This window comes from Nomascus leucogenys, chromosome 6, assembly GCF_006542625.1.
Source record: "Nomascus leucogenys isolate Asia chromosome 6, Asia_NLE_v1, whole genome shotgun sequence".
Classification (NCBI taxonomy): Eukaryota; Metazoa; Chordata; class Mammalia; order Primates; family Hylobatidae; genus Nomascus; species Nomascus leucogenys.
The window spans coordinates 48,220,265-48,292,353 of NC_044386.1; the positions used below are offsets into that span (position 1 = coordinate 48,220,265).

At 38.9% G+C, this 72,089-nt stretch overlaps 1 long non-coding RNA gene across 1 annotated transcript; it reads right to left on the reverse strand.

Moving 5' to 3' along the window:
- Window positions 1–14,627: 14,627 nt before the first annotated feature.
- Window positions 14,628–27,490, reverse strand: LOC115835415. Its single transcript, XR_004030378.1, has 3 exons — window positions 27,397–27,490; window positions 26,004–26,050; window positions 14,628–15,086 (listed from the first exon to the last, which is right to left on the reverse strand). It is a non-coding gene; the product is annotated as an uncharacterized LOC115835415 (long non-coding RNA).
- Window positions 27,491–72,089: the final 44,599 nt, after the last annotated feature.

Consider the following 72,089-nt stretch of genomic DNA (forward strand, 5'->3'; position numbering starts at 1 on the left):
AGATGAGTTCTCTACCTGGCTAGCGCCATGTTGTCTGTTCCTTATCGTACACGTGGTTGACAAAGAAAAGGGAAGATGGAGCCGCCATGTTGAAAATGCTTGGCCCCAAGTACCCTTTTTCTATTGGCACAGCTGCACGCATTCACCCATGCCAGCTTCCAGCTTGCTTATCTATGTCCGTAATTTTATTTTACAGGCTGCTCTTTGTTAGAAAAGAAATTATTTGGGGGCTGCTTTTCATTAAAGGGAAAACCTTACCAAGGACTTCCTTAGCCTCACTATCTGCGTAAGTAATTTCTTTTCAACTCCTATATCGTTGTGTCTCAGGGAATAGAGAAGCCTGGGAATAGGGCGAAAGGGGAACACTCACAATATTTATTGGTTAAGCTCACTCATCGTCTTACATGAACATGATTTGTGGTGCTGCAAAACAATTTCAATAGTAATATCAAAGATCAGTGATCACAGATCACTGTAACAGAAAATAATAATAATGAAAAAGTCTGAAATATTGCAAAAACTACCAAAATGTGACATAGAGATATGAAGTGAGTACATGCTGTTGTGAAAATTGTGTCAATAGACTTTCTTGACATAGGGTTGCCACAAACCTTCAAAATGTAAAAAATGCAATATCTGCAAAGTGCAAGAAAGCAAAACACAATAAAACAAGATGTGCCTGCATTAAAAAGATATGTCAGAATATTTAAATAATGTTGTGATAATGTTTTGTTGGTTGTACTCAAAACACAATCAGTTTCTTGGGAGAAAGTATGGTATGGTGGTAACACAACAGATTATATAAAAACATATCATCTGGGTTTGAGTTTTGACTCTACTACTTAATAGTTCCGTGACCTTGGACAAGTCATTTGATCTCCTAGTTTCTCCATCTGAAAATTGGGATATTTATGATACCTACTTCATAGGATTAATGTCATAAATATTAAATGCATTAAAAGAATGAAATAGTACAGTGCCTGTTACATAGTAAGTGCTTCATGTGCTACTATAATCACTTCAGTTTTTCAGAAATATTTGCTTTTGCCTAATACCAGAGCTTCCCGACACGGCCTCAAATGCCTGCCTGAACTTCCTCTTAGGAAGCTCTCCTGCTGGGAAACTACATGGGTACCTGCCCTCCATTGTGAGTAGGCCACACTTCTCTGTCCTAGTTTTTGTGTTTCCAGTCTTCTCAATCACTGCCCTACCCCTAAGCTTAACACAGTCTTCACCACACCAAGAAAACAGAATCAGACTGGTTGTGACTAACACAACCAAGATCTCCATGAGGCCAAATCTTTTATTAAGTTTGTCCATTCACTACTCAAATACATTTCCTTGGAGTAAAAAGTGCATAACAAAAACATGGAAAAACATATCTTCAGACTTCCTCATCTTCCTAAGTGCATTGCTCCGCACACCTGGGAGAGCTACAGCTGGGTTCTTTGCTTCTCCAGGCTGGTAAGATTTCACATTCTTGTAGCTTTCTATTTTCAGTTAAGTCATGCCTCCCCACCTAGTTTCCATTGTATGTCTATTATGAGACACAACTTGTGAACCCCCTCAGCAGTGCTTCTCAGAATGTTAAACACACAGTAGATGGTCAATAAATACTTGTTCATTGTATTGCTAAGCATATTTTCCATAAGAAATATAGCAATTCAGTGCTGTGGTGCATATGCATTAAGGCTTAAATAGTGTTGCCTGGCCCTGTTACCACTGTGCACTATTTTCTCCCTATAATTCTGCTAAAGTCCCGAATGACTTCCACGTTGACTAATCCAATTATCATTTGACCTATCACTGCTATTTAACACAGTTGATTACCCTCTTCTTGGTTTCTAGAATACTACACTCTTGGTTTACCTTTGGCACACCGGTGGCTCCTTCTCAGTTCTCCCCCAATTTTCAATGTTGAAGTGACCTTGGTCTTTTCTATCCTCTATCCACCCTTACTTTCTTGAGGATAACATTAAATCCCATATTTTTTGATGCTCTCTATTGCCAACAACTTTCAGACTGCCTCTGAATTTCTGACTTAATGATCAACTGCCTACTTGACCTAACAGATATTTTTAAATTAAAATGTCTTAAGATAAACTCCTGAAAGTCTCTCCTAAGCATCATCCCTGACTTTTTTTTCTCACACCCAGGGCCAGTTCATTGGGAAATTCTGTTGGCTTCAACCAGCATCTGGCTACTTCTAGCATCTCATGCTGGGGCCACCATTATCTCTCCTGAATTACTGTAACAACCCCCCTAACTGCTTCTATCCTTGTCCCCAACAGTCTCTTCCCAACATAGCAGCCAGAAAGAGATTATGTCACTTATCTGCTCAAAATCCTTTAAGGGCTCCTCATTTCACTCAGAGTAAAAATTGTCCATAAAATGGCATACAAGACCCTGAATGATCTGGGCCCAGTTACCTCTGGCTTCATTTCCCACCACTTCCCCTTTCATTTACTCTGCTACAACGACCCTGTGTTCCTTAGTGTTTCTCGAACACACCAAGCATGCTTCCACCTCAGGGCCTCTGCACTGGCTATTCCCTCTGCCTGGCATGCTCCTTACTCTTTCTCTTCCCTCAAGTCTTCATTCACCTATCATGTTCTCAGTAAAGCCCACACTGACCACCTCAGCATTCCTGTCATCTACCATCTTCTAATGTACTCTATAATATTTTATTTGTTATGTTTAATATTTATTGCTTGTCTCTTTGCAATCTAAGCTCCATACAAGCAGAGTTATTTGTTGGTTTTGTTCCCTGTTGGGTCCTTCATGCCCAGAACATTGCTTGGCATGTAGAAAGTTCTCAATATTTGCTGAGCAAATTAAATTAATGTGGGAAATGCATTCTCATGCTTTGACTTATGAACAGATTTTAGAATGTAGCCCATAACTATTGTAGACAGTAGCTAGCCAATTTACTCATTTTTCTGCAAAAGCAAGCATTTCTCTTATGATATAGAGACCCTAAATATGTCCCTAGGGAACATTTTACAAGATTGGTACGTGATTAACATCATCAGGTACACAGAATAAGGGGTGGAAATCATAGCGCTTTTAAAAAAAACTTTTGCTCAAGTACACATCACATACAAAATTGCTTTCTGTGGTTCTTATTCCATCTCATTAATACTTTGGATCTTTCTCTTTAATTACCTAGAAAAGCAGCGCAGCACAGTAGTTAAGAAAAACAATAATGGAACCACCCAGTCTGGATTTGAATCTCAACTACACTACTTACTACAAACCTCTCTGAACCTTTTTTTGATGACATTCAAGTATAAAGTCTATTACAGAAAACTTTTGGCAGTGGTCTTCCAACCCAGTTTGCTCATTACTTGGAACAGTCTGCTTCTTTGCTAAACAGCACCATGTATTAGAAAGTTCTGTATACAGTAATGAGCTAAAAATCTAGCTTCCTGTCACTTTCAAGCAGTGGTTCTAAAACTGGTCCTTTCAGCATTGGAGAACATAAACATCTTCTTCTATATAAGCTCCTAAACAAAAATTCAAAAATTTTTTAAATTTCTATTTTTGACTGCTGATTTTGAGCATAATAATTGTTATGCCTTCCTTGCCTCACAAATGCCATGGAATTCAGAAGAAATATATTGTATATTAGTGTGTCCCAGATATTGTACTCATGTTGCTCAAAGTGGGTCCTTTCCAACCTTACCTGTGCCCCTCACTGTATGCACTGAAGCATGAACCAATTCAGTCCTCTTATTTAGTGGGCCGTCAATACATTCTCTCTATTTCACCTTCACTCTCTGCTTACAAGTAAACTATTTAGACAGCCAGCTCATCTTTCGTTCACATACTCCCTTTCCATGTTGTGTCTTTCTTAATCACATGGTAATGTTGCCTATAATAATTAGGGCTTTTCCAATCTTAAAATCTCATTATTCTAATAAACACACAAATAAACTTTATCCTAGGCCTGCATAACTGCTCATTCAGAAATTACTTTTTATGTCTCCATTTATACTTTCAAAATAAATTATGTATTTCCCCACTTCTGAGGCTTTTGCTCTTTTATCCTTCGCATCTGATTTACTACAAAAATGTCTTTGGCAGCATTCACAAATATTTGTCGTTGAGGTACAATCAACAGAATTCCAGGGAGGCCCCCAACAGACTTCACCACCCGTTAGTTCACTGGTTCTGGGTGTCAGAGGTAGTTCAGCTACTTGGTGGGAAAATTGCAAGGAAAATCGGAAGACTGCCTGGCTTCAAATCCCAGCTTCAGCATGTAAGAAGACCTCAGGCAAACCATTTAACTTCTCTGACTTCAATTTCTTCAGTTAAAATGGGGGTAACAATAGCACCTACCTCAAAGATCTATTGGAAACACTAAATGAATTATTACATATATAACACTTAGAACAGTGCTGTGCACATACTATGGGCTCAGTAAATGTTAGCTAACATTATATAGCAGCCACTGCCCTGCCTGTTTCGGGGAGACAGAAGGGAAATTTAAGACCTGATCTTTATTCACATGAAGTGTGACTACTATTGAGGAAAAGAGAAAAAAGAAAAATGCGAATTATGTACAAGGGATATGTCCATAAGAGCAAACTACTTTTGGAATCATTTTCATTTATAGTCTGTCTTCTAAATATTTCTACTAGGTACCTAGAAGACACCATAAACTTGGCCAGTCTTAAACTGTCTCTTCCTAGTGAATGATGTCAATCTCATGTATTTATTCAACAAGCATTTATTGACTGCTTATTATGGGCCAATCACTTTCAAGGTATATAGGAAACTCGAAGTTATCTTCAATCTTCTCCTCATCTTCTATACACCATACTTATCCTAATCATTGATTTGAATACCTCCCCTTCTTTCCATCCCCATTGCCATAGCATCATTTCTTACCAGGCCTAACCCATCTACTGCCTGCCACTATCTTCTCCGCACTCCAACCTCTGCTCTTCATTGCTATCTGAATACTTCCCTCCAAAATTAATCTACATTTTAAGAATTTCTAATTACTCCTAACAGATACATTCATTAGCTTGGCTTATCAGTTACTGAACTCTCTGACTCCAAACCTTTGCTTCAGTGTCATCTCTTGCCAGTCACCTTAATGCAAACCATGCACAACTACACTAAACCTCCCCCTGTTCCCTAAGCAGACCAGACCTTGGAGTGATTCCATGCCTTCGTTCATATCATCCCTGTTTCCATACATGACAAATACCTACTCATCCTGTAGGACTCCATCCAAATAACTTCTTGGCAATGAAGGCTTTTCCAGCCATCCTGCGTAGCTAGTAGCATTCTCCCTATCTTCTCACCATACTTTGGTCTCACTTGTTTACATAATTAATGAAATATTGTTAATTTCATACTTAGTTTTAGGTTTATCACAAAGTAGATGCAAAATTAAAGTTAACGATTATGATTATAATAGGTGAATGCAAAAGTAGTTCTGGTTTTTGCATTGTTGGAATTTGCCATTTGATATTGGAATACAGTCTTAAATGTGGTTATGTTATACATCATTTTAATGAGCATTTCTTGCTCTTTTTGCTAATGACTTATTACTTACTGTTTATTTTGTGTTTATTTTAGACTATGGAAATGATGCTAGACAAAAAGCAAATTCAAGCAATTTTCTTATTCAGGTTCAAAATGGGACATAAAGCAGTGGAGACAATTCACAACATCAACAACGTATTTGGCCCAGGAACTACTAATGAATATATAGTGCAGTGGTGGTTCAAGAAGTGTTTATTTGTTTGTTTGTTTTGAGATGGAGTCTCACTCTGTTGGCTAGAGCTGGAGTGCAGAGGCGCGATCTTGGCTCACTGCAACCTCCACCTCTGGGGTTCAAGTGATTCTCATGTCTCAGCCTCCCAAGTAGCTGGGACTACAGGCACGCACCACCACACCTGGCTAATTTTTGTATTTGTAGTAGAGACAGGGTTTTGCCATATTGGCCAGGCTGGTATCAAGCTCCTGACCTCAAGTGATCTGCCCGCCTTGGCCTCCCAAATGCTTGGATTACAGGTGTGAGCCACCGTGCCCAGCCAGTTCAAGAAGTTTTGCAAAGGAGACGAGAGTCTTGAAGATGAGGAGTGTAGTGGCTGGCCATCGGAAGTTGACAACGACCAATTAAGAGGAGTCATCGAAGCTGATCCTCTTACAACTACACAAGAAGTTGCCAAAGAACTCAACATAAATCATTCTATAGTTGTTAGGCATTTGAAGCAAATTGGAAAGGTGAAAAAGAAGGATAAGTGGGTGCCTCATGAGCTGACCGAAAATAAAAATATAAAATCATCATTTTGAAGTGTCGTCTTCTCTTAGTCTATAGAACCATGAACCATTTCTTCATCAGATTGTAATGTGTGATGAAAAGTGAACTTTCTGCAACAATCAGCAATGACCAGCTCAGTGGTTAGACCGAGAAGAAGCTCGAAAGCACTTCCCAAAACCAAACTTGTACCAAAAAAAGGTCATGGTCACTGTTTGCTGGTCTGCTGATAGCCTGATCCATGACAGCTTTCTGAATCCCAGCAAAACCATTACATCTGAGAAGTATGCTCAGCAAATCGATGAGATGCACCTGAAACTGCAACACCTAAAGTCAGCATTGGTCAACAGAAAGGACCCAATTCTTCTACAGGACAATGCCCAACCACAGATTGCACAACCAACACTTCAGAAGTTGAACTAATTGGGCTACAAATTTTGCTTCATCCACCATATTCACCTGACCTCCTGCCAACCAACTACCACTTCTTCACACATATCAACAAGTTTTTGCAGGGAAAACGCTTCCACAACCAGCAGGATATGGAAGCTTCCACAACCAGCAGGATGCAGAAAATGCTTTCCAAGTGTTCATCAAATCCTGAAGTATGAATTTTTATGCTGCAGAAATAAATAAACTTATTTCTTCTTGGCAAAAATGTGTTGATTGTAATGTTCCTATTTTGATTAATAAAGATGTGTTTGAACCTAGTTATGATGATTTAAAATTCACAGTTCAAAACTGCAATTACTTTAGCACTTTTTTCCTGTTGTGTAGAAATTAAGTGGAGAGTCCCACCTCAGATCTACCATAGGACCTGAACATAGAGCTGGTATAATAAATATTTGTTGAATGAATTAATGAGTGAAACAACCTTAGGCATTACACTATAAAAAGTATAAAATGGGAATATTAAATTTTTTAATGCATTGTACAGGGATAGGGAGGGAATATTTATATCAAAGACTTTGGGGAATATAGTTACTGAAGTTAAACATCAAAGTTAGGCCTGAACTTCCAGAAGTAAACTGAAGGGTAAAGGATAAACAGTCTCATTGTCTGATAAAAGAAAGTATACAACTTAAGAGAGACAAACATTTTCCCAACAAGCTTTTCCTGAAGGAGTTTTCTGTGTGAATTACATAAGTAACATTGAATAAATAATACAGCTACTTTTTTTGCAGTGTAAAGAAAACAAATACATGTTTTTTCTTTTGGATATCTTAAACCAATTCTCAATAAAATGAAATCCAAGAGCAGTGCCCATTCTGGGCAGAAGCAGTGTAAGAAGGGAGCCTCCCATGGGGTTGGAAGGATGGAAGAGAAAGGGATGCCACAAAGGAAGGACGATCAATATCCTGAGTGAGAGCTGGCAGTGGATGCTGAAAGCATGGCTTCGGGGACTCAAGGGCTGCCCCATCAAGGTCCTCCCCAAGCTAGAATCATGCTAACAGCTGGATAATGCAAAGTAGGGACCAAGGGGCAATTTCAACAAAGGGTCTTGAAACAATAATGGGAAGCATATGTAATTCAAAACAGATTCTTTGCAGTGACATTATTTGATGTTGCAAAAATGGGCATAGAAATTGGTTGAGTGTATTTTTGCAAGTGTTCAGTGATAACAGTATCCAGTTCTGTCAAGAGAGTGTCTGGGAAAATGCGTAGATATTATCCAGCCAGGAATCACTAGGTGAGGGTTACCTGGCCTGTTTCAGTTCTGAACACCCTCTGCCTTGCCTCCCACTCCAGCAATACAATTGCTTTTCTCTTCTCTATGCTTTATAGGTACACTTCCCTCTTTTTAAAATGACCCTCCTAGTCAACTCTTCACCACCATCTCCAGGTATCATCTTTTGCCTCCCTCACCCCAAGCTCCAAGTGCGCCTCTAGCAGCCTCCTATCGCCTCCGATCACAGTAGCCATGTGCACATTCCACATTGTTTCCAACTCTTCTGTGAGCTCTTCCAGGGAAAGTACCAAGATTTATTTGACTTTGTTTCCCCAACACAGTGCTTGATGCACAATAGTCAACCATTAAATGTCAAAAGCAGGAATAAGGGGAGTTTGGAAATTTGTTTTTAAAGAGTATTTGAGCATAGAAATGCCACTGAAGATAACAGGATCATAGAAGGAGTGGTTACTGGGGAAAATAACATGTTGGTATTTGACTCACAAAATAGGTGTATAAGTCCATTCTCACATTGCTATAAAGATACTACCCAAGACTGGGTAGTTTATCAAGAAAATAGGTATAATTGACTCACAGTTCCACATGGCTGGGGAGACCGCAGGAAACTTACAATCATGGTGGAAGGGGAAGCAGGCACATCTTACATGGTGGCAGGCAAGAGTGAGAGAGACAGTGTGTGAGCACAGGAAAAACTACCACTTATAAAACCATCAGATCTCATGAGAATTTACTCACTACAGCATGAGGGAAACTGCCCCCATAATTCAATCACTTCCCACAAGGTCTCTCCCTCAACACCTGGGGATTGCAATTCAAGATGAGATTTGGGTGGGGACACAAAGCCAAACCATATCAGTAGGTATGATTGAAATAGTTAGTTGGCAATGTTTGGGAGGGAAATGTGGCATCCACAATACAGATTTGAAAATTGTCTACTACAAAGTAGTAGCCAAAACAGAGAGAAAATGAACTTTCCTTTAAATTGTACCCTAATGACTAAGATCTTTTCATCTTTTTTCCTCATGTGGAGACCATTACCACAGAACTGGGGTTTGGTTCAAGATGCTCAGCTTCATTTGAGTAGAGTTCAAAACCCTCCATATATTATATCATGCACCAACTCAGTCCCTTCTATTCCAGGGAAACTCACCAACCACCACCTGAGCATATCTTGCTGATTGTCCCCTCAGTGGTATTGCTCAAATCATTTCCCTGGAATAGAATCCTTGAGGATCTTTCCCTTCAGTGCCCATCTGCCTCATCCTCGTCAATCTCTGTCAAAGTCCAAGCTCAAAAGTGCAAAAGTCTCCTTTAAACTTAAGACCCTTGTGACCTTCGTTGCATGAATGTCTGTCTTGTCTACCAAATCAGAAGGCAGAACCCTTGAAGACAGAAGCGCTATTCTTTGCTCCTTTTTTATCCCCCATTGACTGTAAGCGTTATAGTTCTGCAGACTCAGCCAATTAATGTTTAGGATATTAATGGACAGGAGACAGCTTTTTATTAAACTCCTAAGGGAGCTTCCAAATCATTGTTTCTTTGCCAAATGTCAACAGTATTTTTTCTACAGCCAGCACTATCTCCTTCTCCCTATCCTGCAAGCTTCAGCATGGTGATTGTACCTTCTCCCTTATGATTCTAACTATGGTCTCAGAATGCAATGCATCTTTCTTCATGGCTTCGGCATCCAGATAGATGACCTGGATTACAGCTACTTGATCACCCCAAACTGAACAATCTTCAATTCTGTGTCACTTAAGCTGCCAATGGGCAAGTCCAAATATCATCACTTAGCCCTAGTAACTAACCTGTACATTGTGAAAACCTGAAATGCTACACAGTCTCCCTCACTAACAGTGAATCTGCTTATCTTGGATCAGTCAGGTGAACTAAGCCTCCACCCCTGATTGCAGCTCTTAGAGAGTCTTTCTCTTCTGTATACAATGAGAGCAATAGTATGGAGTTTACAATGGTGTTGAGAAGATGAAAAGAAATAACCTATGAAAGATTCTGCACACAGTATGTGCTCACAAAAGCAAGTCTCTCTCTCTCTTTCTCTCTCTCTCTGCCCACCCTCTTCTCTCTAAGAATGAAGAGCTCATGCCTCCTGAAGTAGCCATTCTAATTCTGAGCCTCTGACTATTCTAGAAACTCCATTTTCTTTCTGAACCAAAATCTGTCTCCCAGGGTCCCACTCAGGAGTCTCTGCACAGCTCCCTGTAGCTGTAAGAATAAGGGTGACCTTTCTTCCTCCAGGTCAGGCTGCCAGCAGTCTTTGGACAATTCACACAGCCCCTTGAGTCTTTTTCTTCTCCCAGAGGATCACCCTCCCCACCTTGCCTCCGCCTGCCCCTTTGAGCCCATGATGTCGTGGCAATGTTAGTCTCCTTCTACCTAGCATATTCCAGTAACTTCTGCCAGAACACCAGTCCCATTCAAAAGTCCCAGGAAAACATGAACAACTAAGATCAACAATTCTCCCTGATCCAAAATGGCTGAAAAATAAGTCCTTTCCACTGCTTTACTGACAAATCAAACCCTACGAGGGAGAGGAAGGACTGCAAGAAATGGTAATGCCAAGTGAATGAGGATTTTTTTAAAGAGTCTTGAATCCTAAGGGCTTGTCTTGTTCTTTTAACTAGAAAGTTTGAGTCTTGATCCATTAATCCAGAGCTAATAAATGTCTGGTGGCAATTTGCCAGTTTGAACTCACAAGTGCGAGCTTATTCATTATGAGGAAGTAGCGATCTCTGTGGGGAAATGCTTGCAAACAGGATTAGCGAAGCAAGGGGAGGGCAAAGCCTTTGGTGAAAAATGTGCCCATTGCTAATCAATGGCCAACAGCTTCTTGCTGCAACGAGTTGCAAAAAGCAATCGTAGCTCAGTGATTTTTTTTGTATGTTCATTTGCCAAAGCAAGAAGTGAACTTTGTGGACTGGCTGAGTCAGGATTTCCAAAACTTTTCCATGGGAGTGTTCCTGACACCAATAGCCAGTACGCTTGAGTCTCTGGAGGCTCAGAAACAAAATTTAAAAGCCCAAAATGTAGTCAAAGCCTCCTGTTTATTCTTTAATATTCATGTAAATTTAGCATCTTATTCCACAATATTACATTTGCTTTCATATAAAAAGCGTAGGTTTCCCCCTATTTCCATGCAATTCCTTGAGCCCCAGCCCACAGACCATTCCCCTCCAGAGCTTCATGTGCTCCACTTTGAGAGAAAGGGACTGGCTTCACTCTTAAGTGGGGTCTCAATGATCACATCAGTGGTGGTTTCTTACTCAGATCTACAGGCTTATTGATTCCAGAAGGAATTACACGGGCAGGTACTGCACTGTAAAGTCTTAGTATCAAAGACAGACAGTTTGGATCTTGGATTACATTTCATGTATCCTGGGACCTGAGGCTGTTTAATTTCTCCAAGGCTCAGTTTCCTCATCTGCATGGAGCTATCTACTTCATAGGCTGTGATGAGGACTAGGTCAGGTCAGGTGTGTAAAGTGATCAGCACAATAGGTGCAACATAAATATTTCTTATCATCATACTGGTGGTACTGCCAGACACCTAGAAGGTTCCTGCCTTTGTGTGGTAAAGAGAATCCTGGAAATGAAGTCTGAAGTCCTGTGTCTTCATTCTTGATTCTGCCATTAGTTAGCAATATAATCTGAAATGAATGCTTTTAGGCTAAAATCTACCTTCTTCTTCTTCTAAAATACACAGTTTTCCAATGGTTAACTATTTAAGGGCTTTAGTGCATAGGAGAAACAAGGAAACAATATGAATAAACCTACAATCTGAGCTTTTTCTCCCACTACAGCAACATAGAACAATAATAATAAATGACAATACTGAGCCTACCACATGCCAGGCATTAGCTACATGCTTTACCTGCAATCCTCTGTCTAACTCTCATAAACTATATAGTAAGAGAATAAGAAACTTGCCCAGATTGATAAAGCTGAGAGTTGAACCAAGTCTGAGTAACTCAGGACCTGAGCACTTAACCATTATGCCCTGCTAACCCACCCTCCAAATGAGCCAAAGACCTGCTTATCTATTAATTCAGAAGGAAAGGAAACTATTTGGGAATTCTCTCTAGAGGCCCTTTAAGATTCCTGGCTGTTCCTAGCTACAGTTGACCAAGCACAGGCTGAGGCTGTGATTGCAGAGTTAGTAACTAGTGATGTCAGAGAAGGGGTAGCACTGAAGTTCTAGGCCCACCCTTCCTTCTGAGGGGCCAACAGGTCTAAGATGCTATGGAGTTAGAGTTACAATGACTAGGATTTGAATTCCAGCTTAACTGACAGTCAGCTCTATGATCCTCTGCAAGTTACTTAATCTCTCTGAGAGGACACATAAAGTTTTATCATAAATAAAATAAAATTATAATCTCTACATTGCAAAGATTGCTGGGAAGAGTAACAGATTGTATAAAGTGTCTAACAGAGAATGTGGCTAATAATTAGAGCTATTATAATTCATTATCATTTTTATAAGGGCAAAAATCTTTCAAAAAGAAAACCAAAATACATTTTCAGAAGTCACATTATATAAAATGTAAAATCTCAAATACCCTGTTATGTCTCTCTAGAACATTAAGCAAATATGAGCAGTTGTCAAATAATTCACAAATAATTCACAAGTGGTCTCTCTCTAAAAGATTTTACCTCTTTCTAAACAAAAGCTTCCTTGAAGTGGCTAAATTCTGACAGGGAGCAGAAATCTATGTGATAAATCTCCCGGGAGCATTAAAATGATTCTTGAATAATTTTCAAGCCTAATTCTATTTGCACTTTCCACTGTTCTAAAACCAAATCAAAATTCATTGGCAAACAAAGAGCATCCTGCCAGGATCTCATGATTTCTCATGTGAAATTTCATCATGCATAGCAAGCAGCAAAGGAAGGTGGGTTTAAGAGACACGTGTTCAAATTCCTGATGATTTGTCTGTTCCTGCCGAGAAAGATGGACCAAGGAGAGTCAATCATCGGGCCTCACGGATTTGAGCCGATAAGCTCCTAATTGACCAGCATGTATTTAATCGGGAAGAATCGCTATAGAATTCCTGAAGACAAAAGGAAGGGGGTATGAACCCCACATGGAGTACAGGACAATGTGCTGGTTCCTGCTCCCTCAGGGGGCAGTATTCATGGCTGAGTCCTGAAAATCAGGAAGAAGGACTAATTCAAGGACAACCCCATGGGGTTCCTAGTCTGTGTTCTCCTCCTCCCATGCAGCCTGACAGTGTTGCACCATAGTTTCCCGGCAGAGCCAGAAGAGTGGGGAAGAAACTGGGAGGGAGGTGGAGGGGGCACTCAGGTGGCTATACTGATCCTGACAGCAGCTACCGTGCCTAGTGGTCCTATCTGATTGAAGCTTTGGGTATCCCATGCTGGAGAAGGCCTCTACTGTTATTAGTCAATTAGCCAATTTAACCAAAACAAGGACTAGACTGGCACGTCTCAAGGACCTGTATCCACATACCAATACGCACTGCTCCCAGAAAGCGGATGTAGAAGGTGCTATAGGTATATAGAAATTAAGAGCTCAGACTCCAGAACCAGGCTGCTTCTCTGCTGGGCCACCTAAGACAAGTTACTTAACCACTCTGCCTTCGTTTCTCCATCATGAGAGGTGGAAAAATCATAGTATCCATCTCATGGGGTTGTGATGACAATTAAGTGAGTGACTACATGTAAGGTAGACCAATGCCTCACACACAGTAAGAGCTCAATACACATTATTATTCTAAACCACGCACCTGTTTGTCATATAGTTACACAGCTTGCTTAGAGCTCACTAATTGCTTTCAGGTTCTCATTCAAATTTCATGACAACCCAGAGAGGCGTGGCAGGAACCATTATCCCCACTTTACAGATGGAAAACCTACGGCTCAAAGAACTTACATGATTTATCCAAGGCCAAGGTTATGAACCTCATAATTATAAGAGGGGGGCACCTGAAACCAGGGGTTTGGGTTTCAAGTTTACATATAACACAGCTCACGTAGAATTTTGGCTAAAATGTTTAATTAAATTGAAACAAATACTTCCATTTTAACCCTGCATCCACCTATGTTTCCAGCTGGAGATCGTTCACCTGACATGTGGGCTCACAGGGCAGCACTGGGTTTTTAGCACTCAGCTGATCAGGGCACCTTGTCAGGTAGCAGGCCATTCCCAGGAGCCAGATCCTGTTCCTTTTCCATTTGCTGTCTTGAGTTTGAGGCACTCCACAGTCATGTGGAATAGGATCAAAGCCAGCAGGCAAAAGACAGCTTTGGGGAAACTAGAGTTAGCATCCTGAAAACATACGACCATTCTGGCCAGAATCGCCACACAGAGACTCACACAAAACTTTCCTGAATTTCCACGTGTCATGACAAGCAGCTCTGTAATAAGCTCTCTCTGGTGAATAAAAGTTTATCTGCACCACAAATTATATTTCACATGCCCAAAAAGCAGACTAATCACAAATTTTAAAGCAGCCAATGATAGGATTATCTCAGAGCTGAAGAACCACTTATGCACTCTCAGCCAGTTGGGGAATGTTGCCCCCACAGTTTGGATTGCTCAGATTTGCAAAGAGAACAGGTGAAAAGAGAACCGGTGACAGCTGGCCGGTGATTATTCACAGAAACTCCTGACTCAGACAAGAGTAAGTCACATGAAAGGGAAGGATAGAAAAGGAGATGCCAAAAAAGCATTTGGCCCTTGAATTCTCTGATGAGGAGCAGATGGATGTAATCAATTACTTAAATAATTCACAAGTGAGAAAGGCTGCTTTCACCTGAATTATCTAGATAATTTTTAAAGATATAGTTTGGGTGAGGATTTCCTTTTCATCCACACAAACTGCTGATATTTCCCCAGCTCATCAAATAATTTACTTCCACGTGAGCAGGCCAGGCTTACAGAGCTACGATTGCCATAGATGTGACTGCTCCGGTGATGTCTTTTCTCTGACATTTGTACTTCAGGGAAGAATTGGTTTCAAGCCAAGTCTTTTTTCCTCCTTTGTGTGCTGGTAAGCTTTTCCTTTGGAAATAAACTGGGCTGGCTGTCCCTTTGATCCCATTGTGCGATTCTATCTCATTCATCAAGCTGTGGCACCTGACCTGTTACAAGGGTATAGAAAATAGTACAATTTGAGCATTTCAAAGTGCAGGTTTTCTATTTTAAAAAGGGATATCTGACAGCCACCTTTAGATCCACTTGCTTATCAGGGTTGCGTTTTAACAAATTTTCGTGAAAGCATACCATTTGTTCTCCAAAATTGGAAAAAAATGAACAATGGTGAGTTCATATCCCGTTGAATATGGCTTGAAACATCCAAATCTCCAGCAAAGACTGATAGGAAGAAAGTATCATCATATCAGTGGCATCAGAAAATGGCCCAGGCCTGAGATTCTACGGCCTACAATAAACATGACCACTGCAGCTGGGATGAGAGCTCAGGGTTGTTTTCCAGCAGCGGGGGAACATAGCTTCTTCCCTGACCCATCCGTTGTGTGGGTGGATTAGAAGCAACACAAACAGAAACCTCTTGATTCCATCTTCATCAAGGAGCTTTTACTGATTACAGGAAATGGCTGTTAACTGGGTGAATGCATAACATATCTGGAGACAGAGGGCCTAAGACGATTCAGAAGCCCTCCCCCCAGACTCTCTCCATGGCATGAGTGCCTTCTCTCCACATGACACTCTAATCACCTACCCTTATTATTTAATTAGAAAGAGACAGCCTCGTAATTTGGGGCAACATAAATTATCAAACATCAAATATGGTAATATATTGTAATAAATATGTTTAAATGATAACACCAAAGCACAATCACCAAAGCCAGATGTTTCTCCCCTCTTGCTTTGGAAGGAGATAAAATTCCACTCTTAGCTAAATATTTGTCCATTTCTAATCAAACATAATTTTAACCGTATTGATGCTGCTCATTTAAGAACACTCTAATACTTTTCCTTCATCATTTTTGTTTTATGTTTTTGAACCCACCCTAGTAGAGTCTAACCCTGAGAACAGTCATTTTAGATGACATTGCTGTTGCTGTTCAAACTTGCACAAAGCACTTGGTGAGCAGTCCAGGCCTTTGCTATCCTGAAAATCCACGCTGCAACTCACTGTTGACTGTCACACTTTTGCTTCCATTTGCTTGTGCTTCTCATTATAAGTCAACATGTTTTCATTCGGTTTGTAGAGTGCCTCTTTTTAGCCTCCAGCTGCTGGATGACACCATCTGTGATTCCCAAGGAAATTAAATTAAATTAAGCTAAAATTCAATCAACAGAAGATTGTTGCCTCTATGACTTTACTAGGAACCTTGAGAGCATAAGCATCTAAATTCCTTTCTCTTAATACAGAAGCAGACCAGCTCTGCTATACCAACACTGGCCCATGGTTTAAAACTCCCTTAGAGCCAGGGGCCAGTCACTTACCCTTTCTGTCCCACCTCAGATGGCCTGCAGCCAACGAGAGACAAATTTCTTTGCTTCTGTAGCCTTTGCTTGGCTTAGGGAAATCTTTGTTTCTTACCAAAAAGAAGAAGAAAATCTTTAGACTTATGCAAAAAGAAAAGATGATTAACTGGCACAATATTATATATACTACACCCAAATAAATTCTAGATGGATTAAAGGCTTTTATTTTACAAATAAAAATAAGCCATAAAATTGATCTTTTTATAAAATAAAGTAGTACATTGATTTTAGGAATGTATAAGCATTAAAAACACCAAGAAAAGTATTGATGAGTTGAACATAATAAATTTGAAAAAGTCAAATCAAAATAATATCATCAACAAGATGCAAATGCAAATAACAAACTACAGGGAAATGTTTGTAACATGTATGACAGGCAATATACCTTAAACGGACATGTACACACAAACACTCATATACAAGTGTATATAATATATAAACTTTTATATGAAAATAAGTAAAAACATCTCATTTATGGTCATAGGGCATAAGAGCAATAAACAAATTAAAGAAATACAAAAGACCAAAAATCCTTTCACATTCACCTATTTAAAACAAAAAACAACACAGGTACACACATACACCTTCCAAAAATAATGTTAAACTATTTTTTAATGTAGCAAACTAACAAAGATTCAAAAACATGATTGTTAATCTGATGATAATGAAGTAAAGTACGAACTCACATACATTGCTGGCAGACTGTAACATGCTACCATCTTCCCAGAAGTTACTTTGGCCACATGTAGGGAACTTTAATGTATTTGAGGAGAAATTTATCCCAAATAAATAACCACAGATATTCATAGCAATTTTTGAGAAAGAATGCTCATTGCAGCTTCATTTATAACATCAAAATATTATAAATAATGTAAATGTCAATCTAGCTACAAAAATCATATGACAACCATAAAATGAAATATCATGTACTTTCTAAAATATGTAATTATATGAGGAAATGTTTACCACACAATGCCATTAAAACAGGGTGAAAAATTACGTATGTATATACATATTTATATGTATATGTGTATGTATTTATACAGATTTTGTTTAATAGTATATAAAATATTTCAACATTATACATCGTTTATAATAATATATGTATAAATATATATGCAATCACAGAAAGAGATTAAGAAAAGAAAAAAATGACAAAATGTGAACAGTAATTATTACTGAGTGTTGGGAAGATTTGTGATTTCAATAGTCCTTATGTTTCTGTGTTTTTCAAAAATGTCTAAAGTAAGACAGAATTCCTTATAATTTAATAAGTAATAAATGTTATTTAAAAATAATAACTTGCTTTTACTGTCCTCCCAAATGGCAGAGGTCTTAATCTCTCTTGCTGTGTAGTGAGGTATATTTCATTACCGTTTCCCATAACCACGTTATAATTATCTTCTTAACCAGTTCATAACAGGAAGTGCAAAGACTCGCAGTAAGGCAAAATACCAGTAAAAATTTCCCAAGGGAAAGAACTAAGTGGCGGAGCCAGGAAATGTGGTTTGCATTATCATATGTGGCTTCAAGTTTTGCCTCCCCATCCTCAGTTCTCCTCCGGGCCTGCCCCCAACCCCTGCCAGCACTTCAACTAAGCAAATGTGCTCAAATTTGGAAAGGAGGCATTGTCATCCCACAACCTGCTCATACTTAATAACTTGAACTTTCACTGCCCCAAACCCAAGGCGCTCATGGATGTACCCCAAACATAACATTCGGACAGGCATGTGTTCAGAAAGGCCAAGAAGAGTTAATTATTTTAAATTCTAGTACCGTGCCCCCAAAACCAAAAAAAAAAAAAAAAAAAAACCAGAGGTATCATATAAGGGACCTTTTGTTCAGCATTTAAGATATGCAGATATGCTGTCACTCTGCTAAGTGCTTCACACATATTATCTTGTTTATATTCTTAAACCAACCCTGCAAAGTAAGCATAAATATCCCCACTTTAAAGATAAGACAGTTGAGGCCAAAGGAAGATAAGTAATCTGATTTCCTCGGATAAGTTTTCCGTAGTCAAAAATCTAAATTTAACTCAATGCCAGTGCCTACACTCTAAAACCACTGCACCATATTTTCTCCAAATAAGATGGGAAATCACGCTTTTAAAACCAACCTGGATCCTGGATCCAAGCCCTGCAGTTGGATTTTGATATTTAGAAAGGAGATTCATTTATTTTTCATCTTTTCCCCCCTCTCTTTTTCAGTAGATTGTTACTTGTTAGGATTTACAGCTTCATTCTCCAAACCTCCCATCAACTCTTAACCAAAACTTAGTATCAGAAACCTACATATTAGATGCCTAAAAGAAACAGAAAACCATATAATTTAGGTGGATGAATTGTTGTTATTCATATTTCACAGATGTATTCACTAAGTCTCAAAACATTTCAGGGAACCTCCTTAAATTACATAGCTAACAAGTAACAGAGAAGAGCCTGGAACCCAGGCATCCTGCCCTTGTTCTTGAGAGCCATCAGTATATGCAACATTTAAAGTTTTCACTCCAAACAAGAAAGTTCTTGTTCCATAGCTGGTGATCCTTAAACCATTTATATATAACTTGCCTTCTATATGAATAAAACTAGCTATTTTAGAAAGCTAATATTCTTTCTGCATTTTTTTCCATGACTTTCCCTCCATGATAATAGCTCTGTACCAGGCACTGCTGTGAGTTATTTATGCAACTTGATTTGTTTAATCCTCTTAAAAACTCTAGGAGGCAAAGTACTATTATTATACGTATTTCACAGATGAGGAAACTGAAGCCCAGGGATTAAATAACCTGCAAAGGTGGCAGAATTGGGATTTGAACCCAAGCAGCCTGAGGCCAGAGTCCATGTGCCATCCCCTACACTGTTCTGTCTCTCCATACAAAAGAAGTGCATGGAAACTGCACCCTGCAACCACCAGAGCTATTATTTTAGTACTATTTACACCACCACTGCTTAAAGATGTGGAAAATTTGGAGCGAGTCCAGGGATACATAATGAAAATTATTAATGTTTGAAAAATGAAACATAGGAGGAAAGGTTACAAGAAGTGAAAATTTTTATCCTTAAAAAGAGAAGTCTGAAGGGGAAGTTAATAACTCTTCAAAAGAATAAAGGATTGTTATGGAGGGGAGGGTAATCAGAGTTTATTCCCACTCCACAGAGGACAAAGTAAGAGAAAACCAGCTTAAATTGCAGCAGGAAGACATTAAACCAGCTATAAAGAAGAACTTCCATTAGGTAGCATTCTATCAATTGTGAATTTCAATTTAACCAGCCCTCCTTATTTTTCCAGTTCAAGCATTATTCCTAATGAGGTCAAGAATTCCCTTTTGAATCATGAATGATTAAATTACACTCAGGACAATATTAGTTTCAAATGTGTTTTATTTCTCAATTATTTGATAATCAGACACTCATACAAGGCTAATATGAAAATTATCAAATGAGAATATATGATTCCTCAGACTATGTGATTCCCAGACCTATCTGCTTAGGAAGAGTTTACATGACCAACAACTCCAGGTAGATGCGGCATCACTTTCTTGAGCTCTCTGTGAATAGAAGCAGACACGAATTTGTCTGTGCACTTTTGATAGAGTCCATCCCAGAAGCAAGGAGGTGAACTGTGTTGACCTCTTGTGGTTCTTTCCTGCCTGATGATTCTATAACCCCCTACATTGGGTCATTCATCCCAATAAAATTTCATTGCTAAAATCCATGGTTTCTTCACAACTGGGAAGAATAAAGTACAGCAATGGTACAGGTAACAATTGTTGATGGATAAGACAAATCAGGCCCCAAGCTAACTTGCAAAGATCTTAACTGCGTCTTTAGTTCAGAGTTCCTCACTGTGGCCCTTTGACCACTTTGTACTAGAATTATCTCTAGTATTGTACTGGTTAGAAATCAATCAGACTCTTTAAAGAGGGGCCCAAAAAAACTGCATTTTAAGCACTCTTCCAACCCATTTTTTCAAATGTACACTAAGCTTTAAGAACCAATGAGATTTGTGTCCAAGGATTTTATTCCACTACTAAGGAAAGGAATATCTAGAGAAATCAATATTTGTCCATCTGGTTACTAGAAAAAACCAGGAACAGAATCAGATGTCCAGAATTCCCATGCCAATAAATCCCTTATCATCTACTTGGAAGCATTACAAATGGATTTTTAGAAAATGTCCTGTGGAATATATACTTGACATCAAAGCAGTAATCAAAGTAATTTGTTTCTGTGCATAATTACTATGAAGAAAAATATCAATGACCTATGTGTTAGTCAGCTTACTTGGCACCACAAATAACTGAATCTCACCTACAAGAGACTCAAACTATAAAGAAATAGATTAGTTCATTCTAGGGGGAGTCTAGAGGTGAGGCAGGCTTCTGGGTCAGTTGATCCAATGGCTCAACCCTGCCATTTGAAACCCTATTTTATCATCTCTCCACTTCGCCATCCAGATCATTAGGCTAATCTGTCACTTCTCTCTCTGAAGGCCAGAATGTCATTCCAAGAAGGCCCCAGAAAGATTTTTTTTTCTTTCATTGGATCAAATAAGTGGAAGTTTATCCATTCCTCAACCAATTACTGGCAATAAGACTAAAAATATTACAAGACTATAGTACAATAAGACTAAAAAATAGTGGGGTGTAATAACCAGCTGGTGTGGAACAGAGGTGGGGAGTCAACCACAATGTGCTTTACAGCCCGACAGGGAAATGGCTAGAGAAGCTCCCATAACCTCCCCAGCCAGAGTCAATCCCCAGAGAAAAGCCACTCAGGGGCCTGGCCTCCACCAGGCACTTTCCCCACCCTTAGTGGACACAGGGCTATTTTCCATTTTCAGGGTATGTTAGCCAATGTTATCTTGGGGCAAGGCCTTCCTGACTCATACACTTAACCCACATTCATGACCATTAACCCAGTGCTTTCAGGAGTGAGAGGCATGTCTCCTTCTCTGTGTATAAGAGAGTGCCACACACACTCAAAATACACTTATATGTGCAAAGACAAATATCAGTTCTTTGTTTTCGTGTTTGAACTAATCTCCCTCCCAAGCCCATAACATTTGGGCATTAGAGTTAAGAGTGGTTCATTTTGGTCCAATCTAGTAAACTCAGAAGGGCCATTGTAAACAATTGCTATAGGTGATTCAGTCATCTTATTTGGTTTAAAGACTCAATATTTCAGATTTCCTCCTACTTCAAAATGGTGTTTGGGTATAGAGGAAGCCTTAATCATAGAGAAGAGACAGGAGGTTTGGGTCCACACAGCATCATCCCATTGCCAATCATGAGTGTTCCTCACTGCAAGGGGCCCCTTCAGAACATGCTGACTTCTCCACTCTGCCTCTGACCCACTCATTCTCCCTACATTTCCCTAGATCCAGGAGCAGTGGGCTTTCTCTCCACTCTTCCAGTTGGGATAGAACATCCCCATGTCCTACCCTCCTCCATTCATAGGTTGCATTTAAATTACATACTCCTGCCCCAACCATAATGGTGATGTAGTGTATGGATGAAGGCATCTGATAAAAGAGCATTAAAAGGAGCTATTTCAAAAGTATTATACCTAGTACACATGATAATGTGCAAAATACTCAGAGTATCCTTCAAAGCCACTGGATAAACTTATTCCACTAACTCATGAGGATATAGGGAGGAAAGAGTAGGACCAAACGTAGCTAACTATAAAAACATAAACAAAACCCATCATCCCTGTGAAATTTCAAAGCTGAAAAGATTTGTCTGTACCCTTAGAGACTAAGGTTTAAGTGCAAAAGGATAAAGTATCCATGAAATAAAAACAGAGACAAGTTTCCAGTAATCCTGACTGTGTCTAGACAGCCAACATCTAAAAGCCATATTGGCCAGAATCGCTTTTGCCATCAATCTGCATGGTGATGGGGCACGGAAGTATCAGTGACACCACTGCCATTAACACATAAGCTACAGAAAAGACACGAGTCAGTCCAGAGCCCCAGCAAAAGAGATCTTTCTAACTATAGAGAAGACTTCAGTGTCATCATAGTTTATCTACTTAGCTAATACTTTTTTCAGAAAAAATTACAAATTAAAACCAAACATAAGGCGTTTGATGAAATGTCATTCAGTGGTGTTGAATATTAATTCATATTTGAGTCAATTGTTGACCTTCAAAAAAAGAATATTGTTCTCTTTTTTTCCCTAGTATAATTACATACTTATATTTGAACCTAAACCCACATCCTATGCTTCTCCTACAAAGCATAGGCATGTACCATGCTGCAAGGAAAACCATGTATTTTAAAAAGTCATTGTATTTGTTAAGGAAAGAACCCATGACCTTCTCATAACTCAGATTGAAAAAAATTTAAAATTCAGTTTGTCTTTTAAACATTGTAAATATTTTTATATCAGGCCAGCCTCCATGCTAGAAGTAAATGCTAATTAGCCAGTCAATGCCAATAAAAAATGCATTAAAATTGGGGGAAAAGATAAGGTTAGAGCAGGTAGAAAGAGAAATGACTAGCTAGACTATGTTGACACTGCCAGTGCATGCCAATAGAAAAATATGTGTAATGTTTTCCTTATTAGCAATAAAGAAGATCCAAGATTTCCTCTATTTTTTCTGTTTCTGATTAAAACAGATGACTTCATAACTCAGAGACTGTTTTGGAAGTCCAACTTGAAGAAAGACATCCTCAGTTAAGGAGGCTATCTTAGTAACAAGAGGTTCATACAGAGAAATTCAGCCTGCCAAGAGGAGGTGACATCTAAGCCAGAATTTGAAGAATAAATGAGAATTCACATAGGCAGAAAAGACAGAAGGCAATGGTGAGGAAAGCATTCCAAGAAGAGTGAATGGCATGTGCAAGGCAGAGACGTGGGCCACTTCTTGGCCTATTCAAACCATCTCATCACACCACTGGTGTAAAGAAGAGGATGTGGGAGCCTTAAAAATAGGAGTGGGCTCCCAAGTGTCAGGTACTGCAGAGAAGCCGACATAAGACAAACACAGACTATTCCCACAGTGATCTTAGTGAGAATGGTGTCAGTGGCTGAGGCCAGGTTGCAGTGGGGTTTAGTAAACAGGATGTTAAAAGAATGAGCTATGATAGGGAAAAGAGAGATTGTCTAAATACTTGAAAGCATTGTAGAATACAAGGAAGGTTTTGTTCTGGTTTTGCTAGAATGGAGGAACTTGATCACATGTTAGGCTAAGGGAAGGAAGAGAGGAAGCTGAAAACACAGTAGAAAAAGTAGATCGTTGATACAGCAAGGCTCCAGGTGACACAGGAAGAACAGAGCAGGGAGGGTAATGCTTCCTATGGGTCCAGAGAATGATACAGATGTAAATAAGTTTGTAGATAAGGAGACAAGAAATTAAGAAGTTCCTGATTAATAATCTCTAATTTCTCATAAGTAGAAACTAAGGATATTTATTTATAAGTAAACACCGTTATGTTCTGTACATGCTTTAAGGTAGCTAAATGGGATGGTCCATCCACCAAGAGAAATTAGGATGGGCATCAAAGAGAAGACAAAGCTGTTAAAGGAAATAGAAGCACTCACCAGAAAGGAAGGAAGATAAGTGGTAAGGGATCTTGAGGCCCAAAGGATATTAGAAGTTATGAACTTGTACTGACACAAATATGCAGTTTGTGACTTTCTCCAACAGTATTCAACAGACTGACTGTGCCACTAGAAGTGTGTAGGAGATGCATGCCAAAAACATAAGCAGTGGGGAGATATGATGGTATTGGTGAGAGAGAAGTTATGATGAACAGTAGCAATTTTAGGCTGGTGCAGAAAGAAGTCAGAAAACTGAGTAATCGAGAAGCATGAGAGGCAGGCACTGTTGGGGTGACAGAGAAGGCAGTACACATGGGAGGCGCCATCCTAGAAAAGGGCTGTGGGGCTTGAGATTTCAGGTATGGAACAGTCCCATGATGGCAACATGTTGCTGTAGATGAGAATTGTTGATGTGGATTAGAGATGAAGGCCATTGGCACTGAGATCAAGGAATTGGAAATAGGGTGCTAAATATATTGTCTACATGATATAATAATTCACTCAGGTGATGATAGAAGTTGGAGAGGAGAAAAGTCCCCATGTCATTCACATGGGACAGATCAGAGAAGAAGGAGTTAAGGGAAACAGGGCATGGAGAGGAATATAAAAAGCTTGATGTGATCTTCAAAGCAGGGAGAATGTTTTGGAAATGAAGAGAAATGGTATCAAAGAAGCTGTAGAAAGTGAGAAAAGACACAGAGTGGGAGAAGTATAGACTCATTTAGAGGGATACAGATAAGCAACGTCTTCAGATGAGACATAGATCATGTCTTCTGACCTATGAAAGACAGGTGATGGTTAGGGCCAGAATGGGGAAGGAGTGCTGCAAGAAGAGGCTGAGGTGCCAGAAACACCGTGTAAAAAATAGATAGGAGGATCTCCATCTGGAAAATGGGTGGACACCCAGGAGAAATATAAAGGCAAAAAACTGAATGAAGATTGACAGAATCAGCACATCTATGGTGTTCAAGACCTCGGACTCAATTGAATTAACTGGACTCAATTTTCCATTTCCTTGGTAATGCTGTTAGGGTCTTGAAAAGGCCAAGGACCAGAGGAGTATGAGGCCTGGTCCTGCAGCTGCTCCCTACTTTAGCCTTGTGTGGAAACTGCCCCAGGGCTCCTGGTAATATCTAGCCCAGTGGCCTGAGCATCTCAACTGCCACGTCCAATTTTATTAAGGTTAGCTGTTGCTAGTAGGAATCATGCAAGTTCTTTTTCTTATTTAACTCTGGCATGTTGGTAAATTTTCTGCTGAGTTGTAGTATCTTCCCCAGCTTTAGTGTAGACTCTTTAAAACTGTGATTGCTATTACTGACCAATTTCGTTAGGTTACAACCTGGCTAGTAGTTCTTCTGTTTTGTTACCCAGGAAGGAAATAAATTTTAGATGCCGATTTTCCCTCTTCCACTGTCTGCTCATGGTCAAGTGACCCAGATAAATTGGGCCACTAATATTCACAGCTCAAGTGTGATGGCATCTAGGTTTTTGGTTTACAATTAAACAGAGTTATTAGAACTGTTACTAAAAATATTTATCATCTTAATTTCCTTGCCTGTACTGATGTAAGTTTTAACTATTCTTTCGACTTGTGAACTAAATGTTTTCTATGGGTTTCCCTTCATTGCTTTATGGTTAACCATCTCAATTACAATAAGACCAGATATTTATAGACTTCCTTGTTCTCTTCACTAATTTGATCTTTAATTCTTTAAACCTATCTCTCACAACTGTCACAGTAACCCAGAGAATATGTAAACTCACACACTCTGTAAAATGCCTAGATGAAAACTTCCACCATAATTTTATTTATTCACATCTATTTTTCCTAGCACATAGTCCACCATTTATACATTTTGAAAAAATAAATCAAAAGAAAGCTTTGTCTTTCACATTTCCCACATATACAGCTTTAATGGGTTCTTCTGTTATTTGAAACTATAATCATTGCTGCCAAAAGAGGCAAGTCTATATACATAAACCTTGTACTTACTATAGTAGATAAAGAGTTAAATCAAAGGGCCAGCTAGCGATCTAGTCCTGGGTAGGAAGAGAGGAGAGAAGCAGGACATCATGAGGTCTTTCTACACTCCTAAGCTCTGCTCACTTTATGTTCACTTACAGTGCTAACACCTAGAAAGCCCCAGGGAAACCAGGAGGAATTGGTCACCCTACCACAAGGGACCCTCTCCACTGTTCTCAATCTCTGCCTCCTCTTGATTTTGTCTGGACAAGAAGCTACTAGGTGTGTTTACCCTCACCCTAATTTCCCAGGTTCCCAAATCTGAAATTTTAAGGAAAGAAATATATCTTAAACATATATAACACATCTCAGTTTCTTAGGAATTACTACTATGTTCTTCACAAGATAGAATCAGCTTCATTTAAAGAATGATTTCTCAACCCTGACACTCGATATTTAGAATTGGATCATTTTTGTTGTGGGGAGGTGTCTTGTACATTGTAGAATGTTTAGCACCATCACTGGCCTCAACCCAGTATCCTCTACAGGGGGAATCCTGTAGCATCCCCCCTCCCCCATTGTGATAACCACAAATGTCTCCAAATATTGCCAAATGTCCTCTGGGAGGCAAAATCACCCCAGCTGAAAAATCGCTGATTTAAAAGACTATCCTCCCCACCGTACCTTCACCCCAAGAAGGACTGCTACGAAAGAAGGAAGGAAGGAAGGAAGGAAGGAAGGAAGGAAGGAAGGAAGGAAGGAAGGAAGAAAGAAAGAAAGAAAGAAAGAAAGAAAGAAAGAAGAGGAAGGAAGGAAGGAAGGAAAAAAGAAAGAAAGAAAGAAAGAAAAAGAAAGAAAGAAAGAAAGAAAGAGAAAGAAAGAAGGGAGGGAGGGACGGAAGGAAGGAAGGAAGGAGGGAAAGAAGGAAGAAGGGAAGGGAAGAAAGAAAGATCAAGGAAATGGGGAGGACAAAAAGAAAGTGTGTAAGAAAGGAAGGGAAAAAGAGAGGGAAAAAAAGAAAATATGGTAAAGATACTTATTATATTGTAAAAAAAATGAAAAAACAAAAGGGAAGACGGTTAGAAAGAAAATTAGATCTTGATTCCAAGAATAAAATACATTAATCCACTTTCCTCTAGACCTAATCCTAATTTCAAAGATGAGAAATTTATGGCAAAATCTTTAATCCTGCTTCCTCTTAAAATAGATTTAAGTTGATTAATTTATGTAAATAGAGATTTTGACAGAGAAAATATGAATCAGACTCTGACAGGTGCATAGATCAGAAGTCAGCCAATCCCACTGAAAAATATTTATTCTGAGCAGCTGACAGGCACACTGCTGGGAGAAGACTGGAGGCACAGAGGGCTTTGCTCATCTAAATCAACTGTTTACTATAAAGAAAAGAAATTTATTTTCTCACAGCTCTAGGGGCTGGGAAGTCCAAGATCAAGGCACTGGTATCTGGTGAGGGTTTTCTTGCTGCATCCTCACAGGGCAGAAGAGCAGAAGAGAGCAAAGCCACTCCTGCAGGCTGTTTTTATAGCAGCATTAATCCCTTCATGAGGGCAGAGTCCTCATGACCTAGACATGTCCCATTCTGCCCCAGCCCCCAACACTGTTACATTCAGGATTATGTTTCCAACACATAAATTTAAGGGAACACATTCAGAACATTGCACCTGGTAAAATGTTGAAGTGGTATACTCTATCAGGCCCCTCTGTGCATATCATTAAATGTTTTTTAAAACCTGTGCTCAAACTTTCTAAGGGCAAATAGTCTAAGTGATGATATAATAGATACAATAGACCTGTCATTTGTGGCTCCCAATGATTCTGTTAACCTCATTTTGGTAGTTTTATGCATGATTCATTAAGCTTTTCCCAAGAAGAATCTGAAAACCTCCATTTCAAACATCCCTTGCACATGACTAGCTTCAACCAAGCAAATGCACCCTGCAAGTCTTTGGATTTAAAAAATTAAAATTGATAAGGCCACAGCCTTTTCTGGCAAGCATTGGTCATAAAAGTGTTGAGTTAATCTGCAGCAGCTGTAGCAGAAGTTCTGGTGTTCAGGTGGTAGTTTTATGAATGTAGAGTGACAGGTGGCAGCAGCTGTGGACTTTCCACTGGAACAGCCTCAGAGAATAACTGAGCATTCTTCCTCGCTGCTCACTTCTGCTGTCTGGCATTCATGTTTGGTTCTCTCACCTGTCCCTAGAAATCTGTAAGTTCCTAATACCCTATAATAAATCTCTTTCTGCTTAATCAAACTTGAATGGGCTCTGTGGACTGCAATTGAACCCTGGCTGATAGGAAGGGGTGAAAAAAAGCCTCTTGCACATCAGCAAAGGAAGCTGCCCTAGCAGGGTTGAGCTGGACAAGGGATACAGAGAAAAAGAAAATGTAATGGTGATGGCCAATGGAGTCCCAAGCAGGTGGTTTATGAGTGAAAATAGAGAAAAACATTTCCAATGAAACGGATACGAGGGGAACTGGCAGGATCTCATTTTTCCCTCATCTCTTCCCAAAGCATTTATTTTGCCATTTTCATGTTCACTGGTTATTTGTGTCTGTCCCTCCCCCAGACTCTGAGCTCCTGAAGAGTAGAAACTAAGTTTTTCTTTTGTCACCCATGTCAGTATCTGAATATAGGACTTTGGACTTAGTAGATGTTTAGCAGGTGCTCTAGCAATACTTACTGAGTGTGGTGTGATATGGTTGTTTGTTGCATGACGTTCCCAGCTCCTCCTGAAGAGGGATGGAAGTTTCCGTTTACAGAAAATGGAGTAAACAGAAAAAAGTTTCCCTTGATTCTTTTTACTTCAGAATATGGCCTCAGAAAGTCTGTGTATGGGGTAAGGCTGAATGGATCCTGCCAGCCAGGAGTCTTATAGACAGCTAGCAGTGGCCCTGGTGGTTCTCTAATTTGTATTTATATCTGTACACGCCTCCTCCATCAAAATATGCCATATGCAACTAAAAGATATCGAATCAAATATTAATGCCCGAGGTGCCCACGCATTTTTGTAATGTCTTCAACCTTCTTTACAAAGGATTTTAAAGCACTCTTGTAATTTTACTTCAGCACAATGCAGTCAGCAAATATCAATTTCTCTCTGGGACCATGAAGACTTGTTAACTGCAGTTCTGCTATTCATGCCCTAGTGAGGGAAAGAGCTGCTGTGTCAGACTCTTGGAAATTATCTCAACTCTGTAGACCTTAGCATGAGGAAACTATAGAGCATGAGAAGTAAGATCATTTACCAGGCTCCTCCTGGATTGTTTTTAAGAGGGGATTTCAAATCATTCTGTCTTAAGTTCTTATCCCTTTTTCTCTGCCTGTTAGATCCTTACCCATTCTGTGAAGCTAAACTTAAATGCCACCTCCAAGAAGGCTTTCTCCACCCTACCAGAATGCTTCCAGAGTACTTTATTTCCCATTCATGTATCAAAAACTGCCTTTTCTGGTAATTATTTGTTCAAATCTTATATAGTCTACCAGATAAGCAACTTGAGAGTTAGGACCAGGTATTTTCCGTATTTACACCTCAGGCCACTGCAAGCCATGAAATATTTGTTGACTAGATACATGGGGAAAATCATCACTTTTATTATCAGGATTAGGATAGCAGGGTCCTGAAAGTTCAGGGAAAATTTAGTTGAAATAGGTTTTTGTGGTCTAGCTTAGGCATGAACTACCTTTTAAAAGCCTATTTTCCTGGGAAAAAAATCTAATTTACAAGACACCTTGTGTATGAATTGGGTGAAGATAAAAGCACACTGAGTCAGAATTAGCTCAATATAGAGTCAATCCCTAAAATAAAAGTAAGGCTTTTTCTGCCTTTTTCAATGACAAAATAATCATATTCCTTGTGCTTCATAAGCACTTCTTATATCCAGGCAGAGAGAAAACCTAGGAGGTTGGGTGGAGCTGTTTTTCTCTTCCTCTCACAGGAGTCCACTCTTAATTTCCTTTTAATTTTTACTTACAGAATCGTAATTAACTCTCAGCAAAATAAGTCACCAGTATTTAGCAAGTAGTTTTATGGCACTGTCAAATTTGTTTTATGGCACTGTCAAATTTTGACTCTGTGTACCCTGAAGTGTTTGTTAAGCATGAACAGTTAATAAATACGTAGGTACTCACTAAATGGTGCCCTGATAGGCATTGCTCACTTTTGCCCAATGCAGACAACTGGCATGGCATTCCTTCAGGGTTATTAGCAAAGATTTCTATGGCAACTTAAGGTTGGGGCTTTTAGTTCCACATCTACAAAACTTAATATTTTCTCCTGGATTCTATCCCTACTGCAACAGAGTGCAGTGGCACGATCACAGCTCACTATAACCTCTACCTACCTAGGCTCAATGATCCTCCCTCCTCAGCCTCCAGAGTAGCTGGAACTACAGGAGCACACCACGATGTGTGGCTAATTTTCGTGTTTTTTTGTAGTGATGGGGTTTTGCCATGCTTCTCAGGCTGGTCTCAAACTCCTGGGCTCAAGCAGTTCGCTCACCTCAGCCTCCCAAAGTGCTGAAATTACAAGCATGAGCCACTGTGCCTGGCCCTATCCCTACAATTCTAGCAGATTATCTCCAGGAGAAAAGTGTTGCCTTAGATCAGCTTTTCCCAAGTGTTTCAGTGATGTTAACAGTTAATATATAGAAAATGAGCCAAATGAGTTTGAAAAATACAGTACTGAATTTAGCAAAATTAAGCAGATTAACTTACTTGGGGACATCACAGAGCCTTTAACACAATAGTGTTCAGTGTGAATCTCACAATGATTTCTCAAGAAACCTGTGTTCTGAACATATATTTTAGAAAATGCTGCCTTATAATATGGCTTGCCCTGGTCTTTCCCCCAAATGCCAAAGACTAGTGTAGAAAGCAAGGGTGAGTGATGCCAATGCCATTTTAATACTTTTTCTATAAATTATATCATAAAATGTGATGACTTTCTCATTACAAAAATTTGCAGAACACTCATCAATACTTTAAAAAGAACCAAACGCCTCGGCACCACAAATATTTTCTGACCACCATCAACTTTTGTTCATCATGCTTAAGCTAACTTTCTCCCTAAATCTTTTCTTAAGAGTTTATTATTACTATTGTAACTGTCCTTTATGGAGTTTTTAATATGTTCTAGGGACTGGGCTAAATGCAGTTCTTAATCCTCAAACCCTACGAGGTGGAAACTTTTACTAAGAAAACTGAGACTCAGACAACTCACCCAAGTAAATGACAAGGCCAAGATTCCAGGCCAGGTCTCCAGGACTCTAGGGTCCATGCCATAGTCACTGGGAGGCACAGCCTCATCACTATGACTCTGTAGATATATATGTGCTGTTCTCATGGGCTCCCATGACCAGCTGCCCTTGTGTCCACGTAAACACATGCCAACCAAAGCCCTCCAGGAGGCTGGATGTCAGTTCCTTCTTTGAATATCTCCTTATAGCTAATCAAAGGGATAGGTGTTAGTTAACTAATTAATTTCCCACTTCGCTCTGAGTTGCTGTATTCTCATGGACTCCCTCTAGCACACTGGAGTAAAAGAGAGGTGCCTTTCATGCTCTTGCCAATAAAGGCAGAATAGAGTTTAGTCACCAAAGATTTAACTTCGCATCTACTGCATTCTCTCTTGTAGACAGAAAAAACATCACAGAGAAAAAGCAGTGCATTCCTGATGTCAGATTCCCCACAACATTTTCCCCATTTGGATTTGTCTCCCTCTCCATCCCTATAGATAATCCTTGGTAACAACTAGGACAGGGTTCATGTTTAACAGTTGACCAAGTGCTGTGGCCTCAGCATTTTACCACCTGCTTTCACTAGCATCCTGATTGTCTTCTTCCCTGAACTTTTAAAATAACATTTGAACAAAAAGGACAATGTTTCTTGTTTCTTGCCAGACACCTGGGCATTTCCTCCCACTGCTTTGTTTGCATGTTATTCTTTAATCAACAGGTCATGCTACAATTGCATTATCCAATTTTACATGTGAAGAAATGAGGCACATGGGGACCCACAAGGATCGTAATAGTGATAACTTTCCAGGCTGTTCAAGCAGGAAAAGGAGGAAAGAAATATCCACAGTGATGTTAGGTCTGCCTTTTCTGTGTTCTCATGTTAGATCCTCTTCCTCAACTCCTAGGAAGATTGTTGCAACTCCCAGGAAGATTGTTGCAACTCCCTGAACCCAATTACAAAATTACAGTCAAGACTTAAACACAAACTCTTTGACGAAATATTCTCCAGAAACAAAGTAAATTTAACTTGCTGTTGAATAAGAGCTTTACTCCATGAGTTAATAGTACTAACTTTTAAAAGTGAGTTTGTTTCCATGTTGTTGGGATTAAACCACTACCTTGACCTCTGTTTATTCATGTCCTCTGATTCCAGTATTACTTAGACATTATGGCCCTTTATGTGCCAGAGAGTAATAACATTGGGCTTCAACTCACAGGTCCTCACATCTCTATCTGGCCAATTCTCTTGGGGTCAAATATCTTGAGAGCTGAGTGTATGTGAGGCAGTGGGGGGACAAATACCTCTGAGAGATAAGACAAAGACCCTGCATGTGGAGGTTATTTGCTCTTTCCGAGAGGCGTTATTGTCAAGTGAAAACAGAATGCAATCCCGGGACAAAGCACATCTGGTTACTTGCAACCCAGCTCTATCACCTACGAGCTTCATGACCTAGGGCAAATTATTTAACCTTTCTGAGTCTCCGATTTCTCACCTGTGTAATTATAGTTCCTGTCTATACCTTATTAAAGTTTTAAGAATAAAATTTAATAACATGTATGAAAATTTCTATCACATTGCCTGCCACATAAGAGGTAGTTATAAATATTAACTTCCTTCATGTCCCTCATCTTCTTCAGGGTAAAGTAACTAGGTAATAACAATACTTTGTCTCAAAAGAACTTGTGAGAAAATATTGTGAGAACACCTACAACATAGTAAATACTCAACAGTGATAAAAATAATAATAAGACCAGCAGCTACCATACCATCATTACCTGCTGTGTTAGTCCATTCTCACACTGCTGAAAAGAACTACCTGAGGCTGGGTAATTTACAAAGGAAAGAGATTTAATTGACTCACGGTTCTGCATGGCTGGGGAGGCCTCAGGAAACTTACAACCATGGTGGAAGGCAACGGGGAAGCAAAGCACCTCCTTCACAAGGCTGCAGGAGAGAGGGAAGGAAAGTGCCACACTTTTTAACCATCAGATCAGATAGTGAGAACTCCCTCAATACCACGAGTACAGCATGGGGGAAACGACCCCCATGACCCCCCTGATCCAATCAACTCCCATCAAGTGCCTCCCTTACCATGTGGGGATTACAATTCGAGATGAGATTTGGGTGGGAACACAGAGCCAAACCATATCACCTATTATCATTTTTTAAATTGAAATGTTTTCAACGCACACCAGCCTGATGGCCTGAGTGGATCGTGCCTCATGTGTGTCCTCATATGCCTTTATTCCTGGTGGAGGGGATGGGCAGCAGGTGAGGGACACATTTATCTTAACATCACTTAAGTCTCAGGAGACTTTCCTTCCTAGGATCTCTTCTACTCCAACCTAGTTTTCAATCAGGTAAACTAGAAAACCAGGATAAGGGATTTTAAAATCTGATATCTGAACACAAAAGCCTGGAGTGTTTTCTTTGCTTTCCTTCTAGAGTTCATTAAAAATGAGAATGTTTGATCTAGACATGGAGTCTGTGGCTCATGTCACCCACCCACATTTCCTTAGGATAGTTTGGCCTTCTGGGGCTTGCACAACCAAAGGCCCTGTGGTCATGGCTTCTCTTCGGTCCCAAGTCCCTGTGCTTGGTTTGATTCATCTACTACAGACAAATAAGCTCATCTAGTCTCTGTCTCACTTCATATTTACATGTAGTAATAGACAAAAATTCATGTACATTGTTAATTTTTAAATTAATATAATCTTCCTGTGGTATTTCATTTGAATTTAACACAAAAATGCTTTCGTGTCGCCCAGTAGTACTATTTTTTATATACATTTAGGCTAAACTGTCACAAAAGAGTAAAATATTATCTTAAAGGTAACTTCACTTGAAAAATGTACCACCTTATTCATGAATTCTATCATCATTAGACCATTATTGTCCATACTAATGTCATCCTATGTCTTTCTATACCCTCTTTCTGAGACAGAATACATGCAGGACTCCTCTTTTGGAGCCAACATGAAAACATAGCACTATTTTATCCAAGATTTTAAATGCCTGGAAATATTGATCCAGCCTGCTAGCCTACTCAGAAGGATGCTGCACTTGCTGCCTTGTGCTTAGAGACAATCTAATAAAAGCTTGCTGAATAATAAACAATGGGAGCCCACCAATTCTAAAAATTTAGATTGACAGGAATAATCCCCTCCCTGGAAAAGACAGACCAGCGGGCGCTTCCCATAAACCCATTACTGCCCACTCACCCATAAGCCAATAGAAGATGTTGGGTTATTGGAACTCCTAGCTTTAAGAGAAATTGCTTTCCTAAATTTGACTTCCCACACTAAATATAAAATATGGACCATCTGTAATGAAGGGATTGCAGCCCAAACAGCCATCATCTCCTGAGGCAGAGGTTAGAAGGTTGATGCACATTGGTTCCAAAGGGATGGGGATGGGGATGACCTTTTACCTTGAAAATGGTCACTTGGAGCTGTAATGTGAGAGAGAGGGGTCAGGTATTAGCCAGTAAAGTGTCTCCAAAGCTTCTGCCTTGTTAGATTCTTACATGAGGTGGGCTGGGAGAAGCCACAAAAGCAATATGAGAAAACAGCATCAATTCTCATAAACATGAGAATGTAATACAGAGGGAATGGGAAACTGGATATATCTCAGACAAGGAATACATTTCAAAGCCTTTCAAAATAAACAAGTAACTGTAGGTAAAAGACAAAGGATTTGGAAAGGAAACAATTTTATATTTATTTGTGACACACTTTTGACCATTTGATTGGCGTGTCAGTGCTGCCACTTGTCTCCAACCTGCAGGCAAAGCATAATTTCTTCGAGGCTGATTCTTTTACAGAAAAACACTTTATAAAAACAATTTCTGGAGTTCAGCAAAATTCCCATTGTCCATGTCTGAGATTTGTTTAATTCTAACAAAAAAAATATGACAGCAATGGAAGAGTAGCTCCAAAATACTGAATGCTTTGTAAGCAGTAGCTTTTAGAACAAAAGGGAGGAGGCTGCAAAGATTTCCTTTGAGAACAGAGTGCCTCATTCAAGACAGGGTGACATTATACAGGAATCTGAACTGAATAGGCAGGTGGGGGACACCACAGGCTGATGGGAAGTTCCATGGTGGAGTGCATTAATACAGGGTGAGATCAGGAGGATGGTTTCAATAAACACACAGGAACTTACACATCCATCAGCCTCCTGGAGGCTAGCAGCAGAGTTCTGGAGTTCTCATTTCAAAATATAAGTGAGGAAAAATGGAGGCTGCCCGACTTTAGGTTTTGTCATAATTGACATTTTGGGAAGACAAGATTGACCTGATTAATCATGAATAAAAATTGAATGTGATATTTCTCTCTTTTATCGCAAAAAGAAGTCTTTCCCACTCAGCTCTCTTAGGCCGTCTCTCCTAGGCCACTCACAGTTTTTAGCAAAACGATTCTCAATGCACGGCATACATGGAAATTAAACTTCAAAGAAAGAAGAAACAATTAATAGCTGTTCCAGTTAGTAGAACCTTCATCAGCTTGGTATGAGAAAGAAAAATGACAGAGTAATATTGCCACTAGCAATTCCTAAGTCATGTGATTTTTTTTTTTTTTGGAATAGATCAATGTTGGTTGCCAAGCAACACACACACAAAAAGAAAAAAGAAAAAGAAAAGAAAAAGAGAAGGAAACATTGTTATGTTTTGATAAATTTCCTATTTTAAAAAATTCATGGATTTCATACTGATATTATCATTATAATTATTTTCAAGCTTTGTATTACCTTAAAGGCGGATCAGCTTCATTAATTGAGAATAACTTTGGTGAACAATGGACAATATGCAAAATATACTTGGTAAATAAATAGTGAACTTTAGAAACAAGAGCTGAAAATTCATAGTTGCCACCTTGGAGTGCTTTATTAATGATACACGTATGTTTATTAATGAGTTCATTGCCTTTGTGTCACACTTATGTCACCATCAAATATTAATGTTTTCTATATTATAATAATATCTATTGATATAACTGAAATTTGCTTTCCAGTAGATGTCACCATGAATAATACTTCTGAAATACTAAAATCAATAAGAAGAATATTAGGGGGGCATTATAGTAGGTCAATGAAAAGAATTCCTCTTAAACACTGCATATAACATAAACCAACTAAATATACCAAGTTGCAATTTTAAATACATAAATATAGAAATTACAGATATAGATCTTATAATATGCAACATTACATTGCCTGAAATAATAGAATAAAGCTACCAAATGAATGAAAAGAGGCTCTGTGGATTCTCTAATTTAAAGTCAAGCTCCTTCTCATTGTTGGAATTAATAAGCATCAGTTTCTTTCAGCATGACAGAAGATCATGTAGACAAGAGGTAGACTAAGTGGTTCAAATAAATCCTAAATTCATTTACCCTTGGATAAGATGGCCGCTGTTCCTCCCTCCACTCACTCCTCCCACAATTGCAAGCTCTTGTTCAGAAGCCATTTTTTTTTTCACTCCATGTTGCGCAGGATCGGACAGTGTCTGTGCGAACAAGGGACCTTCCCAGTGAATACCAAGGCAGAAATGTTCGCCCGGCCCCTGGAGCTCTGACCAGAGGCAATTGTCGGGGCAGCTGGGAGTCTGGCTGTACTATCTGGAGATCAATAGAGCACTTCAGCCTAGCGCTTTACAGAGCTACTAATAACGACAGAGGGACAGCAGGCTTCCATAACTAAGGGAGAAAAACCATGAGTATTCAAAAGACACACAACCCACCTAGATGCTGGTTAAGTGTGAAATTATCTATTTCATTATTTTTTAATTTCTCTCATAGGCAAGGCTGTCTGGGATAGGCAAAACAAAAGCATGTTCCCCTGATTACCTCTTGCTTTATGTAGCTTTGGACTGCCCTCAGAGGTCCTCACCCTACTACATTCTGCTGAAACTTGCTTGAATGTCATTGCTCACACTTGGACTAATCCAAGGGCAATTCCTTCTGGGCCTGTCTAGCTCATCTGACAAAGTCAAGGTGTATCACTAGCATAATGGTTGAACATGTACTCCTCCTGAATCATGCAATAATTCTAGAATTGCTGCTGTCTTAATCCAGAGTATCTATCAATAGTAAGAATTTCAGACCCCATTGTTAAGTCAACAGGAATGCAGACTGGACATCCTTCCACTCCGACATCACAGGCCATTGCCTGTTTTACTATGTGCAGGGGAGGGTTAACTGTAACAGCTAACAGTGCCAGGGGCTGTTCTAAGCACTTGACATGTATTAGTTTTCTAATTTTCATAATGACTCTACAAGATAGGCCCTGTCTTTGTGTGCATTTTACAGTAGAAGTGATTGCTCAGTGTTCCACAGCTTGTAAATCTGGGCCAGAAATGTGAACTCTGAGCATCTGGCTCCCAAGCCCAGAATCTTACTCATTACCCAACAGCTGCCTCTCACAGACTGTCACACTATAAGGGGCTCCTTCTTGATATTTGTAGCTAGTTTCTAGCAGGATACCAACTGGGAAGCTGCCCTGATTTGGACCCTCCTGTAGTAACTTTTTTTTTAATTTTGTCAATCACCTAGTTCAGAGATTACTGATTACCTGAATGTCTCTTGCTCTGAACATTGCAAGAACCACAAAAAGAATTTGTTAAGCAGGTTGGAAACAATAGCTAGGAGCACTGCACTGTCTCTTCAAAGATCCTCTCTCAGACCCAAGCCTCGGGCTCACCACCTTCTTGGCAAGCTCTACCTTGTTGGTTATCTTATCATAATCCTCAAGAAATCCTACTAAGAAGTCTCAGGTGTTCATGGTGTCCCTGGTCACACTGGCCAGCCTGGCCTCATGTTCCATACTGGGCACCCTCTAGCCATTAGCAATCTGAAGGGAGCTAGGAATTATGCCCATGTTTTCTGTAAGAAATGTATGAATGTGGCTGTTAAAGGATTATCTTCAGGGAAAGAGAAACAGATATATTTATCTAATAGAACTGGTTCTTAAATTTCAGTGAGCATTGGAACCACCTGAGGCACTTATTAGAATGACAGATCCACCTCACTTCCATTCCCTCCTAGAAAATTCTGACTTGATAGGGCCCAGGGATTCACATTGTTAAAAGATAGTCCACTGACGTTACTTCCAGGACAGCTTCTCTGTCGTTTATCCTGATTTCCATTTCAGCACTTGCCCCTGACTAATGAGTCTGTGTCCCTGGGCTCAGAACAGACTAAAATACACACACGCACGTATACACACACGCACGTACACGCACACACACACACAAAATAAAACAAAACAACAACAAAATTTTGAAACTCTTACTTGTTCTTAACACATTATCTACTTCAAACCCCCAAGGCCACAGAGGGTAAGTGATTCTCTCAAGTAGATCTTAAACCATATCTTTCATGTTTTACTTCTTTCCTCTAACACGTACTACCTCCCTTCTCTAAGGTATTCTGAATAAGGAATAATAAAACATGTATTTTTGCATATATAAAGATAACATTTATTGAAAAGTTAGAAAATTCTATAAAAGGCTGGCCACATTTTTACAGGATCAAAAGAATCACAGATTTTTAAAATATATATATAATCCAGAGGTAATAAAAGTATCTATTTGGTGTCTTAACATTAGCCATCCTGATTCCTATGCTAATTTTTTACCTTGTGTAGGAGGTCACTAAAAAAAAAATCTGTATGTGCCTCAGTTTATCTTTCATCAATGCAATACACGGGGCATTGTAATCTAAAGATTATAATCAGCATTCAAAAAACTCAAAATAGAAACATATTTTCACCTTCAACAAATAATTATGTATGAAAATCAAAAGTTTTCAGGAAAGGTAATTGAAGTGATTCTTTTTTCTCAATACAAAAATATTAACTGCAACTCCTTGAAGAAGCTTCCCTAAAGTATGTCAAGTATGATGTGTCTTATGGAAACGTTTCTTTAAAGCAACCATTCCCAAGGTTGTATTTTATATTATGGCAAAGTGGGAAGCAAATGTATTCCTCTTGGCAATTTTACCAAAAAAAAAAAAAAAAAAAAAAAGTCACAGAGATTATCATTATGTAACATCAAATAGTTGGATAAAACTAGAGAAATTCAGTCATGTATCCAAATAGTTGGTATAAACTATACTAACATGTAATAGTTAAAAGGAATTTGCTAATTCGTTTCATTTAGATTGAAGCAGCAATAACTAACATGCTTATCATGAACAAAGCACAGTGCTAGAAAATTTGGTATTGGGCATACGCAGCAATTAAAGGCCAACCAAGTGTCAAACATTTCTAGGTTTGGTGCATAGATGGGGAAGGAAGAAAATGGGAGTAGAAAAATTTGTACCTAGAAACTATTATGGTACCAGAACTAGAAAGACATAATTAATGCTTAAGAATTACAATGATGAGAACTATATCAAATGACTGAAGGAGAGACCAATGCATTACTAAAGAATTTTCTAGGTTTGTTTTTATTTTTATTTTGTTGTTGTTGTTGTTGTTTTGTGAGATGGAGTTTAGCTCTTGTCACCCATGCTAGAGGGGAATGGCGTGATCTCGGCTCACTGCAACTTTCGCCTCCTGGGTTCAAGCAATTCTCCTGCCTCATCCTCTTGAGTAGCTGGGATTACAGACGCCCATCACCACGCCCAGCTAATTTTTGTATTTTTAGTACAGACGGGGTTTCACCATGTTGGCCAGGCTAGTCTCAAATTCCTGACCTCAGGTGATCCACCCGCCTCAGCCTCCCAAGGTGCTGAGATTACATGTGAGCCACCACGCCTGGCCCAATTTTCTAGTTAACATTGCTTTGCAGTCGAAATGCAGACAGGCCCATCCAGAAGATTAGAATCTCTCAATAGATCTCCAAGCCTTCTTTAGCTCATTGCTTACCAATCTCCTGCATAGCCTCCTTGTCCTAATTCTTCCATCACCTTCCCCCTTCATCCTCCTCCTCATTCATCCATTTATCATTCAGTCCCTGTAAGAGATCTTAATGTTTGGAAGAAACCAGCTTTGTAAAGGAAGAGTAGAAATCCCCTGTGTAGGGCAATGCTGTCAGTTAAAAACAAAATAGATTTCATTGTTTAAAAGACAATCAACGTTTTAAAGTTGTTTCAATAACGTTATAAATTATGACAATTATAATCACTGGGATTTTTATTTTGCTGTGTCTCTTGACCTCAAAAAAAAAGTTTCAAGGAAAATAAGATTTATTTGGTCAAAACATTTGACATTTACTTCATTACTCAGTGCACTAAATTCTCTCTAAATAAATTCCATACTGATCTGACTTTCCCCATGAAAATCTGCACAGTGAACTCCTAGTTTATTATGCCTACTTGAAAAGGGTAATTTAATAAGGCATCAGTACAAATACTTAATTGTGAATGGCTATCGACAATGCCTTTAAACAGTTGCATATTTGCCAGATTTAGCTAATGGAAGTAGAATTGCCACTTAATGTCTCAGCTTGCACTGGTGGAAAATAAATTGTATCTGACATTCCTTTGGCTTTTAAAGGACATACTTAGATAATATTTACAGTCAAATTGATCTATTGTTGCATTTATGTTTTCTTGGGTTTAAAAAAGGGATCAAATGGGTTCTAAAGGATAATATTTCTTTGTATCTGCTTAGTTTGGGATGCTTTTGCACAGACATGCCTCATTTAGTGGGTGTCTAACCAAGGTCTAAATATCTGAATGGGAAGTAGACATTTCAACCAGGCATACAGTTGTTCTAGCTCCATCTCAAAGACTCGGGTGTGTGGGAGATGAGCTGGTCAGTGAGCAGGGCTGTTCACCTTTCATGGAGATCATATAGACAGAATTTGCTTTTTTAAGCCACCTGCTATATGCTGTGATCAGGAAGAAGAAAGAGGTCATAGAAGAGAACCAATATTTCAACATCTAATACTTGCCAGGCACTCTTCCAAGTATACTATGTTACGTCATTCACTCCTGAAAACAAAACAATGAGTTATAGTATTGTTATCTTAGTATTTTTTTAGGCTTCTGTTTCTGTGAAATTCAAAAGCAGGCAAGTCGTATCATTATTGATGGTGTTAAAAATCAGGAGCATGTTTACCTTAGAAGGTGGTAACTGGAAGCTAGCACAGGGGACTGCTTGGGTACACTGGTCAGAGTGCTGGCTACGTTGATGTGTTTATGGATCCATGTGTTGCATTAGTCTGCTCAGGCTGCCATAACAAAATATCACAGACTGGGTGGCTTAAACAACAATATTTATTTTCTCATAGTTCTAGAGGCTTCAGATTCCAAGATCCATGAGTAAGTATGGTTAGCTTCTAGTGAGAGCTCTCTTTATGGCTTGCAGTTGGCTGCCTTCTATGTTCTCATGAGAGATAAAGAGAGAAATACAGACAGAGAGAGAGAGAGAGAGATTCTTTTCTTGTAAGGCCACCAGTCCTATTGGATTAGGACCCCACTCTTACGATCTCATGTAAATTTAACTATCTCCTAAAAGCCCTGTCTCCAAACGTGGTCACATTGGGAGTTAGAGCTTCAACATACACACTTTGTGGGAAGACAATTTGGTCCATAGCATCTGTCTAACTCAAACTGCTATCAAGATAGAAAACATGATCATCATCCTAGAAAGTTGCCTTTTCTCACCCACAGAGATGGTCACTGTCCTAATTTTTTGCACCATAGGTTGGTTTTAACTGTTCTAGAACTCTACATGAATGGAATCATGTAGCAGGTACTCTTTTACATAAGGCTTCTTTTACTCAATATGTTTTCAAGACTCATCTGTGTTGCACATACCAGTAGTTTGTTCCTTTTTTATTCCTGAGGAGTATCCCCTTGTACACATATACCACATTTTGTTGATCTCTTCTCTTATTAATGGACATATGGGTCATTTCCAGCTTGGGGTTATTGTGAATATGGTTTCCATAAACATTCTTGTGTGAGTCTTTTAGTAGACATGTTTTTATTTCTCCTGGATAAATACATAGAAGTGGAATTGCTGGGGCCTTAAAGCAGATATAGGGTATTATTATCTTGATTTCAGCATGATATATGATGGATTTTCATATATCCTTGTGATAAAGAAAAAGAAGTTTGAGATTATGAGAGCAGAGTTAGGAGAAATTATATCTGAACAAATGGATTTTCTCAAAGTATTAATCAGAATCAAAATCAGCCAGAAAAGAGGTCTTTAATGATGTGCTCTGGGACCTAGGCCTACCCCCTTGTAATCAATATTTTTATAGTAACTTAGATAAAGACTCACATTAGACATGCTCAACAAATCTTTAACAGACTTAAAGGACTTGCTGATTCTATCAGTGCCATAATCATAGTGTTCCCTGATCATGCCATGGACCCTCACCCACTATCTTTTGCACAGTCCTTCTCCTCCCTGAAAAAGGCCCTTCCTGAAAGCTGAGGTAACTATAAGTGCAATGTGGGCCATCACTCTGGCATGGCAAATTTTCAAAAATACCTAATGCATATTTAGAATTGTAAGAAATACATCAAGTTGCTAATAGTCTCTCTGGTTTCTACATCAAGCCACATTTAATTCTATGATGAGGCATCAAAACGCAAGAAAAAAAAATCAGAAAAGGCATTTTAAGAATTTCTTTGGAGAGAATATCCACAATAGAGAGATGAGTCTGAAATTTTCTTAATAAATTTACTTCACCAGCCCAAACTCATAGAGTCCAATATTAGTCCTTACAAACCATTCACTATTGTGTTCCCAGGCCAAGAGCTAAGTGAGAAGAGTTAAGCTGGTCTTGCTTTGGACCCTCATAGACTCAAATGTTGGTTTTGGTCTAATGTTGAGGATTTGAATTGAAATTGTTCTTATTTCAGCCTTGTATTTGGGATTACATTTCTCTAGATGCCAAACCAGTCTTCACCAAGGCTTAAAAGAAGGAAAGGAAGCTAGCAGATCTTTCTCTACACTATCACAGACAGGAACATCCTTCACTCCTCTCATCCCCATATAACTAGAATAATAATGAGGAAGACATGAGATATAAAGGCCAAAGGCTATTCTTTTCAGGTCATTGCAAGAATATGTAAAATGTGTACCTAGGAGTAGATGTGTTACATGGTTTCACATTCTATATCCTCAATTAAACAGCAAAAATTTACATTTAAAAAAGAACTGATCAACCTAGAGTTAAAAGGCCATCTCAACAAAAGGCTTTGATATGGCATTTCAAATTTAACTATATTCTAGAGAATGCCTCTGAATTGGTTAGCTCAACTATTCCAATTTACTCATTATGTAGTAATGAACCAGTGCCTTAGATTCACCACCATATCTGCCCACAATTTTCAGAATACTCAGGGGAGCCATACAGCTAATCTAATTCTGATGAGGCATCTCACCTAAAACATGCCCCTGGACACCAAGGGATATCAAAGGGGACTCAATAAAGTTAATTACTATTCCTAACAAATCAGCTCATAGTACCCACCTAACCTGGTGGAAGAGCTAAAACTTTAGGATCTCATATGCAGTTTTATTGATTTGTGTACCAAAATTGACAGAATAGCACATGGCCTATATTAATTAACTTATTCACTCATTCTACAAATACTTTTTGTTAAAGAGATGAAGTCTCATATGTTTCCCAGGCTGAATACAGTGGCTATTCACAAGTGCAACCTCAAACTCCTGGGCTCTAGCAATCCTCCTGCCTCAGTCTCCCAAGTGACTAGAACTACAGGCACTATACAAATACTTTTTGAGTACTGACAATGTGCCAATACATGTTGTGCTATACCCTGACTGTACATTTTCTAGTCAATTAGGACAAATCTTTGAGTAGCTAATTGGATACCCTTTACGGTTAATCCAATTTTATTTTAGGAACAAGTTGGAGGATTCTTTTGTTTGCCAGATAATGCACTTGAATACTTCAGAAAAGGGGAGACTAAATGTATATGGGTCTGAAACTGACAAGTTGTTGAGAACTGAGGTGGCTCTGCAGACCAGCAATTCTTGCCATTTTTCATTGGCAATATGATCCTCTGATTCTTCATAAACATGATGCATTCCCCTGTCTTTGTTGGTCAGGTTCCTTTCCTTACTCCTAGTTCTTGGTCCCTCACAATTTTGGTGTCTGACCATTTTGCCACAATCATGATGTCAACTTTGTTATGGTTAGGAGCTACATTTCTCAGAACATCCTTCCCTGTATGGGTCTAAGTTAGAGTTGATGAAAAGATGAACTTGCATGGCCAGGTTGCATACCTACATTGTGGCTTTATAAATTACAACAACAACAATAATAGTAATAATGACCAAGCCACTTCAAGAATCCAGATTGTAACGAAAAAATAAGCTTTTACTCTAAGATCAAAAACAAAACAAGGATGCTCACTCTTGCCACTTTTATTCAACACAGTACTGAAAGCTCAAGCCAGAGCAATTAGACAAGAGAAAAAAATTGACATCCAAATAGAAAAAGAAGAAATTAAATTGTCTTTGTTTGCGGAAGACATGATCTTATATATAGAAAACTCTAAAGACTCCACCAGAAAAGTGTTAGAACTAATGCATTTGGTAAGGTTATAGAATACAAAATCAACATACAAAAATCAGTTGTATTTTAATTCATTAAGCAGGAACTATCCAAAAAAGAAATCAAGAAAACTATTTTATTTACAATAGCTACCAAAAAATACTTAGAAATAAATTTAGCCAAGGAGGTGAAAGATCTCTACACTGAAAACTATAAAACATTGATCAATGAAATTAAAGAAGACACAATAAATGGAGAGACATCCCATGTTCACAGATTGGAAGAATTAATATTGTTAAAACGTACATACTACACAAAGCTATCTTTAGCAATGCAAGCCCTATCAAAGTTCCAAAGTTTCTATAACATATTGCACAGAAATAGAAAAAACAAAAATTTATATGGAAGCACAAAAGACCCAGATACACAAAGTAATCTTGAGGAAAAAAACAAAGCTGGAGGCATCATACTACCTGATTTAAAAACCTACTACAAAGCTATAGCAATCAAAACAGCATGGTACTGGCATGAAGACAGACACATAGATGAACAGAAAACAATACAGAGCTCAGAAATAAATCTACATATTTATGATCAATTGATTTCCAACAAAGGTACCAAAAACACACAATGGGGAATGGACAGTCTTCAATAAATGCCACTAGAAAAACTGGATTTCCACATGCAAAAAAATAAAATTAGACCCTCATCTCACATCATATACAAAAATCAACTCAAAAAGAATTAAATACTTAAACATAATACCAGAAACCAGAAGAAAACACAGAGGAAAGACTCCATGACATTTATCTGGGAAATAATTTTTTGGATGTGAACCCGAACTCACAGGCAACAAAAGCAAAAATACACTAATGGGATTACATCAAACTAAATAGCTTCTGCATTGCAAACAGTCAACAGTGAGCAGACAACCTACAGAATGGAGAACGTATTTTTGCAAGCCATACATCTAATAAGGGGTTAATATACAAAATGTATAAGGAACTCAAACAAATCAATAGTAAGAAAACCATTCAATTAAAAGTGGGCAAAGGACCTCAACAGACATTTCTGAAAAGAAGACATACAAATGGCCAATGGGACCAGTCATGCATTGTTTAATAATGGGGATACATTCTAAGAAATGTATTGTTAGGTGATTTAGTCATTGTGTAAATATTATAGAGTGTTTACACAAATCTAGATGGTATAGCCTATCACACACACCTAGGCAATACGGTATACACTATTGCTCCTAGTTTATAAACCTGTACAGCATGTTACTATACTGAATACTTCAGGGAATGTAACACAGTGGTAAGTATTTGTGTATCTAAACATATCTAAATATAGAAAAAGTGCATTAAGAAAACAGTACAAAATACGTTTTAATGATATATCTGTATAGAACACTTACCATGAATAAGTTGCCCTGGGTGGGTCAGTGAGTGAGTGGTAAATGAATGTGAAGGTCTAGGACATTACTGTATACTACTATAGACTTCATAAACACTGTGCACTTAGGCTACACTAAATTTATTTATTTATTTTATGCTATTTTTTGACACAGACTCTCACTTTGTCACCCAGGCTGAAATGCAGTAGTGCGATTTCAGTTCATTGCAACCTTCACCTCCAGGGTTCAAATGATTCTTGTGCTCAGGCTCCAAAGTAGCTGGGTTTACAGGTGTGTCACCAGGTTCAGCTATTTTTTCTTTCTTTCTTTCTTTCTTTTTTGTATTTTTTTTAGTAGAGACAGAGTTTCACCATGTTGGCCAGGCTGGTCTTGATCTCCTGGCCTCAAGTGATTTGACTACCTCGGCCTCCCAAAGTAATGCCTGCTGGGATTACAGGCATGAGCCACTGCGCCCAGTCAAATTTATTTTTTAAACATTTTTCTTTCTTCAAAAATAAGTTAACTTTAGCTTACTGTAGCTTTTTTATAAAATTTAATTTTTTAACTTTGACTCTTTTGTAATAACAGTTTAAAACATGAACACATTGTACAGGTGTAAAAATATTTTATTTCTTTATATCTTCATTCTATAAGCATTTTTAATTTTCTTACTTTTTAAATGTTTTTGCTAAAACCTAAGACAAAAACACCCACATTAGCCTAGACCTACATAGGGTTAGACTCATCAATATCACCATCTTCCACCTCCACATCTTGTCCCACTGGAAGGTCTTCAGGGACAATAACATGTATGGAGCTGTCACTAATGATAACAATGCCTTCTTATGGACTACCTCTTGAAGGACCTGCCTGAGACTGTTTTAATAGCTAACTTTTTTTCTATAAGTAGAAGGAATACACTCTAAAATAACAATAAAAGTATAGTAAATACATAAACATAGTTTTTATTATCATTATCAATATCAACTAATTGATCAACAATTATCAAATAATAGTTTTAATAATAGATAATCGTTTTGTTATCATTATCAAATATTATGTGCTATCTATAATTATATGTGCTATGCTTTTATATGACTGACAGTGCAGTGGGTTGTTTACAACAGCATCACCCCAAACACACGAGCAATATGTTGCACTATTATGTCACTAGGAATTTTTTAGTTCCATTATAATCTTATGGAACCACTATTGTATATACAGTCCTTTGTTGACAGAAATATCATTATGTGATGCATGACTTTATATGGAAAAATAGTTCAACATATGTAATCATTAGAGAAATGTGAATCAAAACTACAATGAGATATAACCTCACACTTGTCCAGATGGCCATTATGAAAAAGTCAAGAGGCCAGGTACAGTGACTCACACCTGTAATCCTAGCACTTTGGGAGGCCAAGGTGGGATGATTGCTTGAGCCCAGGAATCTGAGACTGACTGAGCAACATAGCGAAACCTCATTTCTAAAAAAAACTTAAAATAATTAACCAGGTGTGGTGGCATGTGCCTGTAGTCCCAGCTACTTGAGATGCTGAGGCAGGAAGATCACTTGAGCCCAGGTGTTCAAAGCTGCAGTGAGCTGTGATCATGCCACTGCACTCCAGCCCAGGTGAAAGTGAGACCCTGTCTCAAAAAAAATTTTTTGTAAGTCAAAAGATATCAAATGTTGGTGAGAATGTGGAGAAAAGGGAATCCTTGCACACTATTGGTGGGAATATAAATTAGTATATCTATTATGGAAAACAGTGTAGCACTTCTGCAAAAAATTAAAAATAGAACTACCATATGATCAAGCAACTCCATATTTGGGTAGATAGCCAAAGGAATTGAAATCTGTATGTCAAAGAGATAGCTGCAATTCCATGTTTATTGAAGCACTATTCACAATAGCCAAGATATGAAATCAACCTAAGTGTCCATTATCACGTGAATGGATAAAGAAAATGTGGCATGTATGCACAGTGGAAAACTAGCCTCAAAAAAGAAGGAAATCCTGTCATTTGGGGCAATATGGATGAACCTAGAGGACATTATGTTACATGAAATAAGCCAGGCACAGAAAAACAAATACCACAAGATCTCACTCATATGTAGAGTGTAAAAAAGTTGAACTCATAGAAACAGAGAGTAAAATGATGATTTCCAGAGACTGGAGGGCAGACAGATCGAGAAGATGTTGGTCAAACAAACAGAAAAATTTCAGTTAGACAGAAGGAATAAGTTCAAGAGATCTATTGGACATCATAATGGCTACAGTTAATAACAATATAGTGTATATTTGAAAATTACCAAGAGAGTAGATTTTAAGTATTCTTACCACAATAAATAAGTATGTGAAGTAATGCATGTATTAAATAGCCTGATTTGACCATTCCACACTATCTACATATATAAAAACAACATGTTTACACCATAAATACATACAATTTTTACTTGTCAAGTAAATATAAAAAGTATTTTTAAAAAACCAGCAATCTAGACTATGCAACAGAGAAAAAAGGCACAAGGAGAGAAGAGTGGCTAAATACAGACCCAGACAGCAAAGGAAAATGCCAACCAAGAGTAAGTTAGGCGTGTTTTTGAGATGGGAAATTCAAAGTCACTTGAAAAAGAGAGACAACCCAAACTTTTCATGTTTTCTCTTCCTCAAGTCTGCCCTAATGCCAAGGCTTATGAAAAAAGAATTAAGACAACTTGAGTTCCCAAAATCAAGAGAAGGGAATAAAGGGCATTCCTGGCCACTGGGAACAAACTGGATGGCCTTTCTTCAGAAATGGAGGAAAACTATCTAAAACAATATTGTTTTTTACTGTGAAAAAATGATTAGCGGTGAATTTATACAAAAGAGTTTGTATTTTTAGAACTCTTGTTTTTGCAATGATTCTGTATCTATTTTTCAACTTAAAATTAATATTTTGTAGAAAATGATGCAGATGAATGGATCATGTACTTTGGCCCTGCTTCTTCTCATCTGGACCTTAAGGGCATCAGTGTCTTTTAGCTCAAGAATTCAGATGCCACAGTTCACCTAGTGGCAGGTAACCACAGCAGAATGTTTAATTCACTCCTATGGAGTGAGATTCCACCTTTGAAAACAACAAATTTTACAGATATGAAGTACTATAGACAAAGCATACAACAGCCTAGCAGACTTGACTTTGGCTAAATTTATTATTTTTCAAAATTATGTGCAATTAATAACTGAAGGTGAAAATTAGATTGTTTATATATCTCAAAAAAAAGCTTCTTAAAATATTTTTTATCTTCATATTATATTATGCTTCTCGATTTGCAGACAGGCTAAATTTTATCCTTAGTATGCTAAAGGGCATTTTTAAAATTCAATAATATTCCAGAAGAATCAAAAGTGCCAAGTGTTTACATAATTGAGTTGAACAACTGTTATTAAATCAGTGGCAAAGGTTATCTTTTCCAATAGTAAGTAGTTTGGATAAGTAGCAAAACTATTTCAAATTCCCATGGAGTCTCCACCAATAGTTAAACTTCCATTCCTGTAACTACGAAATGCCCAAGGGGATGATAACAATTTTCTCTTTCTCCTCCTGTTTTTTAAAAAACTAATAATAAAAAAATCACAACAAGAAGTAATGAAAATCTACAGAATGAGGTCCCATGTACACACTCTAAGAAGGCAGGGTTTATGAGGATTTTCTTATTCCAATTGGGGATTGTTTAAAGTGGTGGATTCTATTGTAACCCATATTGGAGAGAGAAAGGTTTAGAGTAACGAAATTTCATCCTAATTCAGAAAATCAGAACATGAAACAAGCAGGTCAGCAAAACCTGATGTTGGCTAAGGAAGAATAAAAGAAACAAATGAAGATAAATTCATGTTTTAGGCCAAGTTTGTGCTGTCAAAATAAATAGGTGAGAACAATTCTGGGGTACCAATATTGTGAGTAATGAACACAATCGTGATAATTTAAATCAATATTTTTTGCGTCTCAGGTTCAAGTGATTCTCATGCCTCAGCATCCTAAGTAGCTGGAATTACAGGTGCCCACCACTATGGCCAGGTAATTTTTATATTTTTAGTAAAGATGAGGTTTCACCACATTGGCCAGGCTGATCTCAAACTCCTGACCTCAAATGATCCACCCCCCTTGGCCTCCCAAAGTTCTGGGATTACATAAATCAATCATTTTTTAACGTGAATTTCTTTTAATCAGCCAACTGGACTAACTCTTCTATCACAAATTCACAGAGTGACCTAGCCAGGAGGGTCATTTGGGATCATCTACTTCATTCTTTTCATTTTGCAAAGATGAAACTATGACCCGAGAAAGAGAAGTAGTATCCCCAAGTTTTCCCAGCTACTGATGAGCAGACTGGGCCTAGAACTAGTCTTCTAGGCTAATGCTCTCTATACTATACTCCAGATCCTCTTTCCCAAAGAAAAACAGCTACCAAGAGTTACTGAAGATTTACTATGTGCCAACAACTACTCCAAGGGCTTTCCGAGGATTTACTCTTTTAATACTCTCAATAATGAGTTAGTTCTGTTATTATTCCCATTTTACAAATGGAGAAACTGAGATTTAGATTAAGTAATTTATCCAAAGATACACAGCTACACTGGCAGAGCTAAAATAAATATTTTTTGCATATTCTAAATACGAATTGTGAACCCAAAATATGAGTTATATATACCTGGACAATTCTGACAAGATTGGTAGACACTTAGGCTATTTCCAGTTTGAAATTCTTATCAGTAATGCTGCTATGAACATTCTTGTGCAAGCCTTTGTGTGGACATATGTTTTCATTTCTTTTGGGTATACACCTAGGAACAGTACTGAGTCACGTAATAGTTTTATATTTAACTTTTTAAGAAAATGTCTAACTCACCACAAATGCAAACTGTAACCACAACGGATGCACAATTTTACATTCCCACCAACAATGTATGAGGGTTCTTATTTCTCATCCTCACCAACATTTGTTATTTTCTTCTTATTTTTATAGCCATTCTATTGAGTGTGAATATTTCCCTAACGATTAATAATGCTGAGCATCTTTTCATGTGCCTCATAGACATTCATACATGTTCTTTGAGGAAATGTCTGTTCATATCTTTTGTCCATTTTTGTTTGGGCTGTTTGTCTTATTTTTGAGCACTATGATTTTTTTATAAATTCTGAATACAAATCTTTTATGTGTTTTGCATATATGTGCTTTGCAAATATTTTCTCCTGATTTATTTCTTGTCTTTTCATATTGTTAATAGCATTTTTTAAAGAAGAAAATTTTTAATTTAATGAGGTCAAGTTTATCAATTTTTTTATGAACAGTGCTTTTGGTGTCATATTTAAGAAATTTTTGCCTATCTGAAGGACACAAAGATATTTTTTCTATGTTTTCTTCCAAAGATTTTACTGTTTTAGCTCTTACTTTAAGTTTGTGATGCATTTTGAGTTCATTTTTGTGTATGGCATGTATGAGGTGAGGGTCTAAGTTCACTTTCACACATATGGATATCCCATTGTCCCATCACCATTTGTTGAGGAGACTTTTTCCCAGTGAATTGCATTGACACCTTTGTAAAACAAACAAAAAAGTCTAAATTCTAAATATAGGATTTATTTCTGGATTCACAATATGTTCCATTGGTCTACATGTATCCTTATCCAGTATCATACTCTCTTAATAACTGCAGCATTAGGGTGTTTTGAAATTGGGAAGTGAAAATCCTACCAGTTATCCTTTTTATCAAATTTGTTTTAGCTATTCTAGGTGGTTTACATTTCCACATAAATCTTAGAATCTGCTCATCAATAGGCATAGAGTTAAAACAGATTGCTTTTAAAGCACTCAAGTCACCAAAAGTCTTGGTATAGCCTTCTTCCATGACAATAAGGCCTTACCTGATCTGTAGTTACTTCACTAAAAAGACAATAAAAAGTAGTCTTAAAACAAGGAACTTCAAGTTTAAGGTGATTTTTGCTCCTGTCTAATCCAACAATCAGGAAAGGTTTCTCAACCAAAAATTAACATACACACTCTCACATATACAAAAATGTAAATCACTGATACAGCACCCACTGCAGTAGAATATGTGCAAAGTGTATGTGTTGAAGCACAAGTATCAACACAGAGTAAGGACTCTAAGTAAAAGGTATTGTTGCTACCTTTTTAGTAGATGTATCTACTCCCCTCATACCTGCCCTCCTCAATTTTTAATTTTGTACCTACTCTTAGAGCTGCACTATCCAGTAGGGTAGCCACTAGCCACAAGTGGGTATTTGAATTCATATTAACTAGTTAAATACAATTAAAAAGTCAGATCATAAGTCACACTGGCCACATTTTAGGTGCTCAACAGTTCCATGTAGATGGCAGCCACACTGTCAGACAGTGTAGACACTATTTATTTTGGAAAGTTCTATTTGATGGTGCTGGTTTACAGAATTATTTCTGATATTTTCACTAACTTTTATGAACATAAATAAAAGCTATGTGAATGGCAGTAGAAGTTAGAGGTTTCATGGATTAAAATATGCTCATGTATATCACATCTTCTCAGTTATTGATATTTTTCTTTTTCTTAATTTAGTTCAAGTGTTTGTTCAAGGGCTTGTATCAAAAAGGTTTCACGGTGGTCTGTGCAAATTCTAACCAAGAATTTCATATCCTGCCAAACTAAGCTTCATAAGCAAAGGATAAATAAAATCTTTTCCAGACAAGTAAGTGCTAAGGGAATTTGTTACCACTAGACCAGTGTTACAAGAGATCTTCAAGGGAATTCTATACATGGAAACTAAAGAGTGATTCCTGCTACCACATAAACACTTATTCTTTGAGATGGAGTCTTGCTCTGTCATCCAGGCTGGAGTCCACAGACCCTATAAAGCAACTACACAATTGAGAATAAAAAACAAACAGCTAACAACATCACAATAGGATCAAAACCTCATATATCAACATTAAACTTGAGTGTAAAGAGTCTAAACACCCCATTTAAAAGGCACAGAGTGGCAAGTTCGATAAAAAAAAAAAAAGACTCAACAGTCTGTTGTCTTCAAGAGATCCATTTCACATGTAATGACAGCCATAGGCTCAAAGTAAAAAGATAGAGAAAGATCTATCCCACAAATGGAAAACCAAAAAGAGCAGGGGTTGCTATTCTTATATCAGTTACTACAGACTTTAAACCAACCACAGTAAAAAAGAATAAAGAAAGGCATATATAATGATAAAGAGTTCAACTCAACAAGAAGACTTAACTACCCTAATTATATGTGCACTCAACATTGGAGCACCCAGATTCATAAAACAAGTACTTCTGGACCTTCAGAAAGACTGAAACAGCCACACAGTAATAGTGGGTGACTTCAACACCTCACTGACAGCGCTAGACAAATCATTAAGGCAGAAAACTAACAAAGAACATTCTGGACATAAATTGGACACTTGACCAATTGGACCTAATAGACATCTATAGATTACTCCACTCAACAATCACAGATTATACATTCTTCTCAACTGTACACAGAACATACTCCAAGATTGACTAAATGCTCAGCAATAAGGAAAGGCTTAACAAATTCAAAAAAATTAAAATAATATCAAGTATACTCTTGGACTACAGGAGAATAAAAATAGAAATCAATACCAAGAGGTTCTCTCAAAACCACAAAATTATACAGAAATTAAACAACTTGCTCCTGAATGACTTCTTGGTAAACAATAAAATTAAGGCAGAAATCAAAAATTTATTTGAAATAAATGATAACAGAGATATAACTCACCAAAATCTCTAGGATGCAGCAAAAGCAATGTTAGAAGGAATGCTTATAGTACTAAATGTCTACATCAAAAAGTTGAGGTCAGATGTGGTGGCTCACATTTGTAATCCCAGCACTTTGGGAGGCTGAGGCAGGCAGATCACTTGAGATCAGGAGTTCAAGACCAGCCAGGCCAACATGGTGAAATCCCCTCTCTACTAAAAATACAAAAAAGTTAGCCAGATATGGTGGCACACACCTGTAATTTTAGCGACTCAGGAGGCTGAGATGGGAGGATTGCTTGAACCTGGGAGGTGGAGGTTGCAGTGAGCTGAGATTGCAGCACTGTACTCCAGCCTAGGTGACAGAGCAAGGCTCCATAAGAGGAGGAGGAGGAGGAGGACCAGGAGGAGGAGTAGGAGAAGATGAAGAAGAAGAAGAAAGAAGAAGAAGAAGAAGAAAGATGATGATGAGGAGGAGGAGGAGGAGGAGGAGAAGGAGAAGGAGAGGAAGAGGAAGAGGAGGAGGAAGAAGAAGAAAAGAAGAAGAAGAAGAAGAAGAAGAAGAAGAAGAAGAAGAAGAAGAAGAAGAAGAAGAAGAAGAAGAAGAGGAAGAAAAGAACAACAACAACAACAACTAAGAAGTTAGAAAGATTTCAAATTAACAATCTAACATCACACCTAGACAAAGTAGAAAATCAAGAACAAACTTGCCCAAAAGCTAGCAGAAGAAAAGAAATAACTAAAATCAGAGCAGGATGGAATAAAATTGAAACCAAAAAAATCTATATAAAGGATCAATAAAACCAAAAGCTGGTTCTCTGACAGGACAAACAAGATTGATAGACCAATAGATATTTTAACAAAGAAAAAAGGCCTGAATAAGCACAATCAGACATGACCAAGGTGACATCACAACCAATCCCACAGAAATACAAAACACCCTCAGAGACTATTATGAAAGCTTCTGTGCACACAAACTATAAAATCCAGAATAAATGAATACTTTCCTGAAAACACACAACCTCCTAAGATGAAATCAGGAAGAAACTGAAACCCTGAACAGACCAATAACACGTTCTGAAATTAAATCAGTAATATAAACCTACCAACCAAAAAAAAAAAACAAAACAAAAAAGTCTCAGACCAGATGGAGTCACAGCAAAATTCTACCAGGCATACAAATAACTGGTACCAATTCTACTGAAACTATTCCAAAAAATTGAGGAGGAAGGACTCCTCTGTAACTCATTCTACAAAACCAACATCACCGTGGTAACAAAACTTGGCCAAGACACAACAAAATAAGAAAACACCAGGCCAATATACCCGACAAACATAGACACAAAAAAAACCTCAACAAAATACTTGTAAATCAGCAGCACATCAAAAACTAATTCACCATGATCAAGTAGGTTTTGTTCCTGGGATGCAAGTGTGGCTCAACAATTGCAAATTAATAAATGTGACTCACCACAAATACAGAATTAAAAACAAAAACTATATGACCATCTCAATAGACACGGAAAAAGCGTTCAATAAAATTCAACATCCTTTAATGATAAAAACTCTCAACAAACTAAGCATCGAAAGAAGTACCGCAAAATAAGAGCCATGTGTGACAAACCCACAGCCAACTCATACTGAATGGACAAAAGATGGAATCCTTCCCCTGAGAAATGGAACAAGACAAGCATGCCCACTCTCACTGCTCCTACTCAACATAGGGTTGCAAGTCCTGGCCACAGCAAGCAGACAGAAGAAGGAAATAAAAGGCATACAAATAGGAAAAGAAGAAGTTAAATTGGGCCAGGCGCGGTGGCTCACGCCTGTAATCCCAGCACTTCGGGAGGCCGAGGCGGGCGGATCACGAGGTCAGGAGATTGAGACCATCCTGGCTAACACGGTGAAACCCCGTCTCTACTAAAAATACAAAAAATTAGCCGGGCGTCGTGGCAGGCACCTGTAGTCCCAGCTACGCGGGAGGCTGATGCAGGAGAATGGCGTGAACCCCGGGGGGCGGAGCCAGCAGTGAGCCGAGATCGCGCCACTGCACTCCAGCCTGGGTGAAAGAGCGAGACTCCGTCTCAAAAAAAAAAACAAAAAACAAAAAACAAAAGAAGTTAAATTGTGTCTCTTCACCGATTATAAGATTCTACACCTAGCAAAGCTAAAGACTCTGCCAAAAGGCTCCCAGAGCTGATAAATGGCTTTAGTAAAGTTTCAGGATGCAAAACCAATGTACAAAAATCAGTAGTATTTCCATATACAAATAACATTCAAGCTGAGAGCCAAATCAAGAACACAGTTCCATTTACAATAGCCATACAAAAAAAAAAACAAAATACCTAGGACTATTATCAGACCAGGTAGGTAAAAGATCTCTACAAGGATAACTACAAAATACTGCTGAAAGAAACCATAGAGAACACAATCAAACAGAAAAATATCTCATGCTCATGGATTGGAAGAATCAACCTTGTTAAAATGGTCATACTGCCCAAAGCAACATACAGATTCAATGCTCTTCCTATCAAACTACAAATACTATTTACTACATAACTAGAAAAAAACTGTTCTAAAATTCATATGAAACAAAAATGAGCCCAAATAGCCAAAGCAATCCTAAGCCAAAATAACAAAGATAGAGGCATCATATTACCTGACTTCAAATTATACTATAAGGCTACAGTAACCAAAACAGCATGGTACTGCTACGAAACAGACACACAGACTAATGGAACAGAATAGAGAAGCCAGAAAGAAAGCTACACACCTTCCGCCATCTGATCTTCAACAAAATTGACAAAAATAAGCAATGGAGAAAGGACTCAATAAATGGTGCTGGAATAACTGGCTACCCATATACAGAAGAATGAAACTGGATCCCTACCTTTCTCCATATAAAAAAAATTAACTCAAGATGAATTAAAAACTTAAATGTAAGACCTCAAACTATAAGAATCCTAGAAGAAAACCCAGGAAATACCCTTCTCAGTGTCAGTCTTGGTGAGGATTTATTTTATGGCTAAGTCCTCAAAACCAATTGCAATAAAAACAAAAATTGACAAGTGGGGCCTAATTGAACTAAAGAGATTCTGCACAGCAAAAGAAACTACCAACAGATTAAACAGACAACCTACAGAATGGGAGAAAATATTTACAAACGACGCATCTAACAAAATCTAATATCTAGACTCCATAAGGAACTCAAACGAATTAACAAGCAAAAACCAAATAACCCCATTAAAAAGTGGGCAAAGGACAAGAACAGACACTTCTCAAAAGAAGACAAACATGCAGCCAACAAGCATATGAAAAAGTGCACATCATTAGTAATTACCAGAGAAATGTAAATCAAAACCACAGTGAGATACTATCTCACACCAGTGAGAATGGCTATTATTTCAAAGTGAAGGAAAAAAAAGATGCTGTCAAGGCTGTAGAGAAAAGGGAACACTTATACACTGTTGGTGGGAATGTAAATTAGTTCAGCCACTGTGGAAAGCAGTTTGGAGATTTCTCAAAAAAAAAAAAAAAAAAAAAAACTAAAAATAAAACTACCATTTGACCTAGCAATCCCATTAGCAGGTATGTACCAGAAGGAAAATAAATTATTTACTGGAAAGACACATGCATCCGTATGTTCATTGCAGCACTATGCACAATAGCAAAGACATGGAATCAACCTAGGTGCCCATCAATGGTGGATTGGATAAGGAAAATGTGGTACATATATACCACGGAATACTATACAGCCATAAAAAAGAATAAAATTATTACTTTTGGCCAGGTGCAGTGGCTCATGCCTGCAATCCCAGCACATTGGGAGGCTGAGGTGGGCGGATCTCTTGAGGCCAGGAGTTCGAGACCAGCCTGGCCAACATGGTGAATCCCCATCTCTACTTAAAATACAAACATTAGCCAGGTGTGGTGGCTCACGCCTGTAATCCCAGCTACTCAAGAGGCTGAGGCAGGAGAATCGCTTAAACCCAGGAGGCAGAGGTTGCAGTGAGCCAAGATCACACCACTGCACTCCAGCCTGGGCAACAGAGTGAGACTCTGTCAAAAAAAAATTAGATACATATGACCTTTGCAGCAACATGGATGCAGCTAGAGGCCATTATCCTAAGCAAATTCATGCAGCAAAAGAAAACCAAATACCTCATGTTCTCACAAGTGAGAGCTAAACACTGGGTACATGTGAACATAAGGATGGGAACAATAGACACTGAGGGTTACTGGGACCGGGCGGAAAGAGTGGGCACAAGGGCTGAAAAACTACCTTTTGGGTACTATGCTCACCACCTGGGTGATGGAATCATTCACACCCCACACCTCAGCATCATGTGATATACCCATGTAACAAGCTTGCACGTGTACCCCTTAATCTAAAATAAAAGTTAAATTATTTTTAAAAAGAAAAGAAAATACCATTGTTAAATTTCACTGATAATACAAAAATAGAGATTTTCTGAAGTTTCTCTCTTTTTATTTCTTATTGTCCTGTTTATTGAGGACATAATCACCCTGCTCCCAGTTATTTTTTGGTTCAGAACATGCGCTTTGGAGTTAGAAATTGGCTCAAATTTCCATCCTGCTACTTACTTGAATAAGGTCTTTAATCTCAGAGGGCTTCTGTTTACTTCCATTTGATGTGTGTATAATTCTCAGATTTTAGGGTTGTTATAAGAATGATTATATTATGTCAAGTGCTTGGCACACAGTTTGTGCTCAGTAAGTGCTAGCTAGCTATTATATTACTAGATCATGTTTATAATAATTTACTCAATTTGTCCATTCTTAAGACATAAGAATATACACTTGTCTAGACTTATGAGTTGAAAAAGGAGTCTGGCAGGGACATTGCTGGATTCTATTTGCATGTCTTAGGCCCAGATGAGGGGAGGAGGGAAAATTTTTAAATCCTGAAATTTTACTGTGTTAAGATCAGCAGGTTAATTTTCAGTGAAAAGAAGAAAGAACGCTATACTTCATCACTAGCTCAAAAAGTCTTCTTTGCTTGTGGAGGCAGCTTGAAGGTCATTGAGTCCCTAACTCCCCACCCTCATTATCTGCCGTCATTAGAGCCCTCAAGAAGTACCACTGCTTGCTCCCCACCCCAGCAGGGCCAACTACAACTGGATGTACATATGACAGTCGACGGTACCTCCATTCTGTGTGAACCTGGGACATCATACCTTTCCCCCATGATGTTCTTGAGATCAAGACCCCAAACCACTGCCTAAGCCCACCTTCCCTTGCAGCCTCTGCCACCCTGAGATGCATGTTCCAGTGGTAAGCTAGAGAAGGTCCCTTCCAATTGTTTCTCCAGACAACTGCAGATTAATCATCCTTCCCAACAATCCAGTAATGCCGACATAAAGAAACTCCTTCAAGTTTCTGGTCTTTCCTTTCCTTTCAATTCTGCTATTAACACCCTGCTCCCCTCTTTCCTGACCATTTTTAGAATTCTTAGGCCATGACCGTGGGAATTTGGGATGAGAAGAGTTAAATAACACTCGTATTTCCATCTTAAACAGCTTGCTTTTTAATTTTAGAGGAGTGCTATCTGGAAAAAAAAGAGATAAATAATGACATTGATATTGATCTTGTTTATGGGAACTTCAGCCCAAAAAGTTAATTGTGGCTATGTCATTATGTAGCATTGCCTTTGCTTCAGTCAAAAATAATAATAATAATGTCCAAATTCTGCTTGGGGCAAGTTGTTTCCCTAAAACAAGTTATCCACTTACAGAATCATGGTTGGTTAAAAGCCAATACAGGGTAAGCTAACTACAATTTTTATCCTTTTTTCAGCATGTATGTGGATGTCTAAAAGCAAGCAGTTGCAATGAACTGGTCAGCACCAGTGGGAACAGAATCGGCTTTCTTCACAGCCAAACTAGGCTGTCCGGCAATATGTTCTAGTAAACGTTTGGTTTGAACTGATCTGCTCTGTCATAAAGCAAGAGGTTTCCAGCTGATATGTTTACTGATCTGGTGAATTATGCTCATATAAACAAGAGAAACACCATGGAGAGATACTGCTGTGGCTACCTCCTTACACACACAACCTGCCTGCGACTACTGAGCATGCCCTGCCCAGACCTCCTCTGTCTTTTATCAGAGAATGAAAGAGGTAGGCAAGAGAAGGAAAGAGAAGAGGGAGATTTTACAAAGTGAGCCTGAAAAAGAAAAAGTCCCGGCAGAGAGGGGGCAGAGACAGAGGACCAGGGTGGGGGCTAAATGTGAAGGCAGCAGCTGCGGAGATCAGACATGCCCTAGAAGAACGCTTTTTATTCCTCATCCATCCTTCCAGAGCTTCCTCTACAGGGCAAACTCATTTATTTCCACGGAAGCCCAAAGAGTTTTGGTTCCTTTTAAAGCAAGTAAAAGTAGGCTAGTTGCTGCTTCTAAGTGGCTGAATTCTGACCATTCTGTCAGTGAGACAGGCGACCCCAGCTCCATCAACCATGTACCTGCCTTCTGAAAGTATTTCAGTAGAGGCCACAAAGTCAACACTGAGTGCAGGATGACCCAGGGCAAGAACAGGGCAGGGGCACATGTAGCTCCATATTGATCTGGGCTCAGCCTCAGCCTAAATTGAGTTTTCTCTTGTGACATCACAAAACAAGGCAGCAAAACCCAATGATAAAATACTTTGCCAAAGCTCAGGTGTGGTCCTTCAGGCATCTGCTCAGGTCCTAGAGATACGTACAGAAAGGAGCATGAGATTGAGAATCAGAGCTCCACAGGCCAAGGCCACTCTCCGTTTCCTTTGAGATACACATGGTATCCAGAGAGCTTCTCAAGTCATAAATAAGTCACAAAGCTCATGATTCATGCCCCATTGCTGTGTTTCAAAATTCCAATTGAAGATGTTTAGACTTTTAGAGCCATAATACTCTAGTACAGTGTAACATAACTGAGTGAAAACCCTGGATTTCGGTGGGACTAGTTGAAACAGAACCTGGTTAAACCAAGCAAATGTATTCAAATCCAAACATTAAGAAGCATGACACTCAAGAGAAAATATTTTCCATGAACAGTGGAGTTTCATCATAAGTGGACTTAACTCAAATTATCCTACATAAGCTAAAGGGAGAAACAATTATATAAATGGTGCCATGCTGCTCAAACACATGTCCTATTTGGGAATTACATGGGAGATGAAAACACAGTGTTTCCTCAGTTGATGAGTCCCAGTCATCCTCTCCTGGCAGGACCAGCTTGTCCTTTTTTTTTTTTTTTTTTTTTTTGAGACAGAGTCTGGCTCTGTCACCCAGGCTGGAGTGCAGTGGTGTGATCTCTGCTCACTGCAACCTCTGTCTCCCAGGTTCAAGCAATTCTCATGACTCAGCCTCCCAAGAAGCTGGGATTACAGGCATGCACCACCACACCTGGCTAATTTTTAAATTTTTTTAAGTAGAGAGGGGGTTTTGTCATGTTGGCCAGGCGGGTCTCGAACTTCTGGCTTCAAATGATCCACCTGCCTCGGCCTCCCAAAGTGCTGGGATTACAGGCATGAACCAATGTGCCCATCCAATGTTGCTACTTCTGTGGATGATTTCAGAGCCATTCAGTGATCATTTCAATCAATCACAATTGCTACCCCATATGCAGACCACACCTAAACTCATGCAATAGGGTTTGGATGAATAGAGATGGTTCAGCACAGTTTATTGCAAGGCCTCTCAAACTTTTATGAGACTGTCAAGCACTCGGAGATCTTGTTAAAATGCAGATTCTGCCTCAGTAGGTCTGGGGCAGGGCCCCAAATCCTGCATTTCTAACAAACTCCCAGGTGGAATTGATGCTACTGGACCACAGACCACACTTTGAGTACAATAACTTACTATGTGGATTTAGATATATAACATTCAACAGACAGCAAATATATTTACTGAGCATCTGCTATGTGCCAAACACTGTGGTATTCACTGATGACAGAAACATGAGACACGGATCCTTATTCTCTATGTATTTACAGTCTGGTTTGAGATGAGTAACAAACCAAGTACTGCATGAAATAGAAGTCTTCCCCAAAAAAAGGCATACTTTAAAATAACCCTTAACCCTAATATGAGTATAGTGCTTTATCACTTGCAAAGTAATTTTTTTTAAATCTTGTCCCATTTAATTCCTCTCAGGATCTCACCTTCCTCTCAGTTGCAAAATGTTACAATTTAGTTTTTATACTGGCATCACTAAATACATACTCCCAGTAATGAGAATGAGTTCCTTACCACCCCATTTCGTGGGTCATTGAATACTAAAACTGAATTAAATAAAACCTACTCAGTGATGTATCTACTGCATGTGCGCAAGTGTGTGATCTAGCAAAGAAAGCAAATTTTGATTTTTCATAACCTATGCAGAGTAGTAGAAAATCCAGGAGGACATCTCTCTTTTTCTAGTACGGAGTCTTCTGCTGACTAGCTGTGTAACCACATGCAAGTTAGTTAACCTCCAAGGACCTCAATTTCCTCATCTTTAAGGAAGGAGCTGGACCAGGTGACCTCTAGGTCCTTTCCAGCTCTATACTCCTATGATTCTATGACCCACCCACTTTGAATTTGCTATAATCTGTGTTTTAGATCCCAAAGACAGATCTTTTCAACAGTGTCAGCACAACCACACCTCCCCCTGAGCCTCAGGGGGGAGGTGTGGTTGTGCTGGTACACACAGCAAAGCTTTGAAATTCCCAAATACTGTAAGCTTACGCTTGCCAGTGCCACGCGGAGCTGCTACTTCACAATTCAAGTAGTCAGCTATTGACTTGTGGCAATCTATATCTGCATTAAAATGGGGAGTTTTGGATTAATGTGGAGCTGAAAGCCCGACTGAGGCTCTTTGCTGCCAGCCTGTCTCTGTAATTGCAGCATGGATTTCACCAACCACAAAGGGCAAAATGAATGTGATCATCCCCAGTAGTCGATAGTCCATCGATTTTTTCTTTTGACTCTATGATTTGCACAAATATTGAAGCTCATTTTTTAAGCAAGGAGCCTTATTAATCTACATTCTTCAAAACTAGTGGCCCTTCAATGAGGTGAATTCTGAAGGTTACTTAATATGCAAGACATGAGTAGATTAGTCATGTTAATTTTTTAAATTGTTTTCCGCATACACATGTGCAAACACACCCATGTCCTCACTCTTATTTAAAATTGACATTCCACGTAGATGTTAGAACTTTGTGCTTGTTATCATGCCATTATGTGTCTGGTTGCTTAGGAATGATTAGGAAGGAAATGTTGGCAAAGCTCATTCTGGTCTGTGGTCGCTGTTTTCTTGGTCAGGTTTTGTTTTTCACTCACCCCTAAGGTTGTAAACAGAATGTGTACAACAACACCTGTGGTTCCTAAGATGGACCACTGATCCAGGGCCATTTCTTCCCTGAATGGAGGCTATTAATCTGCAGGAACAAATACAAGTTAAGGCAGAGAAACAAAGGCAGCTCCTGCAGAGTTCAACTGTGGTTGCCCCAAACTATACTAGTTCTTTTAATTTCTTGTAATGTATTTTCCATTTTATGTTGTTTCTGGTTGTTATTCCTCTGAACATTCCTTTAGTCTATTACAGCCTTAATTTTGCTGGAAATTCGGACTCTGAGTGGTTTGAAACCACATGTCTCTGATTTGGTTTTGTGTGATTTGCTGTAAAATGTAGTAGGCTTCTCTTTTCCAATAGCTCTACCTTTTGAAAATAATCAATAATGATAAAATTGGTCATCAAATCCCATTAGCTTTTTTCCTCAGGAAAATTTCCCAAAGCTGGACCCTACTCTAAACTCCAACTTCAAATGTGCTGTTTTGGTTGCAAGGAATTAAATTTCACTTGGTTTGCTTCAGGCAAAGAGGATCTGGGGGATAAGGAGACATGTAGGTACATAAAGATGATGAGAATCTTGACCATGTAGATGTGGCCACACAGCAAGGCTCAAAATGATCAGAACTTGCTTGGGGAAGTTGAAGTTTATTCAGGATCCAATGAAACTCTAGTGACCAAGGTATCTTGCCATCAGGCGTTTATTGATCACAGCCTACATTCTCCCATAGAGTGAGTCTGCTTAGCTCTGTATCCTTGGCTTTCCTTCTAACTTCTGACTGTTTAACCCTTTCTCTATTTGTCATGTTCAAATAAACCAAGTCACCACATCCAATTGTTCAACCATCCCCACTGGCCATCACTTTTGTGCCAAACCATCCCATTGTCCACTAGTAAGTCTATAGATGAGCTATTCTTAGATTAAGCACTCATTCTTGATTCAATAAATAACAGCCCACATTTATGTGGAAGAAGGACCTTTAAAACTTATGTTTCAAGGGTAGTAGGAACTCTTTAAAAGGGAAATATAGGCAAGGCAGCATATTGAGGTTTGGGCTATCCATCTTGCCTGTGGCCTCAGCTGAGTTCAAGCCCACCTACTTAAAGCTTTACAATATCTTCCTTACTGGGACCTCAATGTCTAAAGCCCATCCTATTTAACCCATTCTCAATAGTGATAATGACCTTGGGAAAGTCTCTAACATCACTGGGCTTTAGTTTTCTCATCTATCTCATCTATGAAATGGGTGTAATCATTGAGAAGATTTGAAGAGAGACTGCATGTAAACTACTTGGTCATTTTATCACTGTTTTATGAATATTCTATCCTTGTTCTAAAGATTATATTTGTTTATAAGGATACCTTTCCCATAAGAATGTGGGCTCCTTGAGATCAGGGACTAAGTCTTATTTACCTCTTTAATGCCTCATCCCTGGACCATGATGAATGAAGGCATTGTTTACACTTCAGAGAAGTCCATATCAAGCCTAAGATGAAAAGATAAAACTCGTGTTTCCTTCATTAATCAACTTTTCTTAATTTTACTTATGACAATATGAAGTCTCACCTCTCCATGTAAGTCAGTCCAGAACTAAGAAGACTGGTTATGCATTCCTCTTTGCTAGGGAAGTAGAATGGGACCCTTTATAAAGAGAATACCCAGCTACAGGAAGTGTCACATGGCCTCTGACATCACCAAATGCCAAACCCAAAGGGGCACTAAAGGTAATGTCCTCCAACCCTTTATTTTTAAAATGAAGAGCCTAGGGCCCAGAGAGTTAACATGACTCATGATTTTACAGTGTTATGATGCTTGAACACGAATCATGTGTGTGGATTCCCAGGGATGTACTTTACCAATGACTGGGCGTTCCTCTGCCTCCATAATGGTGTGACCCAACACAGAGTGACCACCTAGCCAGCAAGTTTTAAATTGACCTGAGGAACAATCCCTAGGCAGACATAATCCCACCTCTACTCTACTTACAGCCAGGGAAGTAAAGATACCACATTTTTTCCCCTCCAGAAAAATGGGTCTGGAGTCAGGGCAGGCTTCCTCCTTCTACCACTGACCTAGGAGCAAGAAAACCTACTTGAGTTATGGCTGTATTGTCTTATTTGGTCCCTGTTTCTACACCTGGAAAATTAGACAATTAAGTTTTGGCCACTGGTTTTCAAACTGGATTTTCCAGAGCCCTTGAGTTTCATGGAAGTGCCTTGGGTCCCACTTGAGGTGAGAGAAAGGAGGCCCAGTCAGGGTCCCAGCCTTTCCCATCTATTTTTAACATTTTGTTCATTTTTCAAATTTGGGCATTTAAAATTTTCCAACTCATTTTTTGATCAAATATCATAACATCCCCACTGCTTTGGAAATGTTTTAGTTATATAACTCTTCTTTATGGCTCAAATCTAATTTATCAGCAGAAACGTAGCAAAAGGAATGGTTCCAGTGCTTCCAACCACTAGATTGCATAATGATGCTGTGCCCAGGAAAGATTTTAAACCTGCAACACAAAGTCGTAAGAATTCTTCAAGATGCACAAAACTGATCCCTAAACCTGAATAAATCCTGAATATGGATAATAATGCTTTAAAGTCTATGTATAATATTGTAATATTATCTACATGATGCACAAAAACATATCAATATGTAAAACCCCAATGAATTGAAATTTTAATACTTTGTTCACACGGTCATTTTAACCAATTTGTCACTTTGTTCAATGTGTTTTCAAGTAATCTATTTTTTTTTTTTACCAAATTGTCTGCTTCGGGAGAGCCATGGAGTCTTTGGCTTCCTGCCCTAGAGAAAAGCTCATGTGTGAGTTCAGCCAGGACTCAAGGCTTCCTTCTCCCTTCCAATTCTCACTCCATCACTAAGAAGCCATCAAGATAGCCAGGTTTAGCCTGTCTGTTACCTTAGTTCATACATGCATGCATGCATGCATTCAGGGACTTGAATAGATCAGATGTCTAGGTACAGAGTTGAAGAAGGCAAGGTCTTTGCTCTACAAACACAGAAGCACATAAATAATTAAAATATCCTGTGATAAGTGCTAGCAGAGATATATTCTACCAGGGCTTATAGGTGAAGGAAATAGTATGACATAAAAAGAGTCTAAAAAGCCCAAAGGAGCAATTGTCTAAGACTTGCAGGCTGCATAAGAATTCACAGAGTGATGGGCAGTGCCCCAGCAGGATCAGGTGAGGAGGGACATTATGTCTGCCAAAGAAAGAAAGAAGGGAGAGCTAGAAGGAATGTCAGGCAGACAGACAACCTGTTCAGAGGCATGAAAGGGCATGGTATTTCCAGGGAACCTCAAATAATTCAGAATGACAGGAGCATGGCTCCCATGGAGAGAGGAGGAATGAGAAGGATCCGGTAATAAGGTGAAAATGTGGTCAGCAGTCAGGTAAATGCAAAAGGTTCCTGACAGAGCCATGAAAGAGACTTTGTAAGAAGGCTAAATGGAGAGAGGGAAAGAGGTGGTCTGGAGAATTCTATTCCACAGAAGATGCAGGGCACACTAGAGAAATCCTTTAAAGGTGGATGATTCTATATATCAAAATAAAAGATGTCACTGTAAAGTGTACAAGAATAAAAACCTAAACACAGTAGGTCACTCTGGAATCAGAGTTACGAATGACAGAAAGAAGAGCTGGGAATGAAGGAAAGGGCAGGAAATGTCAAGTCTGCGAATAGAGATCGTGAACTCCCTCCAGAAGACAGGGCCCAGGGTAGGTAACAAAATAACTCAAACTCTAAAATAAACTGACTATGCTCAGGGTGCTTTGCCAGCTGCTATCTTAGACCTAATCAAGTGCTCCTCGACCTGCCCCAGGGAACATGATGATCCCAGAAAGAACAAGACAGTCAAACGCTGACAGTGGCTGGCTAAGGAAGGGGACTGAATCAGAAGCAAAGGCTAGAGTCCTTCTTTAGTGTTCCAGGAAAGAAAAAATAATCACAGATACTAAAGAGGGTCTCCACTTTTTAATGTTTCCCATTTAACCCTTTCTTAGCCAGCAAAATGTCAAGAAGCTTTCCTTGCAAGGGAGGAGAATGCCAAAGGAAAGCAAAAACATAACCCAAAAGGGACAATCTTCTGCATATCTTGTGAGGCTAAGGGGTCACCTACTGGCATAAATTCCAAAGCCAGAAAGGCCCCATTTCCTGGCTTCTCTGTGCAGCTGCCTCTCCCACAATATGTACACACACACACACACACACACACACATGCTCACACATACCATTACTGATGCCTGAAATTCCCATAATTGACATTTCATTCCTTTTACCTGAACTTAATGGGATCTATTTCAACAGTTAAAATGTAAACATCCCGAAGGAGGGAGGGGCACATAATAAATTTGATCTATCATTATATACATTATAAATGTATATCTAATTGTTTCTTAGGAAAAACAGAGATGCATAGAAAGGAGGCTACTGGACAGATATGATCTCCCTATACTAATGGGATAAACACTTCTGTTCCAAGAAGGAAGAACTTCTCCGAGGGTGGCTGGTGGCTGAAGATGCAATGCAATGCCTTTGTGGTTTGCCTTGGGATGCCCTTGTTCCTGTCTCTATGACAAGAATGATTGAGTGTCCTGATTGAAGTCAAATCTCCATGTAGTGAGCCCCAGCATATACAAGACATTGGGCCAGGAAATGCTGATGACATCAAGAAAGCAGCACCTATGCTCTTCAAGAGCTTGGTATCTTGTTGTGAAGAGAAGACATTAATGTCTCGAGGAAAATCCACCAGGCCAGGCAGTTAATGATAAGTGAGGGATGGAGACTTAAGCTGCAAGGTCAAGGAAGGGAGTATTCACTTCCGTTGAGGATATGCCCCACTTCTCAAAGCTGCGCCAGCCTCAGCTTTAGGATTTGTAGCCTTCATTCAAGACCAGGGACTAAGTTTACCTAGAAAACAACCAGCAATATAGTTTCAAAAAAATCTAAATGACTATTTCCCCAGTCAGTTAGCCTCAAGAGAAAAAGTATGTGATAGATATACTCTGGAGAACTATGCCAAGGATTGGAGATAGATGATAGCTAGACCAACAGACACGTAGATAAATGCGGGGACAGGGTGGTGATAGACAGAAAGAGAGAGGGGCTATGGAAGGAAACACTGGCAAATACTTCCTTATCTTCTCTAACTGATAAAATAAGGCAGAACACATTTTCAAGTGTTCTTTCATTTCTGATTCTGACAATTATGAAATCACTAGCACAATTTGGGAGCTTTTCAATGAAAGCCTATTGAAGCATTTGTATCACTTACGGAGTTTTACAATGGTTCACTTTGATTTGTACTTGCTCCTTAATTTTGAGGACTGGGTTAATGATCTGTCTTGATGCTGTAAATATACATTTACTCTAGAACAGAGGTCTATATATTTCAGAGGAGGTTCCTCCACATCACTAATAGTTGTGTTGAAATCTTGCCACAGATGAGGCTGTGGGGACATGGTGTTGATCAGAGAAAGCTCTGGGCCAGGGATCAGAAGATCTTGTTAACAGTGTCTAATCCTTGCTCGCCTCTACCTCAACCATCTCAAAGGTTTCTCTAAGCTCTGGTCTATGGCTCAATGGCTAATTTCTGATAATAATATAAATAGCAACTGTTCACTGAGCACTTACAATATGCTGAGTAGATGAGTTAAGCACTTAACACACATTATCTCATTTAAGTCTCATAATGACCTCATAAGTTCAGATTAGGAACCCAATGCTCAGGAAGTGATGCCCAAGATCCCAAAGCCAGTAAGGGGCAAAACCAGAATTCAGACTGTATCCCTTGTACATGACACTGCCTGCATATACAGCAGATCAAATAACAGGGGCTGAAGTGAGGCAAAGTGAGAAGCTACAGACAGAAAAGGCCTGCAGCTCTGCCCTAGTCCACAGTCTCAAATTTGGTTTTTTTTTTAAGTTGAAAAACATTTTATTAAATTATTATTTTTTAAGAGGCGGGGTCTCATTATGTTGCCCAGGCTGGTCTCAAACTCCTGGGCTCAAGTGATCCTCCCCACTTAGCCTCCCAAAGAGTTAGGATTACAGGCGTGAGCCACTGCACCCAGGTTTGAACCTCTTTTATAAGGTCACTAATCCCATTCATGAGAGCTCTGACCTCATTCACAGTCTCAAATTTGACCTGCCCTAGTGCTAACGAATACATGCAAATTAGAACCTCCTACAGACTTCTGCATAAGAATCATCAAAAGAAAATAAATGCTACTTTTTTAAAAGAAAGAAAATAGATATACAGTACAGAAACTCAAGTTATCACCCTTGCAAGAGTCTTCTGTGATGTTAATAAAATAGTGATGCAGAGAAGCTTAAGTAAATAGATGAGTGAATTAACAAATGAAACTGGTGATGTGATGGGGAAGAAGGAAAGAAATGTCACAAGTAGCAATAATATTACCAAAAATTAAATGGTTGGGTTGGACAGCACAACAATTCGTTCTCATTAATGGCCTCAACACTGTCTAGCCTTTGTGGCTCACGGTCACCTGGTTCCAATCCACCTTTCTGGTTTTCTCCATCTCTGAAGCACTGGATAAGCTTTTTTTTCACTCTAGTCCAATAAATTCACTGTCCTTATCCTTTGTATTCTTTGCATTTTTGTTTTATTCCTATATTTCCCCTAAAGAGCCTGTCTTTCCTCTTTTCACCCAGAGTCAAAAACCCTACCTCCCTCCAAAGTCTGGCTGAAATCCTGTTCCTTCCCTGTTACACCAAGAATAGGGCAGTGGGGCTTCCAAGAGGCCTGCCAGTGGTTAGAACAGTCAATGGAGATGTTGACAGGCATGAATTGCTCTCACATTCACGTGAGTGGTTTCTGTTAATTTTTGATGTTGGAGCAAATGGGGGCTACCCATGCAGGCTCAGTATGTCTCACCAACTCATCTGGATTTAAAAGGCTTTCACATGTCCCTAATGAAATGTTGGTGTCTTGGTATCAGGCTGAGCATGAGCCAAGAGAGAGTGAACACACCATCAATGATAAAAACAGATTTTCCCTGCTGCCAAGATGAGATCACTTAACCTTCTGTATCTTATACATTTTCCTCCAAAGATACCTTACATTTTCTCCATGCTGTTTCTGCCTCTGCTTGTGTTGGCTCCTCTGAGTGCAATGGCTTTGCCTTCTCTCCCAACTACTTTCTCTTCCTCTGTCTGGCTAAAGCCCTCTCATTCTTCAAGACACACTACTCAGGGATCACCCCTCCAGGAAGCCATCCATGACTCTCTCAGGGTTAAGTGAAACTTCTGCATGCTCCCACAATAGATTATGTGCATCTCTATAACTGCCCTCACTATATGAATTTTTATTTATTTTTTTAGATATCTGCCTTCCCCAATAACAGTTAGATGCAACCGTGCAAAGCTGCATCTCTTTCATTGTTATGTCTTTGCAGCCAGGAGAGGCCCTGGCACATAGTAGGATTTAATGATTTTGCTGAATAATTGAATGAGTGAAGGAAGGAAGGAATGGGCAAACAAATTATAGAGCTACCTGTCAGGCCAGAAGATGTGGCCACTTTCTTCTAGGATGGAGCTCTCGAGACTAATGCTCTGAAGACAAGCCCTTATCGTGTATAAACAAGAAGTCTGGCATAAAGCCTCTTTAACAATCCGAGGAGGATGGAGCTGCAGAGGCAGCTGCCAGGAGACCTGCACCCAGGAGCTGTCCAGGGTACTGAGCTAACTAGGCTATTTCCATGCCTAACCCAAAAGGGCTCTCTGCTCTGGCCATGTCTTGTCTGCCACCTCAGCCTGACTCACACCTTGGAATCTGGCAAATAATCCCCACCCCTCCACCAGCTGTCTCTTCTCACTTGAGTCCTTCTTGCCACTGGCCAGTCTCCAGATCAGTTACTGCCCTGACTCAACTGCTTCCGTTTACTGGCTCTAGGCTGGCTCCCTGCCTCAGGCTTTCCCTGATCTGATGACTAGCACCCGCTGAATCCTCTGCTATTCCATAATCCAAAAGCCACTTCCCTAGCAAGTTTCTAATCACGCCTCTGAACTGCCTGTGCTGAACAGGAGGGCCACAGCCTCAGGCTGGACAAGATAAAGCTTGGGAGGGAGGAACTATCATGCAGCTCAGAAATAGCAATCTCCTTGCAAAGGGAAGCCTCATGCTGCCCAAGGCAGAACGTGACATAGGTGGCTTCCGTAATACACCATCTGCTATTTTCCATACCATCAACAGTAACATAGGGGGCAGATAATGGAAGGGAGCTCAGCACTCCTGGACCAGGAAGGCAAAGGTAAAAGGAATCCAGATGTTGTCATCCAGGTAGCACTTCTTGTTTCACATTCACTGTGTGAGTCCAGGATGTATCTTGTGTATAGGATAAGGTTTAAATTGCATCTGCTGTCACAGCTGTATATAGATAATTAATTAAAATTAAAAATGGATAAAATTAGAAGTTTGATAGAACTATTTTATTTCTTATCTCTTATTTGAACTGCCTACCACTTGCGCCAAAACACATTCAGTGGATTAAGGATCTTGAAAATTTTAATTCACAATAATTTAAATGTTCCAGGCTTTGTCTTAAGGACCATCTTAAACATTACTCACATGTTTCTCACTAGTCATAGTTTATTGCCTGATGTAATGTAGCTTTCTATATATAATTTTTAAATAGTGCACCATGCTCCATCCTAGTGAAGTTTTCCAAGTACCTTCCTTATTTACCATACTGCTTCTGCTGGGAATTCTCGCTGATACAGAGTTCCCAAGCCTGTCTTCCCCACTCCCTCCACCTATCATAACCTGGTGCCAAGTGGTTTGATTATAGAACAGTAAAGACAACACCTCTCCTCTCTCCCCCACTGAAGTTG